Raw genomic sequence first — 68,796 nt, forward strand, 5'->3', positions numbered from 1 at the left:
CTTGTTTTTCTGGGGTTTAAGTTTTGTTTTCTGCAAACTACAATTGAAAACCACCATAATGATGTTTTTTTGTTTTTTTTATCTGACAAATATTTGTTCCTAGAGTTTTAGCCAATAAATATGAACAAAACAATAACGTCTACACAGTCGCGCTCATCGTTCTCCTGATTTGTTGGACAGTTTTCCCCCAAATACTTCGGTTTTCGAAGTCGATTAGTCAGGTGATATAAATCCAGCAAACAGTGATTTCGTGAACAGGTGAACACACTTTGTGAAGGACTCGCTTCAGTCGTCGCTGTGATTACAGTCTGGAGACTCTTCGCGTTAAGGTTTGCTCAGTCGGACATCCAATCATGAACCTCCGTGACCTCTGACCTTTCTGTAAACATCAGCAAACACGTCACAACTTGTGAACTCGAGGCTCATAGAACATTTTGAGTTCTGCCATCGCGAATACCAGAGGAGGGCGCCGTTCATACGGACTCTTCTCCTGTACTTGGTAAATACGACCATGTTTGAACGCAGCGTCGGACAAAGAATGACCCCTGTAACCATGGTAACTGCACACAACAAAGAAGGTTACAGCTGTCGCGCTAAAATGCTCAGAAAATGTTCATAAAAAAACGCACGACACAAGTCAACTGTAGTTTTTGATGCGTGAAAACATTTCCTCAAAAGACTAAAGCTAAATCAAAATCTAGTGTTTATGTTGGAATAGATTAAGTTGTACTAATAAAGAAATTTATGAGTTTATACAGTATGTGAATGTGGAATGCCCAAAATAACAACAACAACAACAACAACAACAACAACAACAACACTGTCTTAATGTTCTGCAGGATGAAAGCAGTACTTCAATTTTCTGGTGCTCTCAGTAAAAACGTGTCTCTGCTGAGTCGGGCGCCTGCAGGTAACAGGTGTTCAGTCAGGACAAACAGATTACAAACTCAGGACACTTGGAGAATGTGTGTCGAGTGCAGCGGGGGGAAGCAAACATTACGCAAATGCAGACATGAGCGTCGAGCGCTTAATCCCTCCGTACGGTTCAAACCTGTCCGAATCCATTGTCTCCTTCGTGCAGAGCATTTCTGCAAACACTAGTCAACTGCAGTTTATATTCCATGAGAGAACTGATATTCTGATATGATATTTAAAACTGTAGAGGAGCTCATTTTTTATTCTTTTTCCAAGTGACATTTACTTTATTGCACTTTGGAGGAGTTGAAGTGTCGAGGCTGACATTTTCTTGTCGTTCAGTAAAAATAATGAATAATTTTATAATCAGAATTAACAGACACTCTGCCTGGAGTTATATAAATGACATAATTCGATAATTAAACATAATTAGGTAATCTGTTTTAATTTGCTTTTCGTCTATTAACCCAGCACGTGACCTACTACACTTAAAGTTGAGCTATCTGATTGTATTCATCATCTAATATGCTGCCCTACGTTAAAAAAAGCGCAGCATCTACATTTTTTAAAAGTTGAATTCAAATATATTTTTTGACTCCTTAACATTGAAATTATTATATCATCAAAAATGAAATTTTCTGGGGGGAAACAACGGCTTAAAACTAAACACAAACGGTCGTATCTGCGGCTAGCTAGTTGGCGAGATAGCTTTAGCTAAAGCTAATTTACTCAATAATTCTCCCTGTTTCTTGAAATTGAAAAAATTGTCTGACTGTTTTTCCAATAATATCGGCGGTGGTACAGTTTCAAAACACCAAAGGTCATATGGTGGTGAATGCCGATTGGTTAAAGAGCGCTCCACTCATTCCAAATTAAACCTGAAGTCTACGCCAAGTAGGAAGTAACTCCCTAGATATTTATGCAGTGAATTTAGGTCTAGTTTAGGCTAGACTAATATTTTTTTGGAGTTGTAGCCAACCATAAGGCTGTTATGAAGCCTAAAAAGTTCGGTATTTCGGCCGTCGCTATTTCTATTTCAGAGCCAGAAGTGACCATATCAGGACGAGCTGGAGAGCGACTGGTGGATTTACTGAAACATTTACTGACTTATGTATTTCAGGACAGAACTCAATTCTTTTTAAATGGAGTCTGTTGGAGCCCCTAGTGGCCCTCGGTGGTACTGCAGTTTCAGAGTTACAGTGTCAGTTTCGCCGAATGTTCTCTGACGTTGTAGTTCCAGTTTGATCGGTGTTGTTGCAGTCTGGCGGGATATTTATTTGTTGTTTTAGCTTTTAGTTTTTCACGTGTATTTTTGTACTCTGGCCTCTGGTAGCCTTCGACGGAGTCCGTGTACGTCTCTCAGTCCACGTGATCGATGAGCAACACGGCTACATGTCGCCCGGCGTTCACACTTCCCATCCCAGCACACTTCTCGTACACTCGGCAAAAAAAAAACCCACCGGTGCTGCTCGTATTTCACACATAAATACACACTTACAGAGATAGTTCTGGGTTGTGGGGACATGTCCCAGCAAGTGGTCTTTTAATTGCTGGTGCAGGGACAGTTTGATGGAAGAGTGCAAACGCTTCCCTGCATGCTGCCACGAACCTCTCCTGTGCATCTAGACTTTTTGACCCCATTAACTTTCTGCCTCGTACAAGAAAAGAGAAGAAGATGGTAGAAGTTTGATTTTATAGATTTAACATACATTTTTTATATGTAGAACCTCTATAATTTGGATTTTCTACCCAGCAGGACTGTTTCTTCATTATCTTCTCCGACTAATGTAGTCATCAATTCTTCTTCATACAATTAACTTTACGCTATATTAGACTCCATGTGAAGTGCACACAATCGAGACGGTTTTCAGATTCAGAGGCGAATTTCTTTATTGTCAACGACTACAAAGAAATTTAAAATTAAAGCTGTAGAAGTTATAAAATCTGATTAGTTATCTCTGTGTTTTCTTTCTGTCGAACTAAATGCAGCTAGATAAAAACTGGGAGTCTCCAAGAAGTGCACGATGTATGTTTTTGAAAGTGCTGCATACTCAATTACTGATCATGTAGAGCTGAAAAAATGTGTCAGTTGATGTTTCTGTGATGATCAAAAGTATTTTTTCATGCAAAAAAACCCCACCGGAAACAGATTTTCTTTGTAAAAACTTTCATTTATTTGGAATAATTTTAACCCAGAATAATTGAAGTTTGAAGTTGAAGCATTGTGAAAGGGTTGATTTAGTAACTATTACTATTACTATATTCTGGATTCTGGATTACTATATTCTGGATTTTTCTAACCCAATCAATTCATGGGGAAAATATTCAGCAGATAAGCCATAAGGGAAATAATCATTAGTTTATGATACATAGTAAAAGAAAAAAACTAAAATTTGTATTCAGCATTTTACCACGATAAGAACGTTTTCCTGATGTTACCTTTCCAATGCAGGACTTATACCAGTAACAGAGTATGTTTCCAGTGTTGTATCAGTAAGTGCCTGCTAAATTCCTGAAAAAATAAAAGACATTTGCAGGCTGAGGTTAAATTTCAGCCCTCTTTGTTCTGCACAGTGTGAAAGCAAACGTCATTACAGTTCAGCGTCGGGATCATCGAGTGAGAAACCAAAACAGAAGGTAGTCGTAGTTTAGCTCACACCCGACGACTGCAGCTGGAAAACTGGATTCTCTGTATTTCTGTTTGTCTCACACACACAAACACACACAAACACAAACACACACGCCCACACACACACACACACACACACACACACACACACACACACACACACACACACACCAGGCAATTTCTGCAGCTATTCTTCCAAACACCATCTCCCTTAATCCCCCTTCTTGTCAATCCACCATCATCCTCGGGAGAGAGAGCCTCTGGATGCTCGTCTGGAAAGGCCATCAGGTTTGCAGGTTCATAACAAAAAACCTAAAGTATGCTTTTAAAAGAGAAACTGATGGACAACTAAAACACAGAAAAAGCCTTGTCAGACCAAAATTGTGAGAGCAGGTCTCGACACTTTCTAATTGAATCTCCGCTGCAGGACGAGCAGCGATGCACATCGGCCGCGTTACGCTTTTTACACATCCAGACAAACGCAATTAACCTAAAGTGAAAGATGGAAAAAATAAAGATTTGATTCAGAGTCGAGCCACAAATGACGGATCATTCGGGAAGGTGAGACGGTGAAACGAGAGCGATGGAGGCGCAAATCGATTAGAGGAGAGAAAAAAAACAAAGCTTTTACAGACCGGTGATTATAACAGAGACATCGGCACAACTGATGACAGGACACCTCCACCTGCAAACAAAGTGAGCTTTTATTCTTCCAGGTATGAATGTTTAGTTTCATATTTGTTCAACTGGAAAGAAGGAAACACAGATGCACGTGTGCAGAGGAACACGCAACAAAGAAATAAACACGGAAAGTTGAAAAATGAGAAACATTTGGTCAACCTTCATGAGGACGTTTTCAGAGAAAACTCTTCATCATCATCATCATCACTGAGTTCCTCACGTTAACGTGACCGCTGGTACGTGAATATTTGTGATTTCACCACGATGGACCTGAAACTGGAGCAGAGAAACAGCAGATTTTGGGGAACAGAAAATGTTCAACACACCTGCTTACAGCCAAGTGTTCCTGAGCCCATGCAGTGATTTCCACTGAATCTTCTGTTCTGTGGTCGGGTGTGTTGTCAAGTGGGACAAGTCTGTTGCCATGGCACCACAGCTCAGATGGTTTGCAGTGAATGTTTTTCCTCAGAAGTCCTCAGAAGGTCCCGGTGGAACTCGGTGTTGACAGTCTGACTCTGGGGGACAAATTCACGGTGACACAATGAAAACCCACCTGGTGTCTCCTGACCTGACGCACCTTCTTCCGGCTCGGACAGTGAAGCTCCGCCCTCCCTTCGAAACGTGAACGTCACTCAGAACATCTCGCCCGGCTCGTTGGTTCATCGCCGTAGACTTTTTGAAGCGTTTCAAAAGTCTCTACAGTCGTCGCCGTCGTGCTATATTCGCCCAACATCCACCCCGACCTCCTCCTGCTGATTCCAGTTCATTAATGTAGCGCTTCATTTTTGTAAAACCGTGCCTGACGTTTTTCAGTATCTTTAGTTTTATTGCCTGTGTTGCCCTTGACGACACTAAAAGCCCAAATCGAGCGGAGATGCTTCACTTCAGAGTCAGACAGCAGGCAGCAGTCACACTGGGCAGCTCCCAGGTGGGACCGTTCAAATTGAAAAATGGAACAGTGAAGAAGAGTGAAATATGTTCTGGTGGAGTAAACGTGAAGCCAACCGATGGTGTGAATTTAAACTACAAATGACCTCAGGCTGCCTCCTCAATGTATGTATGACTGGTGGGAATACACACATGTGCGTGTTTATATACATGTCTGTCAGTACATTTTTTTTTAATTTTATTTCCCCACCGGGAGTCCAACCTTGTGCTTGAGACCTTTTGCATGTTCCAACTTCCTCCCCGTCTCCAGACAGCAGCGGCGACCTTACAAGATGTCGAGGTCGATTCATATTAATACTCGAGCTGCTCCCATTAATCCCCCAACGTCAGCGAACACACGCAGTCGCTTTTAACATCCGTGAAGAAGAAAATGGACCGTACAGAAACATTAACACCTGTCTCACACGGGAACATTTAATTTGATGTCATTCCTGATGAAGTTTTTCAGCAATTTTGTTTTCATTCCCACATAATAAAACTGTTCAAGAATCCTTTAGAAAGGTTTCCAACATTACAGATGGAGCGGACTATTGGGAGGATTAAGTCAATATTAATTGAACATTTTTGTAGAGTCCTTGAGTTGGCTGAACTGGAAAAAAAAATAGTTTGAATAACTCAAACAGTCTCCAACATTTCTTCTATTTTCTCTCGAATTCGAAACAAATTAGTTTCATACTTGGGGGACTTTAGAGGAAGTTATCAGGAAATTGACAAACTTTTAGGTGTTACAGAAACCCAACTGTCTATTTCTAATGTTGGCAGGCGTGGTGACAGAAAAACTGGTGGCGACCAACCGTGACGTCATTCTGTGAACTGAAGCCTCGAGTTTGGATTTTGCCATGTTGGTATTTTTAGCCAGAAGTGAACATATTTGGATGACCGGAAAGGTTTGTTTCTCCCAAATTTCACAACTTAATTAAAATCCGTGTTGGTGAGTTCTTTACCTTTTGCAGAGATAATCCAGCCACGTGACAGGTGTTGCTCATCAACATGCTGATTAAACAGCAGGATTTTCTGCACAGGTGGACCTCGGTCTGGTCATTATAAACGGTCGATCTAAAATGTGCATTTCCGGGAAATTTACAGCTAAACACCAGCTGAAGTTCAGGAGATTACGAGGAAAGTTCACAGGAAATGAGCTGGAAAGTTCAAGACCTGTAAAATAAAGCATGAAACACAGTTGGAGGTTATTTAATCTCACCATCTTGTGCATGCTTATTTCCTAGATCTGACATCTTCCAGCACAGAGTCATTTTTTAATTTCTATCTTAACTTTTCAGGATTTCTTTGTGTATTTATTCTCTGAGGAAATCATCTGTTGCTTCTCATTGTGCTGTTTCCTTTGTACCAACTCAAAGTCTTTCATTCGCCTTCTCTACATCTCACGGTTGAACTTGACGACCGTCACAGAGACGTGGACGAGTCTCAAAGATTAATTGACTGATCCTCCCCACGTCTGCGGCGCCGCGGTCGTCCTCACAAACTAATTCAGCCCTCTGTTTCTCATCATCGGTATTTTATTTAGCAGTAATCAACTTGAAAGGCTCTTCGCCGTTGTTGTTGGCTGCTCAAGTTCTGCTTTGACACTGTGTCCAATCGTTTCGTGGTTGGTCGGCGTTCCCTCTGAGCAATCACCATGTAATTCACATATATATGGTTTGTTATCTGAATGATTGCTCACCATCCGTTGAAACAAGCTCCATCCAGAGTCGTTCTGTACCTTTTTGTTTCCAGTTTGTCTCTTAACTCTCTTTTTACTTGAATAACTCTGTTGTGATGAACTCAGACTTCCACCTGTGATCGTTCAGCAGCAGCTCTTGCAAATGCAAATAAAAGCTGTTTCTTTTCAGGGATCGATAAAACCAGCAGTTTTAGTGTGGCGACAATCAAGAAGGGTAGTTTGAAAGTGAGATATTGATTACTGAAAAAAGAACTGCCGTGTTCTCTGACCTGACTCCTGCCTTTCGCCTTGTGTTTCCTCTTTTATTTTGAAACTCTCACATATTGTTGTTTTGCTTACTTCACTTCCTGCTTGTGTGATTATTTACGTGGCCCTGATTGGTTTCAACTGTCCCTCGTTGTCCTCCTCTCCCCCCGCTATATTTAGTCAGTGTGTTCCCCTCGTTTAAACCGGGATCATATCACACAAACTCAACTGGAATTTTAAACGATTTAGTCATTAGTAACAAATTTCCAGTGTCGGGCCCGAATACAAACGTATTTGGGAGCGTGACCAAACTGGGAAACCGAACGACACCCCCACGAAGAGTCTAGCACGGCCAAATGTTTTTGTTTTTATCTGCCAAGAGTGCCTCAAACATACAGCCTCTTTCACCATGATTGACAGCTTCTTGACCCTCCTCCCAAATGACACAGGAACTAAATGTGAATGATGATTGGTCGCGGTCATACTCGTAGTTTTGTCAGTCTCCCGCCAAAGACACGGCAAGAGTTTGATTTAATCTGACAGAGTTTGTGAAACACAAATATATTGTGTTGTCTGTCAGTCTCCTGTGATCGTTTCTGCTTCCCCCTTTGGTCTCCTGATATTCTTAGTTTTCTTAGAAGTTGCAGTGAGTCCAATCCAGCAAGGGGAGCTACAATTGTGTTGAGAACCCCAACCAGTCGAGGCAGATGCTCCGCCCTCCTCTGAGCCTGCTTCCGTTGGAGGTTTTTCTCCCTTCAAGGGGAGTTTTTCCCTCCTAGCTTACGTGGGAGTTGCTGAATTGTTGAGTTCCTCCATATGATGCTGTAAAGCTCTGTTGTAAGGACTTTACAGTGTTAAGTGCCTTGAAACATTTGTGGTTTCACCATAGACCTGAAACTGTCGCAGAGAAAACATCAGATTTTGGGGAACAGAAAGTATTCAACATGCCTGCTTTCAGCCAAGTGTTCCTGAGCCCAAGCAGTGATTTCCACGGGAATTGCAGTGAATATTTTTCCTCAGGCGCCTCAGAAGTTCCCGGTAGGACTCGGTGTTGACAGTCTGACTCTGGGGGACGAATTCACAGTCAAAGAAAACCCACCTGGTTGTTCTGCCCGGCTCGCTGCTGAAGATTTTGGTCACTTGCGGAGCAGACGCTAACCTTCTCGGGCTCTTTGTGTTGTCGTGTTTGCAGCTGAGCTTTTACTGAGATAACGATGGAGACATGAGTCACGCTGGTGTTTTGGGCTCGAGGGCCTCGGAGTCGTCAGAACAGACGGCCTCTCATCCGTTTCCAAACACGTCCGTCTCGTCTAATGACTTTACCTACTGTGACGTGTTTTTGAGAGTCGGCAGCAACGGAGATGCTGAGAGGAGGAAATGAAGGGGTGAGTGTGTGAAGGACGATTAAACTGAATGATTAAGCAACAAGAAAAAATGAGAATGAAGAGAGGATGAAGGGAGAGTGGAGAGGTAAAACTAGAAGAGCAAATAGAGGAAGGAAAATCAAGAGAACGGGGATGAATAAAAAAGGTAAAGAAGGAATAAAAGGAAAGATCAGAGGGAGGAAAGTGAGGGAGGTAAAGGAAATAAAGACGAGGATGATGGGAGCAAACAAGAAGAACGAGGAAAGAAAGGAGGAAAGAAATTAAACGAATAAATTAAAAGTACACAGGGAAGAAGAAAAATAACAGTTAAAAAGGTCACAATTGAATGATCTGAAAGGAAAAGTACAAATGAAAAGATTAAAAAGAAAAGAAGAAGTGGAGGACCGCAGCAAACGATTAGTAGAGAAACCAACGGCATTTATTCTTTAATAAATCACCTCTATTTGTTTCCACTTGACTTCCTGTTGGGCTTCTTGGCCGAGTTCACTCACCGTGTTGGTCGAGTTCATTCCTTGCGTCATGTTTCTGATGAATTACACCTTCAAACGATGACAGAGCTGCTCGGTCGTCCTTGTTTCAACACCTTGAACGCACGGGAGGAAGTGAATTAATCAGCGAAGTCTGGGTCGTAAATGCGTTATCGTGTCACGACGATTCATCACAGTCTGAATTAAAGACTGAAGTTTAAACTGCTGCCACATCTGCACTTACATTCTGTAAATAATACCAAAGAGTGTTTTGGGGACCTGATTTTGCCCTGAGGTTGGAAAACTGTGTGGCAAATGTGATGTTTGCGAACTGAGCTACAATAAATAATGCTCACCTGATAAGACAAGAAACAAAGCAAAAGAGAAAAAGGGAACAACCATGTGTGAAGCAACCATGACATCATCGTTGGTTTGTGAACGTTATGAATCCTCCAGTTCAGATTCTGTCCGTCACCATCTTTGCTAGTTCGGAGCAGTTTGGAGCAGGAAGTGACCATATTTGGACGAGCTGGGGGAGGAGCCAGCGGTGGATCTGACCGATCTGATCGGAAACCTGACGATACTACGTCCCGCCCACCGATAGCTGTAACCTGACTGCACCACAGGCCTGTCAATCAAACAGACACGCCCCCAAAAACAGGTCTTCTTGAATCTTCTTTTCTAATGAATGAGGGATTATTTTCAGATGGACCTCCAGAAAACTAATAAGAAGGAGTGACTTTAGCTAACAACACCGAGATAACTGATGAACACATTTTATTCACTTTGGATTTGATGAGAGAAGTTGAATGGGAGTCTATGGAGCCGGAGGCTTTTTGGAGCCGACCTCTAGTGGCACTCGCTGGTATTGCAGCTGAAGACACTTCTGGATCAGAACCATTTTACAGACCTGAAGCTACGAACTCTTTTATAAACAGTCTTTGGTTGCACTTGTTGAAAACACTAAGAGTTCAGTGTTATTTGTGAACACACTCTACCGACCTGCCCCAGTGCATTATGGGTCATCTCTTTCACTGCTGTGCCAATGATTGCACCAATAAAACAGCCTGTCAGACAGAGAACATGTTCCCAAGGTGTGTGTGTGTGTGTGTGTGTGTGTGTGTGTGTGTGTGTGTGTGTGTGTGCGCGTGCGTGCGTGCGTGCGTGTGTCTTGTGTGTGTGTGTGTGTGTGTGTGTGTGTGTGTGTGTGTGTGTGTGTGTGTGTGTGTGTGCGTGTGCGTGTGTGTGTCTTGTGTGTGTCACTCTTTGTGTTTGTCCCTCTGCTCTGACAGCGACACGCTGATTGGTGGGATGATGGATGAAAACAGGAGGATGGAGGGATGGTGAGGAAGAGGAGGAAGAGGAGGAAGAGGAGGAGGAGGAGGGGGAGTCTGTCAACACTTTGTGATGATGAACAGCTTCAGCTGAGAGACGTGTGATTATTACACTGAATGTTTACATGGACACACACACACGTTTCCTATGAAGTTCCTTTATTCTGCACGTTTTACGATAGTTTAATCCAACATCTTTTTGCACTTTATTATTGTATGTTGTTTTTATGACATAATGAACTTTAGATTCTCATCCATCGTGCAGTAAAATCAGGGAGGAACCTGTTGAATCCTTCTTATTATTGAGACATTTGGTTTTAACAGGAAACTTTCTATTATAAATGCATTATAACTGTTATATTTTACTAAATGGTTTTACTGATAATTACTTGTAGACGTAATTTAACGGACTGTTTTCATCGACATGACGGAGTTTTTTTTTTATTTTGGATTGAAACAGTTCATGTTTTGATTTTCTTTCTGAGATGTATAATTTTAGCAACTGTGGACAAAAAACAAGAATCTAATCAGATTAATAATGGCAAATGAAAAAATGCAAATGGTTACAATTTGCAACCAGGCTAGTGTTTTTAATATACAGTCGTTTATCGCACAAAACTTTAAATTTTTTGTTTGACTTCTCGTTAAGAAAAGAATGAACTCATTTTCTTTGGTTGTGTTTTGTACACGTCGCTGAGCTCCTCACTTCTGAAACCATAATACGTATCATCTGAATATTCAAAGTCTGACCTCATTATAGTTTCGAACTTTAAACTAAAACATGAAGGACATTTTCTTTTTGATTTTCTGGTTCTATCTTCATCTTCCATCTCAACTCCGCTCACGAGTGTTTACGTGCAGCCGTGTGTTGAACAAGCTCTCGTACTGGATCCTTCAACGCAGACAAGTAAGTAAAGGTCCTCGAGTCGTCGGCAGCGTCGGAGTCTGAGGATCCTCAGAGGTGTTTATGATTCAGATCGGATGTTTGTCACCTCATTTAATTGCAGCAGACAGATGGTTGACAGCGTTCAAATGCCACTTCTATAGTATAAACACTGAATTATTATGGTATGTGTGCTGCATGTGAGTGCGGTCGTCAGTGATGTTAGATATTTATTTTTAAACTGCAATGGAAAAGAAGAAGCTAGTTGGAGAAACTGTGAAACAGGAGCACCTCTAAATTAATTTTAATATTTAATTTTATGTAATTTAAAGAGAAGAATATACTTTTAATTTATAACCGTGTTTCCAAAAAAGTTGGGACGCTGTGTAAAATGTAAATTAAAAACAGAATGGTGTTGATTTGCAAATCATGTAAACCTGTATTTATTGGAAAATAAATTAAAGACAACATATCAAATGTTGAAACGGAGAAATGTTATTGTTTTATAAAAATTAAAAAAAGATACTCTTTTTGAGTTTGATGGTAGCAACAGGTTTCAAATAAGTATGGACAGGGTCAACAAAAGAGTTTAGAAGGAGCATCCCAGAGAGGTGGAGTCTTTCAGCAGTGAAAGACTGTGTGGGCAAATAGTTCAACAATCTAAGAATAATGTTCCTCAATGTAAAACTACAAAGAATTAGTGGATTTCATCGTCTACGGTTCATAATATCATTAAAAGATTCAGAGAATCTGGAGAAATCTCTGAACACAAGGGACAAGGCTGGAAACCAATATTGGATGGTGGTGATCTTCGGGCCCTCAGGCAGCACTGCATTAAAAACACACTATTCTGGAGTGGAAATCACTGCATGGGCTCAGGAACACTTGTGGAAACATTGTTTCTGAACATAGTTTATCGCTGCGTCCACAAACGCAGGTTAAAACTTCACAAACAAGAAAGCAGATATAAACATGATCCAGAAACAGGATAATATTGTCTGACATCATCATACATACATCAAACCTTCCTCACATGTCCCCGACTGAACTGAAAGGTAAACGCCACCGGGTTGAAAGATTGGTAAACAGATGGAATAAAATTTTTTAGGTTATCGTCACTATGCTTGTAATAAATGAACTGATATTTTTTTTATCGAACAATCTGGTCCAGACAGCTGCTCCCTGCCCGCGAGGTGTGTTGCTCTGCACCTGAACCCATGTTGCTTTGACGACGTGGGTTTTAAATCCCGTCGAGTCACATCAATAAAAACCGAGTGCGACGTAGAGTACGTGAGAAAGACAGGTCGAGGAGCACGTGGCTCTCGTTTTCTAGATGAAAGGCACTTAAAGCTGTCAAAACATTAAGATTTAGATGAATTAGACGTCGTAACCCTCCCGCTGCCTCCTTCCTCTCCCACACACACTCATGTTCAGGATTGGGGGGAAAAGGGGCGGGGGAGTGGGGGGTGAGACTCATTTCACCTGCTGACAGTCCCATTTCCTTCCATCAGGAAGTGGGACTCTGTATTTTGTCCTCGTAAATATTTAAAGCCGTCTTTTTCTTCATAAAATCTTCTTTTACGGCTTTGCGTTAGCTCTAGCATGTCGAATGCATAAGATTTGCAGTAAATTGAAATTGCAGCGAGTGACGTTTGTTTGTGAAGTAAAGTTTGCGTTTAGTTCAACGGTGAATTAGTGGCATCGGTCAACAACACATTCTCGATCTTTGAGGGAATTGAGCACAAGAATCCAGTCCAAAATGGAGGAGGCTAATGTAGCAAATTAGCTGTTAAGTTTCAAGTTTAATTGGACCTCCTCTGTGATTAAATGACACATGAGGTACAAATACTTTCGAGAGTAAATATATGCAAAACTTGTTGTCCTTTCAGCAACTGAGCCAATGCGCTAACTGATTTAGCGGCATCATGTTTCCTGCTAGTTTCCTCTGCGTTTTTTCTTATATTTGAAAAAAAATAGGTCAATTAAACACATAACTAACTGTACGAAAAATATATATATTCTGATACACAAAAGAGTTTGTTTTTTTAATGATTTCTCTTAGCACATTTTTGGCGTACTTTTATTCGACAAAATCATGTCCCAAACATTTTAGACTGGAATCCATCCATGTTATTTAGTATATTTTAGAGCTGGCTACGTGACTGACAGCCGTGTCTGGAGGTCGCGACTGAAGCTGCAGCTCGTAGCGATTTCACTGACGAGCACTCAGATCGAAGGACACGATAAGTCAAACCAGCTGCTCACGTCACGTTTTCAACTCTTTACCTGCACAGTTTTTCCCCTTTTGATAAAAAGCTTTGGTTTCAACGTTTGACATGTCACATGCTGCTCACGCTAACCTGACTCGACGATGTATGAAACAAAATTGACTTTGCGACAGTTTTTAAACGGTGCACATTTTGTTGTAATTGACGGGGCGGTCGGGAACCTCGGAGTGAAGCGACGCGGCTGCATCTGTCAAACGTCTGAAATCTAAACTACTCGAGGAGATGAGATGAGCGGGGAGGGCAGCTGTTCCCTCATCTATTACAGCTAATTAGCTTTGTGTGTGGGGGCGGGAGGGCGGGGGAGGGGGTGGGGGAGGACTGTAAGCTAATAGCTTTGTTCTTAGACGTCCCACATGCTATCAGCCCTCCTGTTTTTCTCCACATAATGACGGCTGTAATGAAGCTAATTAGCATGGCGTCTATGTCAGGATTGTGTGGTGATTCCTGTAAACTCTGATTCCTCGGCTCTAATTTCTGCTCTTTAATCGGTTCAGTGGAAACCATCCGTATCAAACATCGTATTGGTCGGTACAAAAACAAGCTCCGCGTCTGACTCCGCCCACTTTCTGCAGCAGCTGTTTCCACCTGATTTTTACGTTCCTCTGTTTAATGTTTAATAACGTTCTCGTGGAAACGTCACAGTTACTGTTATCGGTACACATTTATGTTGTTGGTCGTACGGAACCAGTTCAACCTGCACATGAAAGCAAATAATGGGGATTTATTCCAAACATGCAAATCACACTTCTTTTACAGGAGTTTGACTTTGAAGGAGGAAGTTTGAAAGTTCACTGATAAACTCTGAATAAATTAGTTTCCTGCATCTCAGTTCTGTTAACTCGCATGAGAGATGCACTTCACAGCAAAATGACTCGTAAAACAGGATCCAACAGGGACACCGTGATGCAGATGGAAAGCAACGTTCAGTTCCGGGGTTGAAATGAAGAACATCGTCTTACTGGTCGAATTAATTAAAAATCTGATGACTGGCGCTAAACCCATTTGTCTGAAAATTGATTAGATTGAGAACAGCTCATGTTTCTGAATAACACGACACATGATGTGTTCAAGCGGTTTAATAAAACAGGCTGGAGAAAAGAGTCGGGGGGGGGGGGGGGGGGCGCTGCGAAAGGAGGAGGGGGATTATTGAATAAAGGAAGAAAATGACATCTAATTATCCGCCGTTGAAATAACAGGCGGCTCGTGATGGAGATGTGAGTGAATGAAAGAGGCTCATTGGTTGGATGTAGGATCACTGAAAATCAAGCCGTCCCCTCTGGGCCATTAACCAGGCAGCGAGCGGCTCACGAAACCCACCGGCGTGCACACGTTGGGCAACGTTTATCACCAACAACGAGGTGTAAAAACTTCCCGTTAAAAATTCACCAAAACACAGTGAAATTTTTTTTTTTTTAAATACGCTCGCAGTAATTGGCAAAGTCAGTCGGTTCACATTTAATTTAGTCCAACACGAAGTGATTAACGGGAGCGTGCCCACCGCAAGGCCTTTACCGGTGGATGAAAAAAAAATGATTAGAAACACCAGAGAACAAATAAAGGAGAAAATCAATCCGCTGCTGCTGATGATTAAAGAGAAACAGAATCTGTGTGAGTAGGTATTAAAGTAATTATCAATAGATGTGGCCTGCATGGGTGTGTTTCAGAGACCCATCAGAGATGTGACGTATTAAATTCCTGAAGGGAAATTCATTCATTCATTTGCTCTTTTTAGACTGAATTATGTGTTGTGTTTGAGTCCTAATATCTACTGAATGTCCAGAAGGAGGAAGTTTATCTAACAACACTATCACGAATTGTGGAAAACATTTATTGACTTTGTAATTTCAGGAGAGAACTTGATGCTTTTTAAATGGGAGGTTGGTTTTCTTTGGAGCCCCCAGTGGCCCTCGGTGGTATTACACATTAAGGCACTTCTGCATCGGCTTCACTTTTCAGACCCGGAAGTTACGTTCACTGAAGACATCGCCACGTTTCTTTTACGTCGCTTTGGGTCGGCTACTTTCAAACGTGATTTCAATATTTCTTTATTATTTTTATTTCAGTTCCTCCACAAAACATCCAATGAACCAACAGTTAACTGGATGTTGAGGCTCCATCAGCTGCTTAAACGCCTGAAGACAGATCGACATCACCTGCTACATCCCGAAGGCACAACGTGTTTCTACCGCTGCTGCTTCTCTTTAAAACCACCTTCATCTCCTCCTCATCCGTCAGCGTGACTTCATGCAGACTGAGACCAAGTGAACAAACCTTATTTAATAAAACTCACGATGAAAGGTCGCCTCGTTTCTAAATGAGTCACCTGAACTGAGATGAGACGTTTTATTTTGAAACATTTTCCAGACGTTCGTCCCGTGATGTTAAATCTAGTCTTTTTTCTGTTTCTCTTTCACTCAGTCTGGTTTTTATGTTTCTATGATGAACGCTCACCTGCAGCCACTTCACTAATCAGCCCTGCAGAGAGAGAGTGTGTGAGTGTGTGTGTGTGTGTGTGTGTGTGTGTGTGTGTGTGTGTGTGTGTGTGTGTGTGTGTGAGTGAGTGTGTGTGTGTGTGTGTGTGTGTGTGTGTGTGTGTGTGTGTGTGTGCTCTCCACTCTTCATCTGACAGCATGTCTTTGGGCTCTTTCTGTCTCCCCGTTTGTTTGGTTGTTTGTTTTAGAAGTTTTTTCCTCTGGCTGTTTGTTTGTTTGTTCTTTGTCTGCTTGTTGTTTGGCTTAAAGACTCTCTGTTGTTCCATCTGCCATCTGTGTGTTGAGCTCTCAGCTTTTCGCTGAGTCGTGACAGCTGTCAGCCGTGCACACGTGAACACTGTTGCGTTGCACCGCTTCACTCCGGGGAGCGATGACGACGACGATGATGATGATGAAGAGCAGACGATACGAGCAAAGAATGTAATTAAACATGTTCTGGGCACTGTTCATACGGACTCTTCTCTACACGGTGAATACGAGCCGAGCTGAGGAAGACGTCTGCGGTCCAATATGTTCCGAATTATTAGCTAATTATTTTAATGACTTTTTACTTTAAAGGACTTTTTTTTTTTAGCTTCTCTCGTCTTTTCTGTTCCGTGTTGTTTCCCATCGACGTGGTCGTCTGCTTCTCCGTCCCCGGAGTCTGAACCAAACGTGGAGAAGCAGCGTTGAGTTTTTATGCTCCACATATCTGGAACAAACTCCCAGAGCTGCAGCGCTCACGTCTTTAAAATCTCAAGACTTTTCTGTTTGCTATAAACTAAATAATGACTCATTTCTCTACTTTAAATGTCGTATTTCCTTTTTTTTTTTTTTTTTTTTCTTTTGAACTCTTTTTATGTTTGTTTGGTTTTTTTTAATATAAAAAGCATTTTAAAATGTTGATATGTAGCATATAAACAAACTTGGAGTTCGGTTCAGTTTGAACGACACAAGTTCACAGAAAAGCGACTCTTTTGTAAAGTTCTCTAAATGTGAATGTAAAGCTCAGCCGCACCTCCTTTTTGTTTTCTTCTGCTGATGCCGACCCTTTCTTACAAGCCTGCTGTCCAGTAATATGATCATCAAACAAACCAACACCGCTCCCCGGAAACTCTCCCTGTCGTCCTGGTCCTTTGTTGGGAGTCATCCTCAGTCTTCTTCACGCTGGAAATATCCGACTCGACAACAAAGACGGTTAAAAGGAAGAAACGGACAGCGGAGGAAGGAGTGAAAGTTCAGACGTTAAAAGTCTAAAGGCTGCAGAGGAGAGGAGCTGAGAGCAGGAGAGGGAGCTCATTACTGCCGGAGAGACGAGCTGCGTGTCTCTCAGACTGATTGATCCTCCACGTCGGGGCATTTACGCCGCAGGAAACCCCAAACGGGCTGAGCGCCGCGGGGCTCAAACCACCGAGACGCTCCTTCTATTAAATTGAGCTTTTCAAAGCGTGTGTCGGTAAAACTGCCCGTCAGAAACCTCCCAACCTGCAGAAGGTCTTCAGTCCACTTTTTAATTCAGCTCTCAGTGTGCAAATATGGACCAATCACAGAAGTGCACACAGGAGAAGGTTTCCAACTGGCTGAAGTAAAACATTCCCAGAGGAAATGATAGAAATACTCAACAACTGGAAGAACCAGGAAACGTAAGCAACCAATCCCCAAGATCAGATTTACAGGATGTCAACAAGTTCTAGTTAAAAGTAACGACTAATAGTTGGGTTTCCAATCAGATCGGTCAGATCCACCTCTGGCTCCTCCCCCAGCTCGTCCAAATATGGTCACTTCCTGCTCCAAACTGCTCCGAACTAGTAAAGATGGTGACGGACAGAATCTGAACTGGAGGATTCATAACGTTCACAAACCAACGATGATGTCATGGTTTCTTCACACTTGGTTGTTCCCTTTTTCCCGCTGAACAACTGGACAGATGAACATGTGTGTGTGTGTGTGTGTGTGTGTGTGTGTGTGTGTGTGTGTGTGTGTGTGTGTGTGTGTGTGGTAGGACTAACGAAAGATACTGACAGCGCCGTATTGATTTTATTCGTGTAGTTCAGGCAGCTTCTAAGACTTTTCACTCTGAGGTTTCCTGAATTTCCTGCAAGCGTTTGTCAGAGGAGACGTTTTTATTTTAAGTTTAGAAGAAGAGAGATGAAACATTATTGATCGAGCGTTGAAGCTGAGACTCTGCAAATATGAAGGAAAAAAAATCATATTTCATATTTTACATTTACCATCCTCGTAAATGTCATTTTTAATGAGATCACAGGCTTTTAATGTTTAAAGAATTTCCTGCAGTTATTTATACGCCCATCACTTGTCTCTTGGTGACTCTGAGCACTTTATTAGGAACAGCAGACTAAGACGGATCCCTCGGCTCTCAGTTTTTGATGAGATGTTGGAAACCTTCCTCTGAGATTCGGCTCACGATTCATCACATCATCTCTTCAGATCTGTCGGCTGCACATTCGCGCTGCCAATCTCCCGGTCGGCCACATCCTGAAGAAGTCCCGCTGGATTCAGAGCAGCTGAAGTCCACTGAACTCACCGTCATTGTCACGACACCAGTTGGACTTTTCTTCGTGACCTGCTGCCTCTGATCCGCCAGAGGAAGTAAATGAAAAAAAGATTTGGGTTCGAATTTTTCAAGCATATATTTAAAAGTTGGCTGTTTTTGGTTACGAAACGTAATGATTCTTGTCACGTTAGCACATTGGTCTTGAAGTGTCTGAGTGACGGGATAAAAGGGGGAAAAAACAGCAGGTGAGAGACAATAATTTGATGCTTTCACACTTTCCTTCTTTGGACCAACAGTTGAGGATGGCGCTTCGGACCAAAACACCAAAATTTGTTCCGTCCAAAAGAAGTGGTCTGAGCCCGGATCAAACTGATCCATGGTCCGGTTCATTTACAGAGTCAAAAGACGCGTTCTGATATTCTGGTCCAGACTCCCGGGCAGTCGGAGGAAGTTATTGCAGAATATCATCAATTATTAAACAAAAGAAGAATTTCGACCTGAAAACACCTCGTTGTTTTCTGTCGAATCTTGGAGATTGTTTTCAAAAAGCTGTATGTTTCTTGTATGAGGAGTTTTATCATGACGAAAGTTACATTTTGAATAGCTGAGCTCTAGTGGTGGTATCGATATCGACCCGGAGAAGCGACACTGTGAGGTTTCCCTTGTTAAGTTGGAGAAAGGTTGGGTCGATGGTTCGAGGAGACCGCTGTTCACTTCCTTGTTTTTTTAAGAACCATTTTTGCTGTTGCCATGACAACAGAAACTGCAAAAAGTTAAAAGGAGGTAGCTGGTTTTAGCTACAACGTGGTTCGAATGGTCGTTTATGTTGAGTAATGAGAGTCGTAACAAACGAGACTCTGATTTCTCTGCAATCAATATTTTTTCCACTGGCCTCTAAATTTAAAAGTTGCGGGTCAATCTGATCCACAGACTGGATATAAAAGAGTTCGTAGCTTCAGGTCTGAAAAATGGTTCTGATTCAGAAGTGTCTTCAGCTGCAATACCAGCGAGTGCCACTAGAGGTCGGCTCCAAAAAGCCTCCGGTGCTCAGTCGTCTTCTTTCAATCTGGACGTCCAGGACTCACGTCGAGACACGTAGAAACGTCTTTCCTGACGTCTCTACTCCCTCCATCTCTGCTTTCTTTATTTTTGGCCTTGACACCATCTTCTGATCTGTGGTCACTGTTTCGACAAAAGATGGAGATATGATTGGCAGCATGTCTATAAATATATATCATAAATATATAATATAAATTATGGGCTGCACACACGTTCAGTTTCCAAGCAAATATAATCCAACAAGTTGCAGCTCATCTGTCATCAGGAGGGCAACACGAGCGGTCAGGTACCACAGCTCAATAAATAACTAATAAATATGGCGAAGCGTCTCTTGTTTCTATGACGGCAGACGACGCTGACATCATTTCCTGCAACAATCACCATAACAACTACCTGTTTAGCCCGAACCCAAACCTAAACCGGTGATTTACATAATGAAGACCTGCTGCTAGTGACTGGGGAAAGACAGATTTATGTCCCTGCAACATTAGTAATACAAGTAGAGACACACACACACACACACACACACACACACACACACACACACACACACACACACACACACACACACACAGCACTGACCCCGAGGCGAGCTGAGAGCTGTGAAGGCAGGACCGGTGCTGGTGTTGCATTAAGCTGTAACACCTTGTCAAAGCAGGCTGGTCAACCTGTCAGAGACAGTCACACACACACACACACACACACACACACACACACACACACACACACACACACACAGTGAGCTCCTGTGTCAGTGTGATTAAGGCATCTTGACTTGTAATCAGTTTAATGAGGCAGCTGAAAAGGCCACTCGCTGGTTTACCGGTCAGATGGACGAGCCGGTGGATTCGCTGTTTTAAGGCTGCAGGGATGAAACCGTCTGCGGCTGTGAAACCTCGGCAGTCGATCGCGGTCTGAAGACACGTTAATGAAGAGAGACGATGCAGATATATCCATGAGAGTCCCCGCTGTTCATCACCAGCAGCTGCAGTAGTTTCAGTTGTCTGAACACTGAAGCAGATTTTAAATTATGTTCAACAACAAATTTTTAAAAGTCAGGTTGATTCTTAAAACGCCTTTTTTTTTATTACACTGCGCAGCAAATCAAACTGATAAAGCAATAATTGTTATACTTATAACATTTCAGTTCCTGCCCAAACCCGCCAGCTCAGCGACTTTAGCCAATGCATTTGTTTTTATGATTCTTTTATTTCACGGAGAGACTGGATTAGCGTCAACCCCCGAAATCCCACCATGGTGATTTTCGGGTTAAGGTTAGACCTCTAGTGGCACTCGGTGGTATTGCAGCTGAAAACACTTCTGCATCAACCTCATTTTTCAGACCTGGAAGCTACGAACACTTTTATATCCACTCTATGGTGTAGATGTTCCTCTGTTTGGTTTCCAACAAAAGAGTCCACTGAGTGTGTGTTTGTCCAGTTGAGGATGACGTCACGGTGCTGACACTAATGTGCCGTCGCTACGACGACCGGCTACACCATGGCGGGTTCTATCTGTAAATACGAAATCCAGAAATTAGAGTCGAGTTAAGTCGTACAGAACACCGCCGGAGCTTTTTAAACCAGCCGCGTTGACAAGACTCCATGAAGCTGGCACAAACATAAACAAACACACACAAACATAAACAAACACACACAAACATAAACAAACACACACAAACACATAACACAGCTCACATCACGTCCCTGTGTGAGTTCTCCAATGACATGCTGATTTATTCATTACAACTGGAGCACGCTGATGGGAATCCTGTGAGAGTGGTGTGTGTGTGTGTGTGTGTGTGTGTGTGTGTGTGTGTGTGTGTGTGTGTGTGTGTGTCCAGGTAAGTGAAGATAATGGAAGATAAGAGGATTCATTTTTGGTTGTCTGTCGCTGCATCCTCAGCGTCCGTGCGCTGAGTCGGCGATGTTGAGGCGTGACGCTGCGCTCGGACCTCCAGTGGATTATTATCATCAAGCAAATTATCATAAAAAAAATTAAAACAGCAGCCGGCAGTAAGTTATGCAGCCTGAGGAGAGTAAATGAAGGTTTTTCTTCCCCGACAGAAGAGTTTGGATGATATTCTGTCTGCGGGTGGAAAAAGCCTCTCAGACTGCAGGAGAGGATGTTTTAGTTTCAGTTTCCCCGCCGTGCCGCTGGGAGAAATGATCTTCCAACAGCATTGTGATGACGGCGTTTGAAGACAAGAGGAGGAGCGGTGCTTATCTTAATGTGAACAGACTGTAATCACAGCAAGGAGTGGGCGGAGCCAAGACAACACAAACCCCCAATAAAAGGACACAGCAAGTATGAGCCACGACCATGACGTCACCGTTAGCGGAAAACCTTGACGGCACCACAGGCTTGTCGATCTAACAGCCCCGCCCCCCCGAACACAGCTTCGTTTGAGGCCTAATATTAAATTCAAACTGCAAGCAGTGATATGTGAGGCCCTCGCACGCTGCACGTCGGGGAGCCGGCGGCCCGACCCGCTGGATCTCCATATTCCCGCTAGCAGTTTTAATTTTTTTCTCAAACTAGTTCCTTATTCTTCTTGAAAATGTGTTTACTTTTTTTGGCGACTTTAACATCTTCACAAACTCCTGAAAGTTAGTGCCTGACACATGTTTCATGAGGTTTGGAGCATCGTTTGACCTTAAACATCAACTTCCTGTGTCACGGCCAAACATCAAACTTAGCCCCATCGTCCTGGCTATACTATATACTATATAATATATAATATATAATATATAATATATACTCTATACTGTGAACAAAATACTATATACTATAAACAATATACTATATAATATATACTATATACTTTACACTATAAACAATATACTATATAACATATACTATATAGTATATACTCTACTATAAACAATATACTACATAATATATACAAAAATGAATTTTGGGTCACTTTTTGGATGACATACTTTGGATATTTTGGAGGACTTTTGATCACTTTTTGGAGAATGATCTTTTTCTGAACTCGCCCTCTGTGAACCATGTGTAATACCTGAGCGGGGCTTGAATCCGTGTCTTCATGAGATATGACTGTTTTCGGCGCCGGAGAATGAGTCGCAGCAGGAGAAAGAGTTTCACGGAGTTCACTCAGGGCTTCCAGTGACTCAACCTCAGTCTGGTTAACTCAACAGGTAAAAGATTCTACTTCACCAAGGTTGATATTAATGGTTCAGATTCCACCTGTTGATGGTGATTCAACTTTTAGTGAAGTTGAAACGTTTGGAGAAATTGAAAAAGTTTTGCATACACTACACATTACAGGAAGATATTTAATATCACTGCAGACCCCCTTGAAGACATGTATATCTACTATCCAAAGAATGTCTGCGGCAATTTTGGGCTTCGCTGGGGGAATCCCGAGGTCCTCCACAGTGAGCTGCAACAGACTGGGTACTGGACTGACTGGCAGCACTGAACGGGAGCAGGAACAGGAACAGAGACAGACAGACAGACGGACGGACGGGTATGACTGGCAGTGACAATCTCTCACTAGCAGTATGGACCGACAACTCATGACTGCAGAAACCGGGTTGATATAGTCTGGTGAGGTGATCAGTGGAATGAGCCACCTGCAGGTGGTGATTGGGGAGAGTGGTAGCAGCTGCTCCGACCGGTGAGGGGCGTGGCCATGGGAGGTGACAGGAGGCGGGGAGAGGAGGACACAACACATGGGGACACAATAACAAACAGACAAGGGAAAGACAGAAAACATGAGGAGAAGCGACTGGGGACCAAACAGAGGGAGACACCTGACAAAATGCAGTTAAAAATAGGGAGCGGTCTCTAAATTGTTTTACAGTCCAAGGAAGTGAAAATCTACTTTTCTTCCCAGGAGCTCGTCTGATGTGGAGCAGCAGCGTCCCGGGTGCAGCTACATGAGAGTTTCATTATACCGAAGGTCTGATTTTATCGATCGGTCCTGTGTGCGGCTGCTTCTCGACAGCTCACGCTTCGGCAGGCAGATACGAGTGGAAGACAACGATATAATTGAAATACATTAACAGTTAAAAAAAAATAAAGGAGGCCCGAGGTATGAAGCAATCTGGCATCCGGCCAAACTTTCATCTATTGAACGGACGGCGTGTGTCTGCGGGCGCTCGACCATTTCCTGCTTTAGATTCGGTATTGTTCACAGGAGGCATTTAGGAATCACTGGGTTGAAGATGATGTTCATTACCTGCCGGGGGGAAAGCCCTATTGATCTGTCCGCTACCTTTATGAAGCAGAATGGGACTTAAATCACCCGTCCGGCTCCGAAGCCACATGATTACTCTTTTTCTGTTTGTCCACGTCTCCGTCTGCTCCTCTTCTGCTCACAGCTTCATGTCCACATTTGTCCCCGTGTCTTCTGGCTTCTCTGTTTACTTGTTTCATTTTCTAGCCTTGGTTATGTTTAGTCTCCACTGTCTTTGCACATCATATTTAAGTAAGTGAGCGCTACCCTCCGTCTTGACCAAACGTCCGTTATGAAGCCTCCAGTTCAGATTCTGTCCGTCACCATCTTTGCTAGTTCGGAACAGGAATTGACCATATTTGGAGGAGCTGGGGGAGGAGCCAGCAGTGGATCTTGTTTATCGTATTTTATCCCTCTTGGGTTGAAGTAGACGGATCACGTGCTTGAACTTGAAAATAAAACCACATAACTATAACAGTAAGACTTCTGGTCCGAGTCCAAAGAAGTTTGCTTCGTACATCCTGAGTCTGACGTTGACTTTAGCTAAAAGGAATGAGGAATTTTTAAGCAGTTTCTTTGTCTCCTTTTGCTGATTTTAATAACTTCTCTGATTGTTAAACGTGTTCTTTGACTTTGATTGTTGTTATTTCGCCTGCAGTGATCAGAGGGATCCTCAGATCAGGTTCATCAGGAACAATCTGCTGCACCTGTTGTGTTCCTCCATCACCTGGTGGTAATCAGCCTGGATGGGAGGTTTGTGTGTGTGTGTGTGTGTGTGTGCGTGTGTGTGTGTGTGTGCGTGTGTGTGTGTGTGTGTTAATATTTTCAACTGGGTTTTAAGGTTTTCTAGGTTTATTTAAAAGAGGAACGCTGATCCACTCTGTGAACGTTTTTATAACTTCATTTTGCCTCTGATTTAATTTTCTTTGATTTTCTTTTGTTTGTTCATTTTATTCTCAAATGTTTGCAGCCATAAGTGTCCAAGCAGAGGAGCAAACATTTGCACAGTACGTCCAACTCTGATTCAGATTCAGATAATGTCAAAATATGACCGTCACCTTTTTTTATGTTGAAAGATTTAAATACTCTGCTGACTTGATAAATCAAGTGACTTGTTGGATTTATCTTTAAAAGAGGAAAAATGACACACGACAACACTCGGTGGAATTTATCTCCGGCTGCACCTGTCAAGGAATGAGAAAAAAAACGAAATAAAAGAAGAGAAATTGAATGGACTGGAATGTGCTTCTGATTCACATAACGCCATTGTCACGCTTTATCAGTCACTCACAAGCACGTCCACGCCGGGACAGCTGGTCGAGCTGCAGCTGAGGAAAATATCACCGGCGGAGAGCGACTATCTCGCCGCCACACCTGAGCGGCTCAGAATTAAACGGACGGTTTGGCTAAAAGGTTGAGAGTGTGGTTTTTATTCAGGTTGCTGAATAGAGAATTTACAGGGTCCCCGAATTATTAGAAATGACTTCACGGTTGGGTTTTTTTTAGCCACAATATCCATAACCGGCCTGGAGCAGCATGTCACAGCCACACATCCACCTGAAACTGTGAATACATTTTTTTATTTATTGACTCGTTATTTTAATAAAGAACATTCACTGTGTGATGCCCGCCTCTTCCTCATCATCCCGATTGTTCGCCTGCTCTTCCTCCTCTGGCCGACTGCTATCAGAGCCGAGCAGGACACGGTGAGGCTGGCAGGAGACGGACCAATCCAGAAACTCTGCTCCGACCTTCCTGCTGCACCGCTCACGCTTTTTCAGTCTTTTTTTTTTTTCCATCTATGCATAATACTTTCTATCTCCTCTTTCATTCGTCTACAAAATCAGATTTTGTTGAAGCCATCAAAAACTCTAGCAGTCTGCACATAAATATTAATTTCATTCTGTCTGAATAAATACAATAAACTGCTCATCTGACAACATCAAGTTTAATGTGTCCTTGGTTCTACAGGTCAAAGGGAAAATACAGTTTTCACTCCAGTACGTTTATTTGACAATTTCAAATACTGTCCTTTTAAAATAACCTGCTGCCTCATCATTAATCATGAAGTTCAGCACTCATAGTTTCTGAAAGGAGATAATCAAAGTGCATTTTTCTGACATTTTCTCTTTTATGTTTTAGATGGAGTTTTTATCTAAATACATGCCTACAGCTCAAAGAAAAGCAGATGTGGTTATTATAATTATACTTGTTGTAATGTTTTACATTATCTAACAATGTTTTTGTCAAATGGACAAATAAGAAATAGCCTAAATATGAAAACAGTTCACAGCAGAAGTTTGATTTACTGTCAATCAGTCTCTGCTGTCGGATGATGTCAGTATAAAACATAATAGACTCCATATGTCATATATATATAAAAATCACAGGGGAAAGCCACAAAGGACTCTACAGGATCTTCTATGATTGGTGGGGACATTTTTCCGAGCGAACTGATTGGTCAGAAGGCATAATGGGAGTTATTGGTCGTTTGTCTCCGTTACCAGGACATTCGTAATTAAATACACAGATAGAATCTGTGATTTTGGTTTGATTGAACCAGAATCAAACCAGGACAATAGAAGAAAATCTAAAACTCAATGAGGCTTCAAAAACAGCTTCTCTGATAAATCCGTCACGAGAAACATTCGTATGCATTTTGTTTTTTGAAGTTTTCCTGAAATTCAACCTGGTGGTAAAACACAGTAAACACAGTGTGCTGCTTGAAAAACGTTCAGTCATAGCTAACGGTGCTAATAAACAACATGAGTAAACATGTTGCATCATAAACATCTACAGGGCACTAATCAATGTTATTGATCTGCAGCGTGATACAGGAGAGAGTGGAGAGCTGGCACGCTTTGAGTTGGAGCTTTTTACTTTCAAACCCGTCATGGCCTGTTTCTGATCAATACGGCCTCTTTAAACTGTCTCAGATGCATTCATCATGGAGGTCAAACAGCGCTACTTTATATTAAACCCCTCATGATCAGCACTTTTAAAGACCTCAGATATAAAGAGCGATGCAGATATATCCGAAATAAAGTGCCAGTTTGTGATTTGTGTTGAAATAGAGGCGCTGAATTGGCTGTGAGCACTTTTACATTGATTACAACTCTTGCCACTCATACTGGGAGAGTCCATTTACTTCAGCCTCGCTCAGACTGTCAGCTCAAATCTGTTTCCTGTCTGATCCAGATTGTATCCGGAGGATTTTTGAAACTCTGATGGAATCATATTTAAAACCAATTGTGCGAAAAATTACATTTCATGTGTTTTTTGGTTGGTTTTTTTCTGTCCAGATTTCTACAGATGCGTCTCGTGCGGCGCTCAAATGAAACTCGTGTGCACCTTATGCTTCGCGTTCAAGTTGAAAAAAAATGCCGTTTCTAAGCAACGGAAGCATGGAGGGCGTTGAGAAGCCACAGAGGCTAACAATTTACGAGTACAAAAATGACAAACCACTTTGTAGAGCTAAAAAATTCTGTATAGTCAAGTGATAAATCTTAAATCATTATGAATGACATTGTTTACATTAAATTAGTTGTGATGTTTTTTGTTGTTTGTTTTGGCTTCAAATAAAAAAATAAAATCTTTTTATAGCGATACAAAACTAGAAACCTGTGATTGTACTTGACTCAGGGCACGTTACAATGTGGAGAAAAAAAAAATCTAAAGTTAGATTCCTTTAATACACCAAAGCTCACATAATAAAACATCTTAAAATACAATAAATAATTCAACACAATGCAGCTTCATTCATGTCACATGACTTTGAGAGTTCCTGGTGTCTGATTTATATTTATTCATTGTGCAAATAAACTTTTCCAAGTAGTTTCTTCCTCATTAAAGTTTGTCAGCGACATTCAAACCTATCAAACGTTCACACAGGTCACTGTTTCGTTTTGAGCTGCGTTTATTTTTTCCTGAGAGGAAACCGAACCTCTAATCCTTTGATCCCTGCTAATTAAAGTCTTTAATGTGTTACTGTATGTTGGCCTCGTGTCCTTGTTTCTGTCTACTAAGGGTTTTTAATCTGAAACTGAAACAGGAAGTGTTCAGTTTGTATTAAAAAATATAATGCAGTAACTAATAGGGCAAATGGGAATGGACACGACTTCATGCTTATAAAATAAAACAAATTGCATCGTTAACTTCAACATCTGAGGTAAACAAAGGTTAGACCCTCAGGTGAATGAATGTTATCGTTAGCAAAGCTACTTTTAGTTAGCATTAGTAGAAGCCAACCTTTTAACTAGCCTGATGTGTGGGAGAGTTAAGTATATCATTGTCAATTTCCAGCTCCTTTTTAGTTTTTTCACATTTATTGAGGACTATTTTCAGTGGCGGATGAATCCGTATTTGGTGCTTTCGTGAGTATTTTTTGGCAGATTCGTAAACAATCAATCGCTGCATCCTGATCTTGGGTTAATTTGGAAACTATCGGAGCAGCCTTTAACCAATCAGATGTCAATCAAACAGTCCGTCCTTCAGACGTAATATGTTCTCACCTCCAGTATGAGTGCTCATTACCTCCAAGATATCCAATAACCCCGGCAGGACGAAGAGCTGGGAGTTTCTGGCTCGAAGGTACACGGACGGTAGTTAATGAGGAAGAGGAACGTTTCCTCACCCACATCTTCTTCAGTTATTAAACTGCAGGGCCGCAAATGGAGCGCAGTGGTAATATGTTTCCTGCACTATGCTTCATTACTACCTCTGTCCTCGGAGGATTATACACAAATATGCATTCAATCATATTCGAGCCGTATCTTGGGTTGGAGCCCGGAGATGAGACGACAAAAGGGCGAGGAAGAGTGAGCGAGACAAAAAGAAAAAAGGAAAATATGGGAAACATTTTAATCTCGTTAAAAGTGATAAACAAAACAATGTTTGTCACGGCCGCGGTTCGACAGATTGGTAGGATTGGATGCAGTCATCATAAGCATAATAAGTTTTCAGCTAATTTTACGCTTATATAATTAAATTGTGGGAACTGCCTGTCCTGTTTTAATATCATGCAGCACTCCATCCAAAATATCCTGTTCAGGTTGTAGAAACAGAACTTACAGGATTTAATGTTTCCTGACTGTTGCAGAACCAAAGGCAGGACAACATTTTAATATTCAAAAGTGTACTTCAGAAAGTTGTTGGCAAAACAAATATCCAAGATTCCATTGAATTTTGTGTCAAACATGATTAAAGTGAACTAATAATCCACCAACAATATCTTCTAACACTCATCGTTGAAAAATCATGAGCCAAAACATGAAATGGAGCTTCTGCAGTCACTCAATTAATTGATTGGTTGAAAATGTATTAGTTGTTTGAATTAGTCATTAATCATCTCTGCATCTCAGATTTGAAAATCTGCATCTCCTCATCTTCCATCATAATAACCTGAATCTCGTTGAGTTTTGGACTCCGAATCAGAACAAAAACAGACATTTGACAGCATTAAATTTTGGGAAAGAAAAACGGCACACAGGACGGCGGGAAGATAAGATTCAAAAAGACCTGTTTTTGGGGGCGTGTCTGTTTGATTGACAGGTCTGTGGTGCAGTCAGGTTACAGCTATCGACGGGCGGGACGTAGTATTGGCGGGTTTCCAATCAGATCGGTCAGATCCACCGCTGGCTCCTCTCCCAGCTCATCCAAATATGGTCACTTCCTGCTCCAGACCAAATTGTTGTGGTGGCATTGAATCTTTTGTAGCAGCCTTTAACCAACAAGTATCGACGACCAAATGTTGTGCACCAAAACTCACCAAACTGTAAACAACCGAGACGTGATCATGATAATGTGTGGAAGTGATGCTGATGTTGATCGAGAGACAATGTGACAGGTATACTTCCTCTCTGAACCTCCTGATGACACCTCACAAATAAAAAAAACTTGTTATCCTGAGTGTGAAACCATCAGTGGCCACGAAGTCGCTCACAGGCTGAATGTGTCAAAGTGTCTGAGTGAATCACCGAACTTCACTTTTCATGAGTCTTCCTTATTCAACTTTCCGCTAATAACAGGCCAGATGTTGGGACGAACCAACAGCTGTGTATCCACTCACCGTTCCTTTAGACGGGCACGTTGACAGGCAGCAGCAGGTGCATTCAGACACTCTGACACCCACAGAACTCGCTATAATTTAACCCGACTTACATTTGATTGTCTAATTGAAGAGCTAAGAGCCCGAGTTGACAACCAGCAGTTAGTCTGCCCCGAAATGAGTCTCAACCTTCAATAAAAAAAAAAATTAAAAAAAATTCTATCAAATTATGAAAAAACTGCTGCAGTCTTGAGAGTTGGTGCGAGCGTGTGCCCGAGTGGGAACGTTTATTTTCTGAGTGTTTTTATGAGATTCAAGCACAATTTTTTCGAACACAGAAAAGTGAAGCATGCGTGTCACATCAAAAAGAAAACATCCAACATTTTAAAGAAGAAAAAGACAAAAACGACATCAAAAGTACGTCACAGCATCATCGTCTTTTTGGAAAATACGGCACGTCGATCTGCACTCGCTCCGTCGCCGGGCAGCTCATGCTGGAACACAAAAGCAGCAGCGATAATCGTACGAAGGAACACCAGGAACCTCCCCGAACTACAGCGGATCATTTTCTGAAGGAGACATGTTGGTAGTTCTTAGATGTTTGTGCCACGGAGAAATTTCAGGTTATCACAACATGTGGTGCTTCGGCTGAAAGTAAATGTTCGAAGCAGGATTGTTTCTACAAACGAGCGTTACCTCGGGATCATCACAGATTGTTGTTCAAATCCTCAGATTAGAGTTTTGTAAACTAAAAATAAAAGTTTTTTTTGTCCCACAAACTAAAATATGCAAAGCTTTTGGTTGTTTTTCGAAGTTTCCTGTCAGCCATGGCTTTAAGTGACAGAGTGACTGTTACTTTTTTGACAAATAAAGCTATTGTTACACTTAAAATATGCAGAAAACTGTTTAATATCCGTCTATATCCGGCCAGTAGTCTGCCGACACAGAGGAGTAAGTGTCCCGCAACAAAAACACGAGGGGTGATGAAGAAATTCTGAAAACGTATTAAACCAAATGTTGTGCCGAGGCTCGACCCTGACGGAGGCGAACACTCGGACTCATGCTTGCACCCGTTTTTCAAGGACTCGCACGTTCCTGTCATGAATCCAAAGACTGCTACAAGTCCACGAAACACAACAAAGCGCGTGAACAGAAGCTTCAGCGGCAACTTTCACAATTACATGTGGAGCAAAGCGGTGCCTGGTGGATGCAGCCGGTCACAGAACCAAACACTTACAGCAAGAGTGAGATTTTGGTTTACGAAGGCTTCGGGTCTTGTTTCGCCGCTATGACCGACTTCCGTTAATCTCCGAAGCAGTCGTAGCAGAAGTTCGGCGAGAAGGAGCGACGCCGTCCCGTAACCGGAGGGTTGGAGCCTCCGGCGGCCCCGAGCATCCTCCCAGATGTTCTTGGATAACAGGCCAACTCTGGGGATGTTCTGACCCTCCTCATCACAAAGCAGCAGACAGAAAGAGGCGGAATCTCCGCGCTCAGTGAAATCAGCCACCAAACACAAGAAAATGTCGTTTTTTTGGGGTCGGTGGATGTTGAACGTTCCCGCGGCGCAACACGGAGAAACAAGCGCTCACAGCGGACATGCGAGAAGTAACAGCGCCGCCGACGGGATGGCCGGTCCTCTCGGCCGCACGGTTCCTTTCAATAAATCTGCAGAAAAGTGAAGCCTTTTCAGTTCCCTCTGACGTCCGAGCTTGTGTTTTCCAAGAGGCACTTTTTGTTTGGTTGAGGACAAAGACGACGCGGTTCGATCCCGACCAATTGATTACACTCAGTTCACTCCGCGGACCGGGAACATTCAGGCCGACGTGGAGCTGAAACTCTCCGGCGGCCTCACAGGGCCACTTCCTGTCTGCTGGGGTTGCCGTTGGCCGCCGGGGCCATGAAGGCGGCGGTGGGCGTCGCCTTCTTGATGGAGGTGAGGCGGATGTGGGAGGTGCTGTGCAGGTAGCTGGCCTGGCGTTCGGGGCGGGGACCTCGACCACATCGCAGCTGACTGAGGAAGAAGAGGAAGAAAGAACAAACGGGAGACATGAGGAAGACCGAACCGGATAACGACTTTATTCATTGAATTAATTTGAGTTACATTCGGTCCCTGCAGGAAATCGCCATCTTGCGAACGCAATAATTAACTCTAATTCAAGCAAACTCCGCAAATTTTAAGGAAACTGCAATATTTTTAAATTACCTAAAAATTTGCCACAAACAAGGTTGTCAGCAGAATCTGTGCTGAAAGTATTAATGACATAAAGTAAGTCTGCTCGAACAAAACTCACTTTATTAACAAAAATAACTTTCCAATCAGAAATGTTCCGCAACTCTTTTCGTCACCAAATAAAACTCGGCTGATGTCATCGTTGTTTCTATATTACAGTCACAGTCTGTCTGTTCTGGAAACATACGCAGCTTATAGGAGCTTTTTTGTTTGTAACTTTGAGCCTCATGGTTCTCTAAGTTTGACAAATAAATACAAAAAAAAGATTAGAACTAAAATATGTCTGTGATGTGCAGCATGATTATTATCAAAGGACGTGATTACATATGTATTTATTTGTCAGGTAGTGCTTAAAAGAAAAGAAAAAATAAAATTCCCGACCTTCAATTTTTTTAATTCTCGCAATTTTACACAAAAAAACCTCACGTCAAACTCCACAAATTACATCGCAACTTTTAAGAAGCTCCGTGACATCCTGGAGGGAGCGTACGACACCGTGGTCAGATTCTGCCTGTGTGGTTCACACTTTACGTTCCCATTCCAGTTTCTATTTCTTAGATTGATTGGTTTCTATTTTAATAAGTTTCTTTTTCCATTTCCTTGTTTTATCCTCAGTAGGCTCTTTTGGACCTTTGTCTCTGCAAAGTTCTGAATAACTCTGAGATAGAGAAGACAATTAACTCCAGTAGCTCGAGCAAAGTTTCAGAACGGAAAAGACGACGAACCCAAGCAGAGAAAAGAAAGTGTTTGAAATAAAACATCTTCAAAAAACTGAGAGAAGTCCAGGTGCCTTCAGATAAAACTTTTTTTTTTACCGTATTGTTGAGCAGTTAAAAATTTGCCTTCGTTAAATTTAACTTCTTGCTTGGTGCTTTTTTTGTTGTATTGACAAACGTCTCCCAGTGATTTAGAAAATTAAATGATAATTGAAGTCATCTCTTCCAGCTGAGAATGTGTTCCAGTTTTCTTCACCCATGATGAAAGTCAAATAAAATATCTTTTGGTTTTGGACTGTTAGTTGGACAAAGAAGCCACTTAAAAAATATATTTTCGGACATTTTAAACATGCAACAATTAGTCGAGTAACTGAAAACACAAAAATCACCATTAAATGCAGCCTTGAAGGAAAGTTTGCGTCGACATCGACTACAAAAGATGTGATTCTTTAAAAGACACCGAAAACCTTTCTCTGTGTGTGTGTGTGTGTGTGGTGTGTGTGTGTGTGTGTGTGTGTGTGTGTGTGTGTGTGTGTGTGTGTGTGTGTGCACCATAATCCCCAGAAACAAGGCTGAGAGTTGATTAGCTCTCTGGGGGCGGGAGGTCAGAAACATTTCTGTACTTTTATGTAAACCCTCACACTCGGACCAGAAACACCGTTCAGCTGCTTCTTCCTTTTGAGTTTCAAAGAACAGATACAAAACAGGTGAATTGCTATAATTGCTTCCCAAAGGCTCTTTTTTTTGTTGTTTAAAAAAAAAAAAAAAAAAAAAAAAAAGAAGTGTCGTCCATATTCTTTGCTGTCAGGATTTCGTCTGCAGATCTGACCCAAATGAAAAGTCAAAGCCGTCCCCGGGTTCCTCTGAGCTGAAGAGTTGTGCAGCAGGTTTCCATCCCGCCGAGGCAGAATAATGATACGTTACAGGATGTTTAGTGGAAGACGGAGCACTCAGAACCACATTTGGAAAATGACGAGGCCCTTGATTACTTCTTTATCGCACCCATTCAGAGTGGAAGATGAAGCACTTTTTCCATTTCCTGAATCTATTTGTGAATGTGCCGAGTTCCTCAAATGTTCAGCCCTCCGGAAAGTTTTGATTTGTCTGCAATTGCAATTTAACACAGTTTCTACACACGAAACATCAGAAGCAGACCGCCAATACTGAGCAGTCGCGCTGCAGAGTGGAGGCACGTCGCTCAGACAAATATATAAACATTTGAATTATTTACATTTGTTCTTTATTTAAAGAATCTGGAATTAAATCCACGACAGTCCATCATTGATGACGAATAGCCGCATTGAAACCTTGAAGCTAACTTGTAAAAAATAACAATTACTGTCAATGAAAAACTCATCAAAACTCTCATATGATTCATAAGTCATTATAGTTTCGAATGACTTCTATGGAGGACCGGCAGACAGACCCCTGAACTAAGTAGAGCTGCAAACGAGGGTCTGGTTACCCTCGTCTGCAGCCCTTACATCCACCAAAGCGTTTTTTCTTGAGTACGACACATTTTTAAAATGGCCTTAATGAACGGCAGCAGCGTGACGAGGCGCTCAGCGTTTATTCTGGTCAATGAGAGTTCAGAAATATCAGCACTGCGCTCGTCGCTGTCACCAGCCGACCAATCACAGTGAAGGAGGGCGGGACAAACGCGGTCAAACCTCTGACACTGGTCTCTGATTGGTCCGCCCTTCAGAGTGGCTGCAAACACTGGTACGAGCCGAGTCACCAGACTGTAATCAAGGAGAAGAAAACTGAGCGACAGTCGGTGCTGCCGGGCTGCAACCAAATTATTTTTCAAAACGTTAAACAGCAATTATTACAAAAAACAATGGGAAACGTGGTCTTTTTTTTTTCCTTTACAAAACATTTGTACATCTTCATATGTTGAAAAATGAGCTGTGCTGCCAACGCTGTCATTCGTTGGCCACCGTTCCCTGAGGGGAGAGTTGAAATTGGGTTATGAGTGAAAACTGTTATCGGTAAAATGACTTTCCAAACACGAAGACACGGCGGGACGAATCTGACCTGTTGAAATGCCTCCGGAAACTCTCGCTGAGCAGGTAGAGGGCGAAGGGGTTGACGCAGGAGGAGGAGAAGCTGAGGACTCGGGCCAGCAGCGTGATGACGAGGTGGGCCAGCGACAGGTCCATCTGGTGGTAGTGGAAGGAGCGGTACATGTAGAGCACGTGGTTCGGGAACCAGCACAGCGCAAACAGGCCCACGAACACCAGCACGATCTTGGCCAGACGCTTCCTGGTCTCCATCTGGAAGAGATGGAAACGACCGAGTTTTTTAAAACTACATCTGACCGGCCATAAAAACGTCAATCATCAGATGGAACTCATCCAGAGCTGAGAGGACGTAGCTCAGTACAAACCAATCAGTCGGAAACTGTACGACTCTTTGACCAATTAATCTATCGGCTATTTTTTAAAAGGCATCCACAATCACAGAAAAAACAACAACCACAAGTTATGAGGAAAAACAAGTAGAGAGTACTAGGGCTTGGTTTTACAACTGGCTTCCCGATTTGATTCCTGATCCGATATCAGTTCAGTTATCAGTTCAGTTGGGGTTATTTCAGTTACAATATCAATTTTACTTGGATATGAAACAGATTTCATTGTCTCGGATCTCTACGCTTCTCTTTTCTCTCTTTACTCTCCCCTCACACCAACCGGTTGCTGTTCGAGGTTTCTTCCTGTTAAAATGGAGTTTTTTTTCCTTCCAGTCGTTGTTGTATTGTTGTGTTCCTTCTCTATAATGTTGTAAAGTTCTGTTAGAAGGACTTTACTGTGTTAAGTTGGGTTGTGATTTGGCACGGCAAATTTTTTTTGAACAAATGCACTTTTTATTTAACACCAACAAATGCTAATCCAAGATATTAACTATTTTCTTTAATACATTGTGAACACATTTCAGATTTCAGCAGCAGGCAGTTAGTGCGAATGTCTCCGGAGCAGAACTAATAGAAGCGAGCAGTAAATGCAGTTAACAGCAGCTGTTTTACACTTATTCTGGTGGAAACACGTTATCGGGTGAGACAGGATTGATGCTTGGACGCCCGGCGGGACCCCGACATGCTAAAAGCGTCCTCCAGATGTCATCTGACGAAACTGACGGAGATCATGTTTGACGAGCGGATGCAGCGAGTGGACGCACATCGTACGAGGAGTTTGACCTCGTCAGGCGGACGCTCGCAGATCGTCCGAGACGCATGAAAAAGGTCAGCGGCGTCAGTCAACTGCACTTTCAACACGCCACTCACTTCTGCACGAAGCAGCACAAACAACACCAGAAAGCACCGGCAGTGTTTCAGCGACAAACATTTCCAGCCTTCTGACTTTCTGATACGTTCAGATCTGACAGGAAGCGGCGCACAGACGCTGTCCTTCTGCTTTTGCTTTTAAAATCCGTTGAGGTTTTAGTTTTTTTTAGCAGCCAACTAAACCTCCGAGGAGCCGATTCGACTTTCTCACCTCAAACCCACGGAGAGAAATAGAAAATCAGTGGCGTTCACACGGAGCTCCGAGTCCAAGGATACGATTCTCCCTCCGCTGGTTTTTTCATCCGTCCTCTCGCAAGAATCGGTTGAATATTTCAGTGAAACTTCGCAGCAGTTGACGGGAAGTTTAAGTCGAGACGGAGTCACATTGAGTTTATTGTAATTATTTCCTCTCTCGTTGAGATGGGTTTGGTTTCCGTCCGAGCTTCAGTCACGTTTTCCTCGTTTGATCTTTGCTAATTTCAGGCAACAAAAACAAAAAAACAGTCGAGTTTTAATCATTTAGAAAAATCTCTCAACTGATGCAGCGAAAAACTCATCTGCACACAAAAAGAGGATTACAGGAGTTTGGTAAGAAAAAAAAATTGCACAGGAAGATTAAATTTTTTCACAATGAGTGCTGCTTTAATTAAATACTTTCTGCAGAGTGAAGAGCAGATGTGCTTTTCCAGCCTCGTCATCGTTAAGTCTTGACGGCATCCGGCGGCGCATCACCTCGTCTGACTCGCCTCTTAAAGACGTGACACACTCAAAAAATAAATAAATAAAAAGTTAACCAACAGTAAAGTGCTGATTACAGAGCTGGATCATCTCTCCTGCCTGCTGCTGATTTGTGTTTGCTTTGATTCGCAGCCAACGGTCGGGCATTTTCCCCAAGATCCTCTTAGGCACCTGCAGCTCCGGGCCACAACTCATCTGGCAGAGTGGATTATGGGAATTTGTGTGCATGAATTTGTGTGTGCACATTTTTTAGAGGTCCTAATATACTTTATTACTTGTAATTTCTTTGCATATATGTATTGCCGTGTGTGTGTGTTCCTCAAGAAATGTAATAGTCGGTGTTTGGGAGGCGAGCCGCTGACCGCTGCCTCTGTCGCCGGAGAGGAGGCGTTCAGGAACCTCCGGGGGGCTGCGAGCTGCCAGCTTCCATTAGAGGCGCGCTGGAGATCGACACCTGAGGTGAGTGCAATGCAGCGAGCCATCAACTTGTCATATTTCCATTACGCTCCAAATGCTGAAAAATGCCAAAATCCAGAGAGAGCAGCGCCTTCATTTGTGCACCTGGAAGCCCGTCGGGTTTGCAGATGATGAAGTCTCCCATCATGCACTTGTGGGGAAAAAAAATAAAGCTCCCATCGAACATCAGTCTGCATTTATCACACGGTTGGAAAGTGATGGAAAACCATTCATTGTTGGACGAGAAAACTAAACCAGCTGTAACTTCTCTGAGGAGAAAAGTTTCATCACCGGAGACTTTCTGAAACATTTCAAAGGTCTCCATTGATGATTTCCAGAATTTGATGCAAAAGAACAACAACGCAGCCCTGATTTTGTCACGGAAATCAGTGCAGGGGCTCAGGAACACTTCTCTGCTGTGGGCGGACGTGTTGAAAATGTTCTGTTCCCCAAAATCTGATGTTTGTGTGTTCCAGTTTCAGGTCCGTGGTACCAGCGGTCACGTTAATGAGAGGAACTCGTATCGAACTTAAACAAGTTTGCATTCGGACTTCCTCCAACTTTAGACTCTCATCCATTGGGAAGACGTCCGATTGGTCTCAGATTGAGTTTGGATCTCGACTCTTGTTGGTTTCTGAGTCCTGGACGGGTCGTCCGACCTCGATCGATCTCTGCAGGCTGGTGAACTCTAAAAGAATACGTCGTCTCTCCAGACCTGTCACTCTGACATTGGTTCTTACCTCGGAGTAAAGTTTTCTTTGAGCTGGTCGCATTATGAAACTGTGCTTCAGCCGTCGCTCATCATCTTGTTCATCCGCTTCTGTTCTGTTCTTTCTTCTCTTCTGTTTGTGTTGATTTCAGGAACTCTGTCGGCCGTAAAACTGCAGTTTCTGCTTTGAAGTGTTGATTTGAGCGTTTATCGATTAAAGAGCTTCAACCGGACGCTGAAGAGCCGCGGCGCCTTCAGCTTCTTCTGCAGACTTCTTGGCTTCAAACAGAAAAAGTGAGACTCTTTCTGCTAATAACTGTTGATGTTTTTTAACCCGTCCAGCTGGTAAATCTTCACGTTTCTTTCATGTTACGCGGGAGCGTCCTGACTCGCCGGTTCAAAGCCGATTCGGAGGCTTTACCTTGAAGGAACCTTGAAGTTTTCTTTCAAAAATCTTTAGTTTCAAAGCCATGAAAACAACAACTCCATGCAACTGTGGAGAAAAGAAAAAAAACTAAACTGCACCAAAATGCAAATATGCTTGATCCGAGCTTCCACCAGCGTTTTCCAGCGAACTCGATCCGTCACGTCGTCATTTTGTTTCCGTTCTCGTTCTCCATCTTTTATCTGACTTCCTGATTTGGTCGTGTTTCTTTGATTCTTGCTTCTATCACGGATACATGTTTTGTGTTTACAGTTGTCATTCCTTACTAAAGTTAATACAGCCTGCTGTGATTTAGTCCTTAAAAAACATGAATACTTCTAATTATCCCGGAACATTTCACATCGAGTGTCTGTTAGCGGGAGGAGAACGCACTTCTTGTGTTTTATTTAGAAAATTGACCAGTTTCTCTTTATTTTCCTCCTCAGAAGAAGACAACTAAATGAGAGTGTTTCTTTAGTGTTTACTGAAATTAAAATGAGCACAAATGAAATGATATTAAATTCTGAATCATTGGTTGTTTTTATCCATCTAGAGAATCAATAGTCCGAAGAACTCTGAATACTGAGATCCACACACCTCTAGGAGAGGATGTACTGATCATGGTCTAACAGCAGAGGGTTTACACACACACACACACACACACACACACACACACACACACACACACACATACACACACACACACACACACACACACACACACACACACAAACACTTTGCATTTCTAAATGTGCAATAAACTGGTGGAAATGAAAAACTGCCCGATTTTATTCACAGACTCGAATCTGAAAGACGTCAAAACACTCTGTTGTCTCATTGCACACACACACACACACACACACACTCTCTTACACACACACATACACACACACACACACACACACACACACACACACACTCATACTCACACGCATACATGCGACCATTTCTCTGTAAACTTTGTGACTGGAGGGTTTTTCTGGCTTTTCTATTGTCGGAGTTTCATGAATAAAGATGAACTCTCGTCTCCGTCATTCGTATCAGAAATAGAAAATAGGAAAGTCGGAGTTGAGCTGCTGCAGCGACTCGTGTCTCCTCTGAAGTCGCAGCTTTTTGTGTGTTTGTTGTTCTGTGCGTTACTGCTGCGGCTGTTGTTGCTGTTTGTGTTGAAAAGGTGTGCGACAAATAAAACGTAGAAAAATCAACATAAAAAAGATGTATTCTTGTCTGAATGTAGGACGAGAGGCTGCTGAGAGACACGATGTTAAACTGCAGCACAGCGGTGGAGACGGGAGGACATCTGGTCCGAGGGTTCGGGCTTCCAGCGCTATCTTTATCAAAGTCTTTACAAACCACCGATCGACCTCATTGATTCGTAGGAAATGAACGAGCTCCTTCCAACTGGAGATCCAGACGACAAACTTCACAGCAAACCAGATAATTGTCTCATTATAATTGTCTATCTTGGACCAAAGACTTTGCACTTGTGAGCACAACAGGTAACAAATACACACATGAAACTTTTCAATAAGTTTAGTCAATAAAATGTCTCCACCAGTTAATTAGTGCAGACTGAGAAACTGCATGTAAACAAGTAATGAATCTCTGAATGACAGTTCATCTTCTGGGAAACATGAAAATCTGAACAAACTTTAAAAAGTTGTTGAGATGTTTCCTTGCCTGGATGAAAGAAAAATAATTTCACGTCTAACTACTTTAAAATACTGAACTTTCATCTCTTCACAAGTTGTGGATTTTCTCACCTGAACTTTTTTCCCTATTTGCCTTTTTTTTCTTCAGAGCTCGCTGCTGTTCAATCTTTCTCACTTTATCTGTCGGCCGTTTCATGTGTCATCCCTTCATCTCTGAGTGGCACCTCTCTCTCCATCGTTCCTCCTCGCTGCTCTTCTCCTCTGTGAACATTCACCTGAAACACTTCTTCTTCTGTTTACTGTCATTCACTGAGTAACAACGGCATCAGAAAACAACCCGGTGCCGCAAACAGCTGCAGAGTCGGAGCACCGAGAGCGAAGCTGAAAGAAGCTAAAAAGCCTCCTAGAACTGATGTGTACGAACGAGACGCGATCAGAAAGTTCTGAAAGTGTTTCTGGCTGGGGGAGGAGCCAGCGGTGGATCTGACCGATCTGATTGGAAACCTGACGATACTACGTCCCGCCCACCGATAGCTGTAACCTGACTGCACCACAGACCTGTCAATCAAACAGACACGCCCCCAAAAACAGGTCTTCTTGAATCTTCTTTTCTAATGAATGAGGGATTATTTTCAGATGGACCTCCAGAAAACTAATAAGAAGGAGTGACTTTAGCTAACAACACCGAGATAACTGATGGACACATTTTATTCACTTTGGATTTGATGAGAGAAGTTGAATGGGAGTCTATGGAGCCGGAGGCTTTTTGGAGCCGACCTCTAGTGGCACTCGCTGGTATTGCAGCTGAAGACACTTCTATTTTTTAGACCTGAAGCTACGAACTCTTTTATATCCAGTCTTTAGTTAGTCTTTAGTTAGGCACAAAAATTTCCTGGAATGCAAAAGATCCAAAGACATGCAACTTTTCTAATATTTGCTTTTCAGAAAACACAAAATAAAGATCAGTGTACTGCATGCAGTCGTTAAACAGAGTAAAGTTCTAACTCAGAAATGGGCTTCAGTTGTGTTTCCACTCTGCAAAGCTACGACTTGGTGTCGCAAAAAAGAACGGGGAAAAAAAAGGCGGGACCAGGGAGGACTGTCGCTGTTTCCTCACCGAGTCAGATCGTTCCAACGTTAAATTCAGCTCGTCCCTCTGCAGCTCTAAGGGTCTCTTCTGTTTCTCTTGTAAAAGCTTACATTTGTATGATGATGATGATGATGATGATGATGTTATATCTGCAAAGGAAGAATGACCCGGCCGGACAGCTGTAATATCGGATCCTCCGCGAGTACACAAAATTCAATCACGGCAGTTTTTATATCCAAAATGTTTCACTTTAATCTGAACAAATGAGTCCGTCTGTGTTCTCTTGCGGCCTTCGGGTCACGATGTCCGCCGCTAACGCAACTCAACCTTATTGTAACGTTTCGAAGTCATGACAAATGATGCTCTTTATTGGCGATGCAGGTCGACGTTTTATTCCGCTGCCTCTGGTCTCTGAGTTTTCTCGGCAAGCGGCGCCGAGCTTTGCGAGGGCAGATTTTGGGTGGGAGGGGACTGGAATTGTCTGAAGTCGGAACCCAGCAGAGCGTGAAATAAAGCTCCTGATATCGGTGCAGACTTTCAGTCTTCTCTGCTGAAGATTCGCTGATGTTTGTGCATCAAACAAAAACAAAAAAACTTTTATCTGTCCGAAGCTTCACGGAACAGTTCGGAGTTTGGTGTTTTCTTTGAGGAACTCTGACAATCAGATCCTCCAAAAGGTTCTTTATACATCTTAAAAGACTACAAATCTTTCCTCTAATTAGTGAATCCGCCTTCTTTTCCTTCTTGTTGCTGATCCCAGACGGATATGAGCGTCTGGATCCTTCTGATTTACTTCTTTTTAAAGCCGCATCGTCGTGGCCACCTGCCAGCTCGGTGACACCGGCAGCAGGTCTCAGGCTGCTCCTGTCTGCTTGTGCCATCATTTGCTCGAATACTGCAGCTGTCAATCAGCCGTCACTCAAAGCCACACGGTTGCTGACTCAGCGACGACGAGCTGTAAGAAGAAGTCTAGGAGTGGAAAGCAAATGTATTTTTTTCTCATATACAAGTTAAACTAAAAGACCTCCGAGGAAACGATGTTAAACTGATGATGAGTTACAGCTTAATACGCAGCAGTCTCCTGCGTCGAAGTCCCGCCGACCCATCCATCCGCCCCGACCTCCTCCCGACGTCACCAGACTTCCTGGTTTGCTCCCACCATAATTACAACGACCACTAGAGGGCGCTGTCGCGCACAGAGACCACAGACTGTATATAAAAGTGGACTGGACGCAGCTTCTTGGTGTTGAAAAGTAATGCTGATGTTGAAGTGCCATTAAGTGCAATACCACCGAGGGCCACTAGGGGCTGGCTCCGATAAACTCCCGTTTAAAAAGCACAAACTTCTCTCCTGAAATTCTGAAAATAAACTGAAAATAAAGAACACTAAAATATGGAAGTAGAACATTTGATAACATGTATGACATTATAATGTAGGAATGTGTGCTCTCAAAGATTCCAGAAGTTGTGATTTTCTGATCTTTTAGCTCAAAGACTGGGGAGGTTTTCTTTTCTTGTGAAAACTCACATTGATAAACAACCCCGACAGCTTTAATTAAATTAATCAGGAGTAGCAATTATTTAAATTTCAGAAAGTGCTGAAAAACTCTGTCTGCAGAAATGATCAATTGCTCTTCCCGCCTTCTGCCTGTGTTTTTTACTCTTCATTATTATTAGCCGTTCGTCAGACCTCCTGTGGTTTGAAGCGAAGTTATTTTCTGTTTGTTTTGGATGTCGATGTGAGCCCGACAGCCGTCTGAGCATTCACTCGGTGCCACCTGCCAAGCCGATGTCTGTAACGGCCTCCGGCTCTGATTGATCCCGCAGCCCAAAACCTGGCAGAGAAAAAGAAGTCAAACGGCGGAGCGCGCAATCATTTTGGTATTCAGGAGCCGTCAGTCAACCGTCAGTTCAAATTAAAGTCCAACCGAAGGGACGATCGATAACGGCAAATTGACAAAAATGAAAGCTGATTACTCAGAACAGAAGAGTCAGAAGAAACTGATTGCAAAATTCTCCACGTTTGGTTTATAAAATATGGTTTCTCGATTTAGTGGGTGTGAAGATATCCTACAATTAGTTATAATTACACGTGTAGATACGAGACATCTGCGTCTTTTTTCTTTCTTTCTCGTCCATCTGCAGACTGAGCGATGCTGCTGATGCACAAACATACCGGCTGCTTATTTACCTGTCATACAAACGAGTAGCATTGACATGTTTTCTGCTTCACTGCTCTGCTTGTCATTCTAACAGTAACCTCGTCAGGTGTTTATCCACCAAGCTGTATTCATAACTGGATCGCTGGCTGACGGATTTTTATCCACGAACCATCCCGAATGTCTCCGCGTGGTTTTGCTCAACGTTGCTTCCTCTTAAAAGAACGTTTTTCCTCTGTGGTAGTGATTCCCAAATTGTGGTACCACTGGTGGTTACTGATGGGACATTGTTTTGAAAGAGTTATTGAAAAACTTTTAAAAATCCAACATTTTATACGACTATCAAAGTCTTATTTCATTGTTTTTGGTTACCGCTGCCAGAAGGTGGCGGTAATGCACCTAGAAGCCGTTTGCGAACCGTTTATTCAACAACATAAAAAATCAAATAGTTCAGAGTGAAGTTCGAATAGTAGTTTTGCTTGAAATGCCCATCCCGAATAAATCCATTGCATTACAATGACGTTAACGTTGGCTGTTTTTTAAATATTTTATGAATTAAGTTTGCGTGTGCTCCGTTGGGGGACGTCACCTCTGACATAACGACATAAGATGATATGAGAGATGTAAATGTCTTCTTTTTTTTTAAACAGCAGCCTTATGTTGTTGTTATTTATTCTTCTTTGAGGAAATTGATCTCGTTAAAGAAGTGAATTTAATTTTTAAATGAAAACTGTTTGTGTGCAGTGGGAGGTACTTGGAGAATTAGCTTTGGTTCTGAAGAGTTTGGGAACCTTTGTTATTTTGTTCTGGGTTCTTTAAAGCATCTTGAGACTGTTTTAGTTGTTTATTTGTTTTATAGATCAGATTTGATTGAATGTTTGCTTTCAGGAGCTGCTGAACAGGTGTACCTAATGAAGTGGACAGTGAGTGTAAGTGACTGTTTTCAGCAATGTCATCTTAAATTTAGTTTCCCAGCTTCAGTGTGTTTGTGTGCGTGCGTGCGTGTGTGTGTGTGTGTGTGTGTGTGTGTGTGTGTGTGTGTGTGTGTGTGTGTGTGTGTGTGTGTGTGTGTGTGTGTGTGTGTGTGTTTTATCTCGGGGGACATAATGAATTAGCCGTGCTCTCAGATAAGATCGTAGGCGTGTTCGGCATTGATGTGGGCGTTTGTAGTTAATGCAGCGATTGTCTTGTAGCCCTGATGGATGTGAAGATACATGTGAGGAGGGTTTTATTTATTTATTTATTTTCAATTTAAGAGAGAGCAGATGGCATCGCACCCCACGAGGACGCTGAGATGGATTTAGGCGTAATGAGATGAATTAGACGACGCACATGATACGACCGGACGGACGGACGGACGCACAGGGAGGAATTTCATTCTGTCTGACTTCAAGGTTGAATGACCATCTATTTACTTTCCCTGTTTTATTGGTTTCAGATCAAAATCCTGCCACACGGGAGGTGATACATGTGGAAATATGTGGCCAAAAGTATGCGGACGCCTTCACATTACAGCCACATGTAAGGACGCAATACGAGCTGCTTTACTGAAGACGTAAAAGGACCGAAACACATCAATGCACCGCCGCCAGAATAAATTAATTCCTCTAATATGTTGCTGCAACTTTTCCTTCTTTTTTAGAGGAACATTTCTCGTCCTTTTTATTCCGCTTTACACAAAACTTTTCTCATTATAACAACATCTCATGTTTTCTTGTTATTTCAAAGCCAAGATGTCTCATTAAAACCAACTTTTCCACTTTCAGTCGAGTCCAGGTTTCCTAATATAACGAGGAAAATGTATCGTAATGGCGGCAGCGACGAGATGTACATAAAATCTGTTCTGTAAATGTTTGTCTTCGAGAGTCGGATAGAACCAACAATCACACCGTTGCACTGCAATACGTTCAGTATTTCAACATTTCCTCTTTTTCAGTTTGTGATTAAAGACATTTTAAAACGATCTAGGTTCGGTGTGTTTTCCAATTTGTCCAAAATAAAAAAAAATGTACAATGAAAAAAAACAAGTGGAAAATGTTACTTAATAAAACATTATTTCTTTTTTAATTGCTTATTGTTTTTCAGTCTTTAAATTTAACTGTCTGATGTTGTGCAGCACTCTGCTGTGTATAATATAATATAATATAATATAATATAATATAATATAATATAATATAAATATATTTCACTCAACTTATTGGATGCTGTGTTAAGATTTTCCTTCATTGGCAAATACACTAAAATACACCAACGTAGGCTGAGAGGGGATTTATATATAAATATATGTTTTACGTCTCAGGTCCTTTCTTTTAAAGTCTATGAACACAGTTAGAGAGCGTTCGATGTCTCGCTGATGATCCTCCTCCTCTCTCAACTCTGTGTCACCAGTTGATTCACTGTTCGTGTCCATTAACCCCGAGTTCGACGAGGTCACCGTCACTTGGCGCAGCCCGCTCGGCTTTTTCTGCCTCTGAAAGGACTCTCGCTGTGACTCCGTCAGTTAAACGGGCTCCACTACCAAAGGAAAGCAAAACAACGACAGGTCTATTCTTTCGTTACCGTCAGGGTTGTTATCGCGTCTCTACGTCCAGTGTGAGTCGTCTAAAAAGAGGTCCAACCAAGAAAATGTGTTAAACTCAAGTCTGAAGTCGGATCAATCATTTGAAACATTTAAATCTCAGCTCATGAGAGACAAGCGAAGTCTCGAGTCTTTACAGCAGATTCGGGTCGAGTCAAATCTTCGAGTCTGAACGAGTCTCTACAGTTATGTCGGTTCTTCTGTTGTTGGTACGTCTGTGAACTTTGTTATTTCCACCGAGTTCTTCAAACGCTGTTGTAAACAAATCATTGATTTCTGCACAGATGTTTCATTAAAAATAAAAGACTTCCAGCCGCTCGGTGGGAACAAACCCTCCCTTTCCTGTTTGGCTTTTAATGTGAAAAAGCTACAGGAAGTGTCAAGATTGATCGATGGCAGCTTCAGAAAGATGCAGTTTGGAAACACCTGGAAATAATTCGTAAAAAAAGAATAAACTGGTGGGCCGACTGGTGACGGGACTCCGACTGTATTAGTGCCGTGAAGTGAGACGTTCAGGGTTCACCGTCAACGGCGGTCGCGAAACTCCCCAGAGAGTGTCGGTAATTCTCCGCTCGGGCGCTCCATCATCGATCGTGTACACCTGATCTGACCCGCCGCCGTCGGGCTTTTAATAATTCAGCTCCCCGTTGACCTCCTCTCCATCTGTGACGATCAAGCTGGTGTGAAGCGATCACTCACACCGACCGACACTTTCTCCACCGAGGCCTCCGAAAGACAAGGAGGTGTGAAAAGAGAGTCCATTAAACTAAACTTCAGACTGTTCACTTTCTGCAGGAGTTCGTGATCTCAGACGGCACCTTACTTATTCTGCTACTGCTCGACTTTATTTCTTTTCTCTCTCCTTCATGGATGATTTTCATTCATTTCTTAACATTAACAAATCAATATGGACTGAAGCAAAACTAATATTTAATATCTTCAGATTTAAAGATGCATCCAGCCACCGACAGGTCGGGTTGGCTGAGCTTCTTTTTTTTAACGCTTTGTTCTATTGCGCAGTTTTTATTTTAAACAAATCATTGCAGCCAAGTGTTCCTGAGCCCATGCAGGGATTTCCAATACAATTTCTTTTTTTTTTCTTTTTTTTTTTATGTCAAACTCTGGAAATGGTCGACAGAGACCGTTGAAATGCTTCAGAAAGTCTAACGGCGATGAAGCGATGAGTCAGAAAGTGTTTGTTAGAAATGAAAACAAGACTCATTCATTCATTCACTCGTTCATTCGTTCACGCATCCGTCCGTCCGTCCGTCCGTCCGTCCGTCGGTCACCTGTCTCTTGGTGTGCTCGCTGACCTCCCCCGGCATGTCGTGGGCGCTCTTGATGAGCGTGCGGGCGATGTGGTAGTAGTACACCGAGATGATGGCCAGAGGGATCAGGAAGTAAACCAGGAAGATCATCACCGAGTGGATCTTCGGATGCATCTGATTGGACAGCGGGTACGGCACGCAGTTGACGAAGGTGACGTTGGTGTTGTCCCTGTGGCCCTGCGAGGACACGAAGCGAGGAGGTGAGGGAAAGGAGGGAGGGAAGGAGGGGAGGAAGGAGGAGAAGAGGAAGAAGGACGAAAGAAAACGATGGAAGATGGAGAAGGAGGAAATGGAGGAAAGATCACGAAAGTGGCTGCAGAGAAGAGCTCGTGTTTGGTATAGATGACCATGAAACAGCTGATCGGAGTCGAGGGAGGTGTTTGTGTTTAAACTCCTCCGTCTGTGATGAGCCTTCAGATGAACACCTGCCTTAGGCCGAACGCACCGAAGGTCACGAAGGCATCCAGACCACGAGCGGCTCATCATTTGATTTTTATGTTTTATCCTGCGGTCAGACTCAACAATGTTTTGTATTCATGTCTGTCGGAGATCTATTTTAATCTCATTTCTGTTCACACTGAAAGCTGCTGTTATTTTTCAGGGATTCGTTCATGCGTCGTTTTTTGTATTATGGGAACGATGTCGCAGTATGACAACAACGCGTGAACGGAATCGTATATATCCCAACTCGTGGCAGCCTCACGTCCTGGATACAAAGTACGCTCGCAGCTTTCCTTATTATAGTCTGGACACACTGCTCGTATTCGCGTTCGCTTGTCTTCGCCGTGATTGGACAGCTGGGTAAAAAAAATTTCAACTCTCGCTGATCAGAAAAAAAACTTGCAACGTTTAACATTCAGCGCAGAAAAAAATGCAGCGTCATGTTGCTTCTATTCGAAAAAACAATGTTTACAATACTTTTTGATAACACACTGTCCTCAGCGTACATTTAGTGGTCACACACGAGGTGTGATCAATAAATTCAGAGTCTGAGTAGTTAATCCTCAAGCCTGAGAACAAACCTCGCCCCCGAGGTGAGACACGAAACCTGAACTGAATTGTAACACCGGCTTCTGTCTGTAGAAGTGAAAGGTGATTTAGAAAATAACATCACAGCGGTTTTGTGCGGCGTCGCTATGGTAACGCCACCGCCTTAAGGGGGAACTATTTTCAGTGAGAAAAACGAAGAAACCTGTCTAGTACTCGTGTGTGGCGTGTTCGTAGGACGTGTCGTGGATTCATTTTTACCTGCATGGCGACGACTTGTGAGAAAATGGCCTCGGGGACAGCGAGCAGGACGGACAGCAGCCAGATGGACACGGCTTTCAGACACGTCCAGAAGACGGCGCTGGACGTCTGGATGTCCATCGGGTTCACGATGGCCTTATACCTGAGGGAGAGGAGAAGGGAAGCATCAGCGTGGGATCGGGTCAAAACAAAAAGAACCTCCCAGACGAGCCGGCTCACGGAGGACGAACACCTCACCGCTGCTTACACTTCAAGTTAACTCCCATGATGCATTGCAGAATCAAAAGTCGAGCACCACCTGTGGCAGTGAGGGAGAACTCGTCTCTCTCTTTCTGTTGTTGTTGCTGTTGTTTTCTTCATGAGACGTCGAGGGACTGCAGGATTCAACAGCTTCAACAACACCACACTTTTTATTATTCTGCAGACAAACGCAGCAGCACACTGAATCTGTGAAAAAACAGTACGAAAGCAAAGCCCACCATCACACTTCATATTCTCTGAAAACCAAACATTAATCTCCTCCTAATTATATCATAATTTTTTTCTTTTGACAGCTCCAGGCTCTTTTGTCAATTAATGATGAAGCCCATGCTGGACATCCGCTGAACCGCAGGACAAAGGCGCGAAACAATGGCGCTCTCTCGCACTAATCATAATTACAGTTCTCTGTAATCACGGAGCTGCATTTAAATTCCTCATTAGACGGAGCAGATCGGAGGCTCACCCGGACGGCTGATTTACACCAGTGACCGGCCGCCATCTGTCAATCCAGTGGAGCTGGACACGTTATGTATGCTGCTGAATTTAAATCTAAATGAGGTAAAATAGTTAGCGGAGGAAGTGATTCATTACTTGAAGTCCTCGCACCATTTCTGAAGTTCTCTCAGCTCCAAGCTCATTGGTCCCTTACGTACGAAAATCTTTGAAAATATCTCGAGGATTGAGTCGAGCGTTGATCGTTTACATTTTTAATCAGATGACTACGACTAATTTGTTTCAATGCAGTGATGAAACGTTAGTTCTCAGAGTCACACGTCACCTCAAAAACATTGAGGTTAGCGTGACGTCCCTGACGTGGTGTTGAGGCCCCGCCCACCTCTGTTGTATAGAGGGTTTTTTTTGTTGTTTTTTTAACAGAAAAGAAATGAGTGGAAAAACGTGCTACTAATCTCCAATAATCTGTTTGTGTCTCTGTTAAATTGTCTGTTCAGGTTGGTGTGGTGGATGTTATATGGTTTTGAGCCCTTTTCAAACATCTTCACCAATTGGTTCTTTATTTATATAAATATATATTTATTTTATTTATTTTAGTTGGGAGTTTATTTTTGTGTTTTACCAACAAATTTGTTAAATTTGTTGTTTTCTGATCAGATCTCATGAGGATCAATATGCTGCACCTGTTGACGTTCTGCCTCACCTGCTGCTGATCAGTTGCTGAGTGGTCCGGTGATCAGTTGGCGTGTTTGGATTTGGGGGGAAAGTGTGTGTGTGTGTGGGGGGGGGGGGGGGTGATGCTGATGTAACTCTGACAGTTTCCAGAGCTGCTGTCATGACTGGACATTGTATTTACACCAGGATATCAAAACCCTGTGTTGTGTCAGGACACAACAAACACACACACACACACACACACACACACACACACACACACACACACACACAGAGGGCAGATCATGATTCATTCATGGGCCTGAGAGTCGACTGCACACTCGCACGTACACTTCTTGCCCATAAATCTTCCATTGTCTGGCTGTATATGTTTTATTGATGTAGTAATTTATTGATTATTCATGTCGCGCAGAAGTTGCAAGTTTTGTCCCCAGGATGAGAAGGTCTCGCTGGTAAAGTGGAAAGAATATGAAGCTGGTTTTCAGACTCAAAAATTAAACTCACTGTTCTTGAAGAGTTTAAACTTATCGTGTGTAGAATTAACTCATTAAAGTAAAAGCCTTTTTCACCCAATTAGAAGCAACAGATCTGCAAAACAGCTTTTTATTTCAAACGTTGAGACTTAAAACGTCCAACAAAAAGTTGAAATCTAATTTTGTGAGGTTGTTGACTGAAATATTCTTCAGATCCGGGGTCGGTGTCATTAATCTGAATCAAAGTGTTTTAATAAATTCTTTCAAGCATCAAAACTCCCAAAGCGATAAAATGTTGATCCATTCAGTCTGATAACATTTGGAAAGTTAAGAGTTTGTTTATTCACAGGGCTAAACTAGAAGGAAGCCAGAAAAATCTGAGCACGCTCAGTCCATAGAGAATGTCCAGTGCGCATTTACCCGACCAACACGGGAAAGTTACACGTTTTCCTGTAAAATGAAACCTACTGCGTGTTTTACAGGAAAATGAAAGTTTCTGCAAAAAGTGTGATGACTAATGGCAAAAGATGTCCTTCGTACTTGGTCTAACAAAACATGTAACTTTCACGCATAGAAAGCCCAAAGCGTAGCTATGTCAAGTTTTTTGCTGTAGTGGACAGGCGTGTCTATTTCACGCTTGGCCGTGATACCGAGTTGAATCACCAGATTCTTGTTCCCTGATCAGGGAACATAAATACCTGCACGTCCCCACTCGCCTGCTGCCTGACCGTCTGTTCCCTCCAACTCTGTTTGTCCTCCCGGATGTTTGTGTCCTTGTTTTGTCCCTTTAGCACAATGAGGACTTTTCTTCTGTCTCGTCTTGGGTCTCTCAGTGAGTCGAGACCCAGATGTTGAGCGTAAACAGCATCTACACGAGGACTCTGCCGTTATGTTGTATGATTCAGAGGGCGATGAATGCAGCGCAGAAACACAAAGCCGCCGGGGTCTTGAACATTTTTATCTCCGTTCTGTCTGCAGATAAAAAAAGATTGAGGAGTGTCTCGTCACCTTCTGGCCCTGAAACCTTCCCATTCACATCACCTGCTGGATTTGCTAATCACTTTATTATTGATGCAAAGGCCGGTGACGCGTTCGGTGTCACATTCATTCACGGCAGGTTTTCATCAACAGAGCAGCTCCTCTGGATGGAGTGGATCGGGCCAATCAGGTGCGCTGTGTTCAAAGGCAACTGTGGAGCTCTTGGTTGAAATCCCTCCTTATTTTCTGTCTCCGAGCCGGGACATAAATTGGGGGCTCGTCCGGGATTAGAACCGCTCGCAAAAACCTCATACAAAAATTACATGCTGCGTTCAAACCGAACTCGTGAGCTCGTGGTTACCACACGGGAAGTCGTGTTCACCGTATGCTCCGCGTTCAAGTGGTAAAGTCGTAAAAACTCCATTGTTAGGCAACAGCGACGTGGCTGGCGTCTGGAGGCCACAGAGGCAAACAATTTAGCAAGCTAACAGGGAGGTAACGTAATGCAGGACGTACAAAGTCACAGCGGGAAAAGATGAGGCCGCTGGGAAGATCAACATTTTCCTCGCAACTATTTTGAACTGACGACCAGAAAATGACACATAATTAGAAAATGACATATAATTTGCATTAATGTTCTGTTTCACTTCCCCTCCTGATTTAATTGAGGTGATAATCTGATTGAGTTCACACCTCCACATCTCTGTTGTTCTGATCTGCTACACTTTGTTACCCCACAAACACACACACACACAAACACACACACACACACACACACACACACACACACACACACACACACCCTCCAGCAGATCTTCCTCACAGATGAAGATAGTCTGAGAGCACACTCTGTTCCCACTGCGCTCCCTGACAACTTCACCTGCAGCTCCTCTGAGCTTCTTCAGCAGAAATCACAAGCTCACATGTTCCAGTAAAAGGCTTTATAATCCCACGGGTTGCAGCACTAAGGCTCACGTGGCCCCGCCCACCAAAAAGAGCACCAAGAGGAGCCATCGGGCTGTGGAGACTCCCAGGTGTCCAAGTTTGAGCAGGAAGTTGTTCCAGTCACAGCTCAAACTTCATTTCGTGACCTTTAGACAATCCCTCCAGGATTGTTGCGATCAAAAATGTTTGATTTTTGCGGAGGACTTAATCAAAAATTGCGATGTAAATTGCAGAGTTTAAATTTTTTTTGGACGTAAAATTGCAAGTCAAAAAAGAAATTTCGTTTTTTATTTTTTTAAGCACCAGAAAAGATGTACTTTATGCTGTTAATACTTTCAGCACAGCTTCTGATGACAAAAAAAATTTGCAGTAAAATTGCAGGAATTTTAATAAATTGCAGGTTTCCATAAATATTACAGTTTACTTGAATTTGCGTTAATTATTGCAATCGCAAGGCTGTTTAGCTGTCCCTGCTTTGGTCCAATCACGTCCTTCTTCTCTTCCTCTCTAAGTCTTTGTATCCTCCTCTTCCTCTCTCTTCTCCACCACCGTTTACCCTGCAGCCGTTTCCTTCCATTAAAGACCTCCATCAGGTGATTTCACCGTCGCTGCACACAGCGGAGCACCACTCTTTTTTTGTTTCTTCTCCTCCTCAGATCTCCTGCTGTCGATGCTTCGGTAGCTGGAAGATGAAAGAAAAATCGATTCCACAAACAAAGCTGGAAAGGAATACTTTCTTCCTCTTCACCTTGGCTTCGATTCCCTTTATCCTGCCGGTTCTCCATCTTGCCGGCTTTGTTCTCTCTGTAGTTGGCGTCGACGCGACCTCTGATCCAAATCTTTTCTGATCTGAGAGTCGGTCTCTCTGCAGGAAGTCCAGCTGAAATGGATTTGATGGGCAGATTTAATTCACTCCACCGTCCACCTGCCTTCATGTGGTGGCTGTTAGGTCCATAATAAAGCACTCTGACAGGAAGTCCTGTTTGAAAATCTGAATCCAAAACGCCCTCTGACTTTAGGTCATCACGCAACTAAAACTCACCTTCAGGCTCTGGGACAGTCTAATTAACATAAGCTCTTCATGGATTAAAGCACAGCTGCTCAACTTCAACAAGTTGGCCAAATAAGAGCTCTAACTTTAACGGCTACAAAAAAAACCTCAAACTAATGGACATCAATGTCAACAAACCAGTTTATTACTTGTAAAGTAAATAAATGTCAGTAGTTTTTTGTCTGGAATCAGATTTTCACAAATCACAACCGACACTCACACAAGGGTTTCCCCGATCCTCCCTGCCCCCTCACTGTCCTGTCGCCAAGGTTACCCACACAGCTTGTCTATGACTCGAGATGGTAGACTATATAATAGTTGACTGCTCTGAAAAATGAGGCCAATGCAGAAGTGCCTTAAAGTGCAATACCACAGAGGGCCACTAGGGGCTGGCTCCAATAGAATGAACCATTAACCTGCATGTTCTTTTGTGCATTTTTATGTTCCCCTCTCAGCACCAATGACGCATCCAACTTTAGTTTTTTCTAAAATCTGGTCACACTAGGACCGCTAGTTGAATCGGCCTGAATTAAACCCTCTAAATAGAGAAAACAACCAATGCGAAGTATTCGCGTCCTGCGTCCAGCCGTCCTCATGTAGAGCTGCCGTCTGTGGTTTTATGAGTGTTTACAGGAGTGAAGTCAGGACAAGCAGTAAAACCGAGCGGAGGCTGATGTTTACCTGTTGATTGGTGCCATCATGGGATAAAGGACACTGTGATTGCACGGCATCAACACAAAATAATAGAACAAAATAAAAAGCTGAATGTTTAAAAAGGGGAAAAACTTTTTGTTTGTAGAGTAACGAAGGACGTGGAGGTTTTCCCCCGGAGGTTTCCAGACCCTGAAGTTCTCAAAGGTTCCAGTTAGGAAAAGGAAAATCGACCAACCAGCCTCGACTCATCGGTTCATGTCTTCTCTTGTCACAGTGAATCTGAACCGTCGCCGTCTGACCGCCTCTCCACGGCTTCGGCTCCTCTCCGAGGATGTCCTCAGCTCAACGGGGTATTTTTGGTGCTTCATCCTGAGAGGAAGCAGCTACTCCAATCACCGCGCTAATTACGCATTAGGCTCCTTCTCCTCATCAAGGGCCTTCAGGCCAATTCGGAGCCGTTACGGGCTCGTTAGTGGCCTTTAGTCTCGTTAGGGGCTCGTTACAGGCCGCTGGGGTCGGACACGCAGCTGGATCTCCGCTCGCAGCTGTGTGATCAGGAAATGAGTTCCCCCGTTGAACACTCTGATACCGTTGTGTTTTTTCAAGAGCGAGGACGCTGACGGAGCCTGCCAGCAAACGGAGAGGACCAGGAGTTCCCGCTGAGCTTGGCAGCTTCCTCTCGTTCACTCTGCCGACCTCGGAAATGAAAAGCACACATTCATTTTGCACTAAATACTGTGAGACTGAATTTAAGGAGATAGTTTTAAGAAATCTTAAAATCAGCTGTTTCCAGTGCAGAAAGAAGTAAAACTCCGAGAAGTGTTTCAAGGTTTGAGTTCAGACTGGCGGCACAGTAACGTGTGAAACATACTGAATAGTCGTGATTAATTCTTAATTCAGGAGACGACTTGTTGCAGACGAACCGAGCAGCTGCTGCTTTAAACATAAAGCTGCTCGTGTTTCCTTCGAGTCTGCATGGAAAAGGTTGAGACTTAAACGGGAATCCAGCTGCATCAACGTTCTGTTGCTCGCATGCATGACACATAGTGTAGTGACCTTTACCTGTAGTACCGCAGGACACACACACACACACACACACACACACACACACACACACACACACACACACACACACTGACCTTGAATCCGAGCAGAAGTGTCTCTTTGTGTTTTTATGGAAACAGATTTGACCTCCGCACACACAAACAGATCCGTTAAATCATAAAAGTAAAAAACATGGTGCAGCTTTTATTTCCTGGATATAAAATAAATTCCATTTAGTTTATAATTCTATGCGATAGTTGTTCATTAGAAACTTGAGGTGAGCTTGAGACTGTCTGTCAGCACCTCTGACCTCAGCAGCCAATCACAGATCAGCTCCTATCGTGCCGCGGATCACCTGACGCCGAGGGGAGTCCGCGGGGACTCTCAGGTGTGGAGGCTCATCGCTGCGTCTGTAATTAAAACTGCCAGCATGTAATTTGGGTTTCTTCCTTATCAAACACTATAGGGCTTTTAATTTGAAATAATACAGGAAGTGGTGAGTTTTTATTGACGCGGAATGCAGCAACTGGCAGCGGAAACGGTAGCGGATCAAAACGAGGCTTCACGCTTTGAATCTTCAAACAGGTCAAATCTGCACACGAACTTTAACCGGATCAAGAAAACTGAAAACCGTCCGTGTGCTGTTTCTTTTTACCTTCAGTAGTACTGCAGCTCCCTTACAGAGTATTAATTAATGTAGTAATGTAATGTAATGTAATGTGTACACCTGCTTCCACCCTGACAGATGTCACTTCCTGTCTTCAGTCCTAACCAGCCATCAGAGAAACGGGCTCATCCTTTAATAACCAATGAAACACTCTGATGACACATGACACGCCTCCTTAATTTGCAACTAAGCGCCCAATTCTCCGTGAAATATTGGACCCCTCCGTCCTCGCGTCAACAACCGCCGTCGAGGTCCAGACTTCCTCCGGACTGTGAATCCGAGGTCGTCTCAGTCCGGACGCAAACAGAGGAGAGAAAAACCGTTAGAAGCTGGTTGCGTTTTGTGACGTAAAGCGGAGCTGACAGCCACATCTGTCCCTCGGGGCGCTGCATGGACTAATGGGCCTCAGCAGTGGATTTAATTTTGCCCGCGACATTTATAAATCAGAAAGAAAAAGAACTCACAGGAGCATCATGAAGTATTTATTTAACTCGACCGGTGTGCAGGAGGAATATTTAGGTTTTCAAATTAATGACAATAAGATTACAAATTTTCTTTTGGCTCAACACAACAAGCAGCAACGTGCTTTTACACAAATTCAATAAGAACAAGTAGAAACAGCTGCTTCAGAAAATACTGAAAAATGTCCACTAAAATCTGTTTTAAATCTACAAAATAAACACGAGAACTCAGCTCCTACTTAATAAAAAATAAAATATATTTTAAATCTCATTTCCTACACATGTACATACATATCCAAGTGTCCATCAGTTATCTCGGTGTTGTTAGTTAAAGTCACTTCTTATTAGTTTTCTGGAGGTCCATCTGGAAATAATAGAAGAGAAGAAGATTCAAAAAGACCTGTTTTTGGGGGGGGCGTGTCTGTTTGATTGACAGGTACAAGAAATTGTATTTTCTTGATTCTTGTTGTTCTGGTTTTGTACCCTCATGGTTGTAAATGCACTTATTGTAAGTCGCTTTGGATAAAAGCGTCAGCTAAATGAAATGTAATGTAATGTCTGTGGTGCAGTCAGGTTTCCAGATCTGGCTCCTCCCCCTGCTCGTCCAAATATGGTCACTTCTGGCTCCAAAATACCAAAATGGCGAAGGTTAAAATAACCTCCAGTCACACACTCGATCACCCAGCTGAGCGTCAGTATAAATTAAATTCCCTCCTTCTCGCTGATCACCAGACACTCTAACAAAACCATTAAACCATCAGGACTCTTTCTGCCTCCATCAGCAGGTAAAGCCTAGTGGTCCTGATTCTGAGCAATGTCCCAGCATCCATCTGCAATCAGACTGAGGACGGTCGGGACGCTGGCGCGACGACTAAACCAAAAACAATCTGTGTTTCAATCAGCAGGAAGTCTCTTCCTCTTTCTCTCATGATCAAACTTTTCAATTTGAATTTTCTGTTTTCTACCATCGTGTGTGACCGCGACCCTTCTTCCTCTCTTATTATCCTCCCTCCTCTTCCTCCTACATCCTCTTCATCCATGCTCAAACACACACACACACACACACACACACACACACACACACACACACACACACACACGGGACCCAGCAGTGGATCTGACCGATCTGATTGGAAACCTGACGATACGACGTCCCGCCCACTGATAGCTGTAACCTGACTGCACCACAGGCCTGTCAATCAAAAAGACACGCCCCTAGTGGCCCTCAGTGGTGTTACACTTTAAAGGCTCCAATTTTCAGACCGTGACCACAAAGATCCCTGCAGAACTCCTGATCTGTCCACGGTTTGCATCTTTTCATCTGAAACACTAAAAGCGTCTCCATGGTGACCTCAACAATCTCATGCATCAAGCATCTCATCCTGTCGCCGTCTGCAGGTCGGCTGTTTAACACACGGACTATGTCATGATGCTCTTCAGGGTCACAAAATCCTCCACACGGAGTCTAACCTGTGAAAAAGTTCTTCTTCGTCATATCTGTTGATGTTTCTGCAGAAATCCTGCTCAGCTTTGACTCTTTAAACCTCGGCAGCTCCGCCTTCACTCCTCCAGCAGTGGACTCTATCTGATACTAATCAATGCGGTGCCTCAGTTCAGCTTCAGCAGCTGCAGAGAAGCTCCTGAGACTCTTTTATCTGCTCCTGATAAATCACATAAACTCACCACAGTCGTTTTTTCAGCCGTTTAATCGAGAAATATTGTGCAGAAACGTGTCGCACCTGCTCGGCCTCGTCAGAGAAAACAAATACGCCCCCAAAATAAAAGCCATGAATGTCGTGGCGGCGGTGCTTTATTCTACAAAACTGCATCATAACGTGAGATCTTTGTATGTTTCTGTGCAAAATCTTCATCTTAAATGTGGTGAAAAAAGTGTAAAGGAGTCAGTATTTCCCTCTGAAACATGATGAAGCAAAACATGCAACATTCAAACTGAACTTTGCACCACGAGAAAAAGATCCGTGACTTCACGTCCAGCCGAGGAGCTTTCAAACAACACAGCAGGAAGTTTCAGACTTTTAACTGCAGCAGAAGACCAACCAACGTCTGACACTGAAGATGGATTTTAATTGAGCGTTGTGATGAGAAGCAAACATTCATTCTTCGTTAAAGCTCATTTTAATTCCTTTATCGACTGTTCTGTACTTAAATCTAGAAATATGTTGTTTTATTTCATGAGATAAAATCTTAATTGAACCGATAACATCAATTCAGTGCAGTAAAAACGTTTCTCTGAGGCAGCAGGATGTCTGCAGGTGTGACGCTGCAAGAAAAGGAAATACTCGAGTAAAAAGAGGAAACCCTTCAAAGTAAAATACTTGAGTAAATTCCAGCTGTGTCAATATTTGTGTTGATTTTTATTTCTTTTCTATATTTTTTTAATGTTCCGTTTTTATGTGAAACTCTGCATGTCATTTTCTTGCTGTGAAGCACTTTGAGCTGCATTTCTTGTATGAAAGGTGCAAATACAGTTTATTATTATTTTAATCTCATACTGATATTTAAGAGTCATTATTATTGAATCATATGAAATAAAAGTAGTGAAGTCTCTTTTTTGGGATGCTGGAGCTGCAGGAGTTTAATGATGTCATCCATTCATAAGAATAACCCCACAAACATCCGGTGCTCCTACCTGTCCGCGCTGAGCGCCGTGAGCGTGAACACGGACACGCCGACCGAGGTGAGCTGGATGACGGGGATGAGCTTGCACGCCGCCTCGCCGAACACCCACTCCTCGGAGAAGTAACGGAAGGCGTCCACGGGCACGCAGGTGACGAGCAGCAGCAGGTCTCCCGCCGCCAGGCTGGAGATGAAGATGTTGGGCACGCTGCGCATGGCGCTATTGGTGATGAAGATCTTCACCAGCGTGATGTTGCCCAGAAGCCCCACGGTGATGATGAGGATGTACACCGAGGTCATGACGCAGCGCACCGCGAAGTGCACCGTCTCCGCGCCGTCCGAGGACGCCCACCAGCCGGGCTCCTCCGTGGAGTTGGGGCTCAGAGCCTCGGGGTCTCCGGGCTCGGCCGGAGCCAAGTTGGAGAGGAACTCGTCGTCCATGTCCGGGGAGCAGCGCGCGGGAAAATCCACCAGAGGAGAGGAAAGATCCGCGCGTAAAGGCGCAGAGACGGCGGGGGGTTCACTCCGGCACGAGCTGCCACGAGACACACAAACTTTTCTAACAGTGACTGTTGGTCCGGGAGGCTGAGAGACGACTGATGCTGCTGGAGAGACGGAGGCAGTTCTTCATTTGACGCTGTGAACACACACACACACACACACACACACACACACACACACACACACACACACACACACACACACACACATATACACACACACACACACACACACACTGTTTCGCTCTGTGTGTGTGATATAGAGCTGGAGAGCACAGGAAGAGGAGGAGGAGGAGGGGTGGTCACAGTGAATATACAGTACGAGATGAATAGAAGGATGACCAAAAGTATGTGGACACCAGAACGTTACATCCTTATCTAATCTGTCCATTTACTTTTCATAAATGTGGAAAAACTGGAGATTAAAAGAGGCATAAAAAGAGTAAGAGAGGCCAAAAGTATGTGGACACTCAGTGCAGAATATGCAACAGGGAGGTTTAAGAAAACAGTTTGTGTCCGTCTTCGTGCACATAATTTAACATTTATCACAAGTCCCCGTCCCCCTACAGGTCATTAAAAGAACTGCAGGTTGTCAGGGAAATATAACCACAGCTCAATGATAGACTGCAGTTCATGCAATATTAATTTCAAGATCAATATAATGTAATTAAAGTGGTAAATTGGCTCGCTGCTGTTTGCAATCTACCATCAATCTGATTGGGAACCTGAGGACACTATGCCCCGCCCTCCTATAAATGGAAATATGACTGTCAATCAAACAGCCCTGCCCCCAAACATATCTGTGTTTGAGGCCTAATATCTAATGAATACTGGAAATATTTTCAGAAGTTGATGCTTTTTGAGGGTTTTCTTTTGAGCCAGCCCCTAGTGGCCCTCAGTGGTATTGCAATTTAAGGCACTTCAAGCTACAAATATTTTTTACAAACAATCTTTGTTTATAAATGGAAGTGTTATCACATGAAATAATGTACAAACTAGAATATAGAGAACGAAAATGAAAAACAACGTCCGAATGCAGCTGAAGGTTCATTCATGTGTTAATCATCTATTCATGATCATTTGTTGGTTCGGTGTGTGGCTGATATTACATTTTGTGTAAGAGGTCAAAGGTCAACGAAATAACGAGGGTCCTGAGCCTCATAAGCAGTTGTTTTTTCGGCCGGCTGTTTGATGGTTTTCTATTCGGTATCTCGTTGTTTCAAAGAGGCTCAGACTTCTTGAGTCTTTGTTCTCCATTTTACTGCAAACATTAGATTTTTTTCTGAGGCAGCTGACAGAGTCCTGATTGTCTCCATGTTGTATAACATCAATATTTTATTTAAAGCCTGAGAGGTTCATGTGAGTTTTTAGGTTTTTTTAGTTTGAGTAACAGCAACAGCAGAAAAACCATTTGCAACCCGGAGTCTGTTAACGTTAATGTTTTTTTTCTAAAATGTTTCTTCTATCATTAGTGTTAGCTCATGGTTGCACCATTGCTAACGTTATCAGCATTAGCTACCATTAGCAATGTTGCTATCATTAGCTAACGTTACCAACATTTCTGTTACAATTAGCTAACGTTAGCTAGCGGTAGCGTTGGCGGACACTTCCTCACGAAGGTTGTTGTATCACGGTGCTGCACTTCGTTAGCGTGCAACAGGACCCGTCTCTGAACATTGCGATCGACCCCCGTGTGGTCTTTATTGGAAGGACGCTGATGTTTGCGTAATCGCTGACACGTCACACCTCTTCAGTTTAACGAGGGAAACGCCGTAACGCCGGCTTCAGCCTCTTTCTCTCTCCAGTTTGTGAAAACGGGATGAACCCGAAGGAGCTCAAGAAAAATGAACCGTGAATCCATTCAAACCTTTTTCTTGAAAACGTGTCACAAATACTCCCAGGCGATTATTTCCCGATTGTCGTTGTTGTTCGTTCGTCGAACTCCTCGGTGTGTAAAAGATCTTCACAGGAAGCTCTTTTAAGCCGTCGCTACAAACTCTGCAAACCTCGTCGGTGACTCGGGTTCAAAAAGCTGCCGCACACATCCGACAAATAAGATTCAGCACACAATCTACGAGTCGGCAATAATCCAAAATCCACGTAGTGGGATCGAATACGGCCTTATCTTCCACCAGCACCTGCAGGGTTTTATGGGGTTTTTAAACACAACCCTCAGTGTGTTTTTGTGTGTTCGTGTGTGGATTAATTCGGCACGTCCTTTAATGTCCGGGCTTCCTACACGTTCTATCAGAGCACTTCTCGTTATCCCGACTGCGTCGCTATCGGCGGTTGTCGAGGGAACAACCGCAAACGTTCAGGAACGCGTCTTATCTTTTCCAGTGTTATCGATCCGATGCTGCACGTTTTGGAAAACGGCGTCGCCTCTCAGATTTCTGCTGTGTCAGAGAAAACTGAGAGGAACTGCAAGGAAACTTCAGTGAAGTCACTGAACGGAGAAAAGCTCAGAGGTCCGAAGGGCTTTTTCTGAAGTGCAGGTCGATAGCATTGAAGTCCGGCAGAATCAAGTATCGGGAGCTCGCTGGGATGTTTCTGAGGTTGGAGGCGGCCGCCATCTGGAGCTGCTGGCTTATAGTCTGTCACGGCCACAGACGGCAGTCAGCTGGAGTTTGATCTCGTGTTCCTGCTTTAAAACATTCAATCTGTCGATTTTTTTTGATCTCTTATAATTTGAGCTCATACGAGTCATTAAAAAAATAAAACTGTGGGAGTTTTTGGAAATCAGCAGTCAACAGCATGTTGCAGTCAACAGGACAAAACTTTTAATGCCATAGATGATGGTGCTGCTTTTAGTCCAGTGTCGGTCTGCGTGTGAAAGGATTTCTACGTATTTTATAGAAGGAAACCGAAGACCTCAAAACGAGGAAATAACAACAAACAAACCAAATTCAGTTTCACCCGTTGTTACCTGATGTTTTTATTTCAACAAGGTATCACGGAAAAAAGCCTGCAGTGGGTTTTATTTTAGTCAACTACAGGAAAACGTGTAACTTTCACGCCTAGACAGCCCAAAGCGTGGCTATTTCACGTTTTGCTGTGATACCAGGTTGTAGGACAAATATTGACCTGGGAACATTAGTAGAAATGAATCACCGTTTACTGGAGATATACTAATTAGTCAACTCTTCAAGATTGATCTCCCGAAATGTAATAAAAAGCGGTTTCATGGTGTCTGACAACCAGAACAGCCGCCACGAGCCAGCAGAGGTTGGCGGCTGACTGTCTATCAAACATCACACGAGTTATGTTGCAGATTTTTTTTCTAGTTCATTTATTTATTTACTGTTGATTTGATTTGTTCTTTGTACTCCTAGTTGTGTCATCTGAATTTTTCTTTATAGAACTTATTTTTTTAAGCTGTAAATTAGTAGTAAAGCTTATTTTTCGTAACGATAGTTCCTGTGTTGTGCTCAAAGAAATTTAACTCTCATCATCTTCAAAGTTTGTCAAAAATAAATGTTTTTTCTTTTAAAAGTTTTTATTCGGGTTAAAAATGTTCATCCATCTTGGCAAGTTTTGGCCGAGTAACGTGTTTTATTTGAGTCAACACTGGTTGATATTAAAGGCTACTGAGATTTTCTTTCCTACTTTATCACCATTAATCAGTTAGTATTATTTTATTCATATTTCTGTCTAATGCTCAGCTGTTTTAATCTTCTATTTGCCTCTCTGTTAGTCCAGTACCTTGTTTATTTTGAAAGCCGTGACCGGAAGTGCTCTAAATCCATTCTGTGTGGCTTGACTCTGCTCTCTGACCCGCACGGTCCCGCAACTGGCATGAGTTTGGGATCCGTGAGTGGAAAAAAGAGGGGGGAATGAACAACACGCCGCCAGGATTACGGTTGGTGTGTGGACTTCCATTTTATTTCACTTTGTTTTTTTGGAGTGACGCGTTTGATCGGCTTTTCTTTCTGTATTTTCAGCTGTCTTTGGGACAGCGGCGACTCCGTGAAGGCTCTTCCACAAGTTGTTTGCAGTGTAGTGTGTTGTCATCTTGTTTTTGACTCTTTTTATTTTTTTATTGTTGTCATGGTGATTTTTTTTTTCAGTCATGTGTCCAAACCAACTCCACGAAACAGAAACAAAAAACAGGAAGATTTTGAGTTTTAAAGTGATAATTATTATGTTTAAAATCATATTTAAAGTTTTATTTTAATATTCAACACCGCGGAGAATAGTTTTGGGTTTTCTTTCAAAATAAAGCTCCAAATCTTAAGATGACAAAGTGTCAGAATAAAAGCTGGTCCTTTACCTAACGGGTGCATTGTATTTTTGTTGCCTGTTTGCCATCTCGCTGCATTGTGCGCTGCAGGAGGGTGGTTTTTTTTCGCTGACATAGTTCTATATAGGGATTATAATGCAGAGACCACATGCCCCCCCGGGCCATTGTTGGCCCCCTCTGTCCCTGTTGTTGTTTTTTTCTACTGGAGCGAGTCAATTGATGGAGGGATAAAAGGCAGAAAAAATATGCATTGACACGGGCTTTCAGGGCAGAGAGAGCAGGAGGCAGAGAGGTCAGTTGCAGACTTTGTAGCCGTGATGTCGGCGGCCTGTAATTGGTGCCAGCAGGGAGCCGGCCATGAGGACCCAGAGCGGCCCTGGAACTAAACGGGGGACGTCGACACGCAAACCATGTCTTTAAACTACATCAAAAACTTCTACGAAGGATGCGTAAGTACACCACAAAGGCCTTGTATTGTCACTTTCGCCGGAGCCGGCCTCCTTCTACCTTTTCAGCAGTTGACAGCTGCAGCGGGGCGACGCGGGACAATTTTCCCTCTCCAGGTTTTTAAAATGAAAAGACATCGATCTGTTTCCTGTTTTCACTCTTAGATTTTTTTTTTGTTTTTTTTTTTTTTAATCCATCTCCATGCCGGTGAGTGACATATTTGTAAGGAAAGAAAAGGCAGTTTGCTTTGTGAGGGTGTTGGTGACATGTCGTCGGTGTCAGAGGAGAGCAGGTACAGAGAGGAGATGGGAAATGTTTCCGGTGAATGGGTTTTGTTTTAGCCTTCGGAGCTCAGGGCCTCCGAGTTGCAGCTGCATTCATCTGGCTGACAAAAGCTCTTTTCTCTTTGTCTCTGACTCTGTGTGTGTGTGTGTGTGTGTGTGTGTGTGTGTGTGTGTGTGTGTGTGTGTGTCAATGCACATTTGTGTGTTGCATTTCTGTGCCATGAAAATGTGAATCTGTACGCATCATATTTGTGCATGTGTTATATAATTGTGCCATTCATGCTTGCTTACATGTGCATTTGTGTGTGTGTGTGTGTGTGTGTTGCAGCTCAGGCCTCCGACGGTGATTGGCCAGTTCCACACCTTGTTCTTCGGCTCAGTGCGGATGTTCTTCCTGGGCGTTCTTGGCTTCGCCGTCTACGGGAATGAGGCACTGCACTTCAGCTGCGACCCCGACCGCCGAGAACTCAACCTGTACTGCTACAACCAGTTCAGACCCATAACGCCTCAGGTAGGATCACAGACTGTTTATAAAAGTGTTCGTAGCTTCCAGGTCTGAAAAATGGTTCCGATGCAGAAGTGTCTTCAGCTGCAATACCAGCGAGTGCCACTAGAGGTCGGCTCCAAAAAGCCTCCGGCTCCATAGACTCCCATTCAACTTCTCTCATCAAATCCAAAGTGAATAAAATGTGTCCATCAGTTATCTCGGTGTTGTTAGCTAAAGTCACTCCTTCTTATTAGTTTTCTGGAGGTCCATCTGAAAATAATCCCTCATTCATTAGAAAAGAAGATTCAAGAAGACCTGTTTTTGGGGGTGTGTCTGTTTGATTGACAGGCCTGCGGTGCAGTCAGGTTACAGCTATCGGTGGGCGGGACGTAGTATCGTCAGGTTTCCAATCGGATCATTCAGATCCACCGCTGGCTCCTCCCCCAGCTCGTCCAAATATGGTCACTTCCTGCTACAAAACCGCTCCAAACTAGCAAAGATGGTGACACACAGAATCTGAACTGGAGGCTTCATAACGTTCACAAACCGACGGGTGACGTCGCTGCTGGTTGCCGCTTGGGCAGGATGAAAATATACTAAAATTGTTTGAGTGTACTGATAAAATCACATTGTGTATATGCTCAGGTGGACATGAGGTAAAGTGTGCTCACAAAATCTGAGCATGTTTAAGTAAAGTACGATAAAAACGGGTTCCAAATAACTTCTGTTCTCCTCGTCTTGTCACGACCAACATTAACTGAATGTTAACAAAAAAAAAAATACAAATGAATGAATTAGTTCACTGACAACAAGATATGAAACTATCAGCGTTTCATATAAATTGACTAACTAAAGTTAGCTAATGGCATTGAGTGAACTGCTTTTGTACTAAAATAGTATAAAAAATGTCTTGTCATTTGGTACCAAATTTTATACCCATGAGCTTTTCCGACTTCCCTTATTTCTATCCTCTCCAGGTCTTCTGGGCGTTACAGTTGGTAACAGTGCTGGTTCCCGGGGCGGTGTTCCACCTATATGCCGCCTGTAAGAACATTGACCAGGAGGAAATCCTCGAACGACCCATCTACACCGTCTTCTACATCATTTCTGTTCTCCTACGCATCATTCTGGAGGTCATCGCCTTCTGGCTGCAGAGCCACCTCTTCGGCTTTCAGGTCCATCAATTTCTTATTCTTTCATACTCTGTCGTGTGCTTGTCCGGGTCACAGTGATGCAGCCACCCATCAATCTTCCAGTCGCCTCTCATAGTTATTGTCATAGTGACAAAAGGGCGTATAGGGTACCCCTTCTAACTTTTTCACCATGACGTCCCTTATGTTCCTCCTGAGGGTTTTGAAGCTCTCCCAGGTCAGTCAAGAGACGTGATCTTTCCAGCATGTTCAGAGTTGCCAAGGACTTCCTTCCCATTGGGGTAAACCGGAACCATCTCTGAGTAACTGGGAATTAACGCAATGAAGCAGCAGCTCAATTGCAGATTCATATGGTCCACAAGATCCTCCAAATATTAACCTTCAGAAACCGCAATCAGTGCAGCTGCCATGATGACCCTGTTCCACATTAAAGTTGATGAAGTTCTTCCTCACTCGATGTCCAAACTTTCCACAAATATGTGAGATAACCGTACTGAGAGACACAAACGTGGGACAAAGTCCCAATGCAACTGGTAAAAATGTTGGACTTCTAATGAAGTCACCGTTAAACTCGTAGTTCTTATTAGCAATGTTTAAAACGAAGGTTAAGGAGCATGTGATGAACCAAAGGGTTTGATTGATGAGTGCTGCTTGGCGCAAGAAAATTTTGGTGGAAAATGGCCTCGACCGGACCTTTGGCATGGCCGTTCTGCCAGAAGGATGGTTTCCCACCCACACCAAGCAAGATTTCAAGACTGTAAAAAATTCAAATGGACATAAGCCAATGCAGAAGTGCCTTAAATTACAATACCAGTGAGAAGTACTTTTGTGCAGTTGGTCCTGGCCAGTACATGCTGGGTACACCTTGTTAGGCGTACCGAGTATGGTACAGCCAGCAAGTACTTGGTAGTACCTGTCATTAGAGAGAATTGTAAGGATTGTACAGTCAGTGCTCAGAAGTTCAGACAACCATGAAAGTAACACTGCCTTGTGTTTGTCTTTCCTCCCCTCAGGTTCACCCGCTGTACAAGTGTGATGCCAGTGCTTTGGAAAAGGCCTTTAATGTGACTAAGTGCATGGTGCCCGAACATTTTGAAAAGACCATCTTCCTCAGTGCCATGTACACCTTCACGGTGATCACCATTCTTCTCTGTGTTGCTGAAATATTTGAGATTCTCTGCCGGCGGCTCGGTTATCTCAACAACCAATGACACAAACCACACGAGCACACGTGCACACACGAAATGACTAAGGGTGAAAATATACGACACTATTTCTTCCCGTTTTTAATCAGGCTCTTCGTAAGCTACCGCTGGACTTTTATAAAACAGGAAGCTAACATACGAGCCAAACCTCACCTGTGGTCCATCGTGAGTGAGCTGCGCTGAGAAATTTGAGAATGTGCAACAATGTCAGAGCTGGCAAGTCTGAAATATTCTCTAGGTGTTTTTGTTTTTTTTGGCCCTTAGCTATAGAGTGATCATCCCTGGTCGTATTTCAGGTATCAGTGGGTCTGTACTGGCTGTGTCCAAAGGTCTTGTATGGACGTTATGGCCGGAGATTATGTACCTCCTACTGAACCGTTGAGGGATGGGATAGAACGATTTCTGGTTTTCTGTTTTTTTTTTTCACACGAGATGACTGAACGACAGGCGTCAAATTTATGGTGCTATTAGAAGATGTGACGGACAACACCCGAGGAAAGCCTAAGCCTGGCTTGAGGGTCCATTATATCCTGTTCTTGTTGTTGTATCTCAGATCTTGGAAACACCCTGGAAGCATTAGCTGCACACATACTTGTCTTATGAGCACTAAATGCATCAAGGTTCATCGCGCCAACTTTTGGTGCATCTTCTCTGGACTTTGTTCACTAATGGAGCGCCAACAATGGAGCGAACCAGCGGTAAAAACAATCCATGCAAATTATTTAGCCTGTCGGAGTTTTCTTTCAACGCTACAGTCTAGCTTGTCTTCAAGGTGCTGATCAAATCTGACAAGCAGACCGTAGAGCTGGCCACAGATAGCACTTCTGTCATTCGTAAGGAACTGTGATCCAGTAGCCTTACCCACGGGCAAGTGAATGGCAGGTGCCACTGCCTACTGATACTTGCATGTGTGACAGTTATTGCTTCAAGTATGTGTCTGATATATCGCTTCCAGCCCGTTCCGACCTTTACTTCCATCAACATTTGTGACGGAGTTGTCTGCCTTCTTAATAAGATTGGTGCTTCTTAGAAAAAAACTTGATCACCAACTTCTTCAAATGAGTTCACCTCCAGGAAATTATCTCGGCTAAAATGCCGTGACTAAAATGGCTGCATTGGTACTGTTTTAATCTTTAAAGGTAAAGATCTCCTCAAAGAAACAAGCTTGGTATAACATGGGTTTGAAGTAATGAGCTACAAAAAGAAAAGAACAAAACAAGTTTAGATTTTTTTTTAACTTTAGAAATGTATCTGAAGCATTTTTGACTTAAAAGTATTTTTTAAATTTGGATATACATGGAGTTGGAATGAAACTATTTAAAATAGTTAACAGTAACACAAGTTGCAATGGTTTTGACTTAAAAAATAAATAAATTGCCAGTAAGAAGAAATGTAAAATTTTTGTGATTCGGTTTTTACTAACAAATTGGTTGACATTGATGAATCGTTGGAGGAAGGCATTGTCATTGTTTCATCAAACAGGTATTGAACTGCCACTTCTCACGTGTCCCAACATCTCCAGTGAGGCTGATGAGGTCTCGGCTAGTTCTGAAATATCACTGTTTAGGATAGTTCTCAACAGACGTGGACAAACTCAGATCAGAAACGTGAATGTTTCAGAGATTCAAGCCCCTTTATTCAAGTGCTCAACAAGTCCCAATATATTCGAAACAGCAGTTGAGCTTTTGTCCGATGTCTGATTGTGAATTTTGCTCTCATTTACTGTGGAACTTATCAAGGGTATCCTCTAATGCCCCCTCCCACCACCACCCCACCCCCACCTCCTCCTTTATATCACCATTTCTTAGCTTGAAGTTTTA

General features: G+C 42.9%; 2 protein-coding genes across 2 annotated transcripts; one reads left to right on the forward strand and one right to left on the reverse strand.

Moving 5' to 3' along the window:
- Positions 1-30,003: 30,003 nt before the first annotated feature.
- nmbr (neuromedin B receptor) lies at positions 30,004-59,393 on the reverse strand. Its single transcript, XM_069172600.1, has 5 exons — positions 58,676-59,393; positions 48,364-48,505; positions 47,077-47,292; positions 34,739-34,977; positions 30,004-31,766 (listed from the first exon to the last, which is right to left on the reverse strand). The coding sequence occupies exons 1-5, from the start codon at positions 59,101-59,103 to the stop codon at positions 31,604-31,606; spliced, it is 1,188 nt and encodes a 395-aa protein (XP_069028701.1). The 5' UTR covers positions 59,104-59,393; the 3' UTR covers positions 30,004-31,603.
- Positions 59,394-62,977: 3,584 nt separating this feature from the next.
- gje1a (gap junction protein epsilon 1a) lies at positions 62,978-68,161 on the forward strand. Its single transcript, XM_069172578.1, has 4 exons — positions 62,978-63,025; positions 64,462-64,644; positions 65,598-65,795; positions 66,785-68,161. Exons 1-4 carry the CDS (start codon positions 62,996-62,998, stop codon positions 66,980-66,982), a joined length of 609 nt encoding a protein of 202 aa, XP_069028679.1. The 5' UTR covers positions 62,978-62,995; the 3' UTR covers positions 66,983-68,161.
- The last annotated feature ends 635 nt before the right edge of the window (positions 68,162-68,796 follow it).

This window comes from Embiotoca jacksoni, unplaced genomic scaffold (assembly GCF_022577435.1).
Source record: "Embiotoca jacksoni isolate LCO1_2020_lvr unplaced genomic scaffold, fEmbJac1.0.p SCAF_54, whole genome shotgun sequence".
NCBI lineage: Eukaryota > Metazoa > Chordata > Actinopteri > Embiotocidae > Embiotoca > Embiotoca jacksoni.

Excerpts from the sequence above, each read along its gene's own strand:
- gje1a (XM_069172578.1), top strand. The coding sequence starts at position 62,996 with ATGAACAACACGCCGCCAGGATTACGGTTG. Across the intron at positions 64,645-65,597 it reads TCAGACCCATAACGCCTCAG|GTCTTCTGGGCGTTACAGTT; the intron begins GTAGGATCACAG and ends TATCCTCTCCAG. Across the intron at positions 65,796-66,784 it reads GCCACCTCTTCGGCTTTCAG|GTTCACCCGCTGTACAAGTG; the intron begins GTCCATCAATTT and ends TCCTCCCCTCAG.
- nmbr (XM_069172600.1), bottom strand. The coding sequence starts at position 59,103 with ATGGACGACGAGTTCCTCTCCAACTTGGCTCCGGCCGAGCCCGGAGAC. Across the intron at positions 48,506-58,675 it reads ACGGCGCTCAGCGCGGACAG|GTATAAGGCCATCGTGAACC; the intron begins GTAGGAGCACCG and ends CCTCTCCCTCAG. Across the intron at positions 47,293-48,363 it reads CACAAGTCGTCGCCATGCAG|GGCCACAGGGACAACACCAA; the intron begins GTAAAAATGAAT and ends GTGTCCTCGCAG.